Genomic DNA, 72,089 nt, shown 5'->3' with positions numbered 1-72,089 from the left:
GGAGAGGAAAGAAAGAACAATCGAAAGAAGAAAACTATGTACAAAGTAGGGAGTGATTTTTTTTACAACATATTCATTGACTTGTGAGAACAAAATCCATTCTATGAGGTGTTATGTAGTTAAGCCATTTTTCCCAGTAAGAATCAAATTGTTCCAACTTATGATTAACAGATGCTGTTATCTTCCCCATTTTGTAAATGTCCATTGTAATTTCCATCCATACATTTAAATTGGGCTCTCCTGTGATAACCATTTCCTGGTAAAAGTCTTTTTACCAACCACCAGCAGTATATTCATTAAATATTTATCTCTTTTCAACCACTCTTGAGGTATATACCCAAAATACATGGTCTTACTCTCTAAGGGTATTTCACATTTAAAGATGTCCTGTAGGGCATTATGTATCTCATTCCAATACTCTTTGATAATGGGGCATTCCCAGAAAATATGATAATGGTTTGCATTTTGATTTCCACAATTTCTCCAGCAAACAGGGAGGTTACTATCATAATGGGATTTCTGAGAGGGTGTAATAAAATACCTTATCAAGTTTTTCCACCCAAACTCCCTCCATTTCGGTGACCTGGTACACTTCCATTGATACCTCCATATTATTGTCCAGTCTTCCTCATATTATTATCCCTCCTTCCTTCTCCCATTTTGTTTTAATGTATGAAATCAAATGTGTTTTAAGATTTGACAAACCCTTATACACGCTTGAAATGATTCTACTACCGTTGTCTGAATTATATGCTTTTCTAAATAGCTCTATCAGACATGTACTTGCCTTGGTTACATTTTTAACCGTCCTATTAACAAACTGTCGCATCTGTAAATACCAGTAAAAGTCTTGTTTTTCTAATAAATGTTTCTCTTTGAGCATTTCAAAACTGGACAGTGTTCCTTCTTTCATTATATTGCAAATAGCTGTTATTCCTTTAGCTGTCCAGTCCTTAAATCTACTATCCAGTTTATTCAGCATAAAATCTGAGTCATATGCACACCATTTAAGAATTGCAATGACTCCCTGTAGTTTATATTCTTTTATAATAGTTTTCCATATTTTAAGAGTCCATTTCACCCACGGGTTATCAATAGTATTTATGTAACTTTGTAGGTTGTTATCAGCCAAAATTGCCTGTATGGGGATGGAAAGTATCCTCTCCTCAATGTCTTTCCATTGAGCATCATATGATGGGTTGCACTAGCATATCACAGCTCCCAACTGTGCTACAAAATAATAATCTCTAAGGGAAGGTAGGTCCCATCCCCCCCCCCCCACCTTTCCTTGGCTAATTGCAAAGTTTTGAGATGAACCTTGCTATATATGTAGCTTGATAGCATCTTGTTCCATTCATTGAATTGATTTTGGCCATCTGAGGCTTCTAACTGCAGCTTGGTTCGGGACAGGTTGTTTTCTGACAAAGGTGTACCTGGTAAGTGGGAGGCCTTCAAAAGTGAAACTTTGAGAGTACAAAGCTTGTATGTGCCTGTCAGAATAAGTGTAAAGATAACAGGTTTAAAGAACCTTGGTTTTCAGGAGATATTGAGGCCCTGGTTAAGATTACAAAAAAGGAGGTGCATAGCAGCTATAGGCAGGTTGGAACAAATGAGGTAGTTATGGAGTATATGAAATTCAAAAGAATACTTAAGAAAGAAATTAGCTAAATGAAGGCATGGGTCGCCCTAGCAGACAAGGTGAAGGAGAGTCCTAAGGGATTCTACAGATATGTTAAGAGCAAAAGGATTGCAAGGAGCAAAATTAATCCTCTGGAAGATCAGAATGGTAACCTATGTGTGGAGCCAAAAGAGGTGGGGGAGATCTTAAATGGATTTTTTGCATTTGTCAGGAGATGGACACAGAGTCTATAGAAATGAGGCAAAGCAGCAGTGAAGTCATGGACCGTCTACAGATTACAGAGGAGGTGTTTGCTGTCTTGAGGCAAATTAAGCTGGGTAAATCACCAGGGCCTGACAAGATGCTCCCATGGACCCTGTGAGAGGCAAGTGCAGAAATTGCAGGGGCCCTAGTAGAGATGTTTATGTTATTTAAATCATCCTTAATGACAGGTGAGGTATTGGAGGATTGGGGGGATAGCTAATGTTGTTCTGTTGTTTTGTGCATGGATAGTCTAACTAATCTTAGAGTTTTTTGAGGAAATTAACAGGAAAGTTGACAAAGGCAAAGTAGTGGATGTTTACATGGACTTTAGCAAAGCATTTGATAAGGTCCCACATGGGAGGCTGGTCAGGAAGATTCAGTTCCTTGGCATTCAAGATGAGAAAGAAAATTGGATTAGACATTGACCTTATGGGAGGAGCTAGTGACTCTCTTTGACTGGAGGTCTGTGATTAGCAGAGTGCCACAGGAATCAGTGCTGGGTCTTGTTGCTTGACATCTATATCAACAATCTGGATAATAATGTGGTAAAATGGATCTGCAAATTTGCAGATGATACCAAGATTGGGGATGTAGTGGACAGCAAGGAAGAATATTATATCTTGCAGCAGGATCTGGACCAGCTGGAAAAATGGGCTGACAAATGGCAGATGGTACTTAGTGTAGATGAGTGTGAGGTGTTGCACTTCAATAGGACCAACCGTGGTAGGTCTTAACACAGTGAACGATAGGACACTGAGGAATGCAGTAGAACAAAGTGATTTGGGAATACAGACCCATAATTCATTGAAAATTGTGGAACAGGCGGATAGGATCATAAAGAAAGCTTTTGGTACATTGGTTTTCATAAAGTACTGAGTACAGGAGTTGAGATGTTATGTTGAAGTCGTATAAGATGTTGGTGAGGCCTAATTTGGAGTATTGCGTGCAATTTTGGTCACCAGCCTACAAGGATGATGTAAATAAGGTTGAAAGAGTACAGAGAAAATTTACTAGGATGTTGCAGGGATTGGAGGACCTGAGTTACAAGGAAAGATTGAATAGGTTAGGATTTTATTCCTTGGAAGGTAGAAGATAGAGCAGAGATTCAGTAGAGGTATACAAAATTATGAAGTACAGATAAGATAAATGCAAGTAGGCTTTGTCCACTGATGTCAGGTGGGGCAACAACCAGAGATCATGGGCTAAGGGTGAAAGGTGAAACACTTAAGGGACACATGAAGGGAAACTTCTTCACTCAGAGGGTGTTGAGAGTGTGGACAGAGCTGCCAACGCAAGCTCAATTTCAACTTTTAAGAGAAAATTAGATAAGTACATGGATGGTAGGGGTATGGAGGACTGTGGTCCCAGTGCAGGTCAATAGGAGTAGGCAGTTTAAAAGGTTTGGCATGGACTAGATGGGCCAAAGGACATGTTTCCATGCTGTACTTTTTTATGACTCTATAGGATGGACATGGAGAGGATGCTTCCATGGTAGACGAGTTTAGTACAGAGATAAGGAGGAATTTCTTTAGCCAGGGGGTTGTGAATCTGTGGAATTTCTCAGCATAGAAAACTGTGGATGCCAAGTCATAGGATATATTTAAAGTGTAGGTTAATAGGTTCTTGATTGCTAAGGGAGCACATGCTATGACGAGAAGGCAGGAGAAAACGGTTGAGGGAAATTAAATCAGTCATTATCAAATGATGGAGCAGACTTGACAGGCCAAATTGTCAAGTTCTGCTGCTATGTCATCTGGCCTTATGGTTTATCCAGTCTTGTCTTATAAGCCCTGAGAACAAGGTTTGAGAAAAAAATATGGCTTATACAACAGCTTGAGTGAAATCTTCCAGATTACCCTCTGCAAGAATTGATAACCTAAATCAGTCCATCTCTTCCATGGAGAATGAAACCACTGTATTATCGGTGGTAGAAATGACAGGTATGATTTATTTGGCTGTCAAAGATACGTTTTACTATTTTATAGAATTAAGTCAAGCCTGTTTTTGATCATACATTGTGGGAAGTAGTTTCAGAGTAATCGAAGACTGTCTCATCAGATTGGGGCAAAGACAAATGATTAAACAGCAAGTCTGAGAGTTGCTTCTAAAAACCTACTGCTTTCACTCTTCTCAACCCTAAATTGTAGAAATTATTGCAGTTTGTTTTGATAGTGCTTGAAAGAGTTTTCGCATAATCAAATGTTCTCCTACCTTAGCTTTTAAAGATTAGCTTTATTATCACATGTACTTTGAAACATCTAAACATACAGTGAAATATGTCATTTTGTGTCAACAACCAACACAGTCCAAGGATGTGCTGTGGACAGTCCGCAAATGTCACGACACATCCAGTGTCAAACTAGCATGCTCACAACTCACTAAGCTTAATGTATGTCTTTGGAATGTGGGAGGAAACCCACGCAGTCACTGGAGACAACATACAAACTTTTTGTATTTGTAAGTAGGATGCCATGCACAATTCTGATTTGATGGAGACAGACGTGAGAAGCAGAGGAACATCTGGAGAAATTTCTGAAATGCCCGGTTCACTGCCACTGCTACTGTGCAATCCAGAATCTCCGGAAGGAAGGCCTCAAAATCCTTGGCTTTGCCTGCCGCTGGCAACCGAGGCTGAGGTCGAAGCGTTCGGCAGAGATGGTGCTCCGTACTTGGTGTCAGAGGGCTGATCGGAGCTCGAAGTTTTCGGACGACTCAGACTTGGACTGTGGTCGGGCATGACAGGGAGAGTTTTCTTCCTTCTCCCGTATGCGTGAGACGTGGGACTTTCGAGAGACTTTGAACTTTTTTTTACTGTGCCCATGGCCTGTTCTTCATCAAGTTATGGTATTGTTGCACTGTTGTAACTATGTGTTATAATTATGTGGCTTTTGTTAGTTTTTCAGTCTTGGTCTGTCCTGTGTTTCTGTGATATCACACCGGAGGAATATTGTATCATTTCTTAATGCATGCATTACTAAATGACAATAAACGAGGACTGTGTGTCCTCATAATCTAATCTAATCTAAACTCCTTCGAGACAGCAGTGAGAACTGAACCACAATCAGAAATTGCTGGCGCTGTGAAGTAATTGCATTGTGTCTCAGTGAGGGACATTTTAGCCTCACACTGTTAGTTCCCGAAAAAAATCCCAGTCCTCTTGTCTACGAGTGGTCTAAAACAATGGCGGGATAGAAATCTTTATTGCATTTAAAAAGCAGTTGTGTGAATACTTGATGTGTTGTAACCAGTAACAGACCAAAATCGGCAAAATGGTTTTCTGAGGATTCATCAAGCAGTGGGCTGAAAGATTTCCTGTACCAAAGATCAAAGTTCAAAGTAAATTTATTGTCAAATATGTACCTGTAAGGGGTTTCTTCTTTTCTGTTACTGCGTAGACTAATTAAAATGGCTTCTTTGTTATGTTATAATTGAAATGGATTCTTTGTTATGTTAACTGCTGAGAGAGTCCTCCCGCTAGCAGTTTGTTTGGATCATGTTACTGATAAGAGGATGAACAAACCAATTGGGATAGATGTTATTCTTTCTGTGTGTCTGTAAGTTAGGGTGATGCGTGGGATTTTGGGGAGAAGGCGGGAGAGAGAGGCAGAGGATGGACCAGGTGCTGTGAGTCCGCTAACGGGGTCGGACCCCGAGCAGGAGTCCAAGGTTCAGGGGGTTCAGCAAGGAGAGGAGACGGAGACGGACTCGTGTGGAGCGTCTGGTCGACCACCATTGTTGGTCCCAGGCGGCAGGTCGAGGTGGTCCGAGGGGATCGCAGGGTGAAGAAGGAGGGTCCTGAGCTCCAACTGTTTGTGCACGAAGAGATTGAACTTTGATAAGTGTGGCGCCTTTTATTTTCCTTTTATATTTTATTCTCTATTAATTATATAGTTCCAGTAACATCTATAAACTGTAAATCATTTAATCATATCTGGTGTATTGTCTGTTATTTGGGTGGGGTGGGGTACATCACACAGTATCCACACAAACTATTACCCAGTTTGGCGGGGCCGAGGGCTGTTTCCCTGGACGACAGCTAGCTGAGCGACCCTGAGGCTGGCCAGGGGGGCTACATACGTATATGTCACCATATATTAGCCTGAGATTCATATTTTTGAGCTGTGCCAACCATTAATCTCCCAATTTAATCCTAGTCTAATCACAGCACAATTTCACAATGACCATTAACCCACTAACCACTTGTACAAAACCGGAGCACCCAGAGGAAACTCACATGATCACAGGGAGAATATACAAATTCCTTACAGGCAGCAGCAGTAATTAAACCTGGGTCGTTGGTACTGTAGTGCTGTACTGGTTACTTGTGGGTGTTCACAGTAGAACCTTGTTTGAGCCTTTCCTCTTACTCAAACACCCTGACATGCTGGAGCTCAGATTGAGTTTTATAGAACAGTAACAAACTTATCAATCCAAAAGAAACGATGTATGTAAACACTTCCAGTTCTATTTAACTAACTTTATCAATATCTTCTAATCTTTCTCTCATGTTTCCATTGCTTTTCAGCTTCAGCTATGTCATTCAACTCTAATACTTGACATAATATGTTTGATGCTCACAAACACCATATGCTCGGTCCTTTTAGAATGGGCAGCCCACATCCTGAGAACGAACAACCATACGCTCAAGACAAGCTCTTAGTCAGCTCTGCATTAAACTAATTATTTTCTTATCCTCACTCTTTCCTCACATAACAGATCTATAAGTATTGCTGACATACCATGAGCAAAAACTGAAAATAATCTGGTGCCTACAATTGTTTTATAATCTGTTTTTTTTTTCATTATTATGGTTCTACGCATCACTGCTCCAATCTGCAACACATCTTGTCACAACATTCGGTAATTAGTTTACACATAGGGTGCCAGTGAGTCACTTACCACAACAGCACAGTAGCATCTCCCTCCAGAGGCTTGTGGCTAACTAGGGAACCGGATGATTAATAAATCACTAATAAATAATAAATGAGTAATAGATATCCACATGATTCTGATGGTCATGTCCACGCATTCTATTGTTCTTGTTGGTAAAACGTTAAGATGAAGAAGCGTTCACAAGTATTTTTTGCTCATTCTGTTCTTTCTTGGTGATTTGTTTTTGAATATCCACGAGATTAGTGTTTATGAATGAGTGAAAACTTCAGATTTCGGCATCATGAAAATTGTCATTGAAGGAAGCTCAATTCAATTCAGTACAATTGTTTACTAAGCTCGGGTATTTCAAAGATCAAAGTTCAAAGTAAATTAATTATCAAAGTATATATATGTCACCACATATTACCCTGAACCATAGAACCACAGAACCATAGAAACTACAGCACAGAAACAGGCCCTTTGGCCCTTCTTGGCTGTGCCGAACCATTTTCTGCCTAGTCCAACTGACCTGCACATGGACCATATCCCTCCATACACCTCCCATCCATGTATCTGTCCAATTTATTCTTAAATGTTAAAAAAGAACCCGCATTTACCACCTCGTCTGGCAGCTCATTCCATACTCCCACCACTCTCTGTGTGAAGAAGCCCCCCACAATGTTCCCTTTAAACTTTTCCCCCCTCACCCTTAACCCATGTCCTCTGGTTTTTTTCTCCCCTTGCCTCAGTGGAAAAAGCCTGCTTGCATTCACTCTATCTATACCCATCATAATTTTACATACCTCTATCAAATCTCCCCTCATTCTTCTACGCTCCAGGAAATAAAGTCCTAACCTATTCAACCTTTCTCTGTAACTGAGTTTCTCAAGTCCCGGCAACATCCTTGTAAACCTTCTCTGCACTCTTTCAACCTTATTTATATCCTTCCTGTAATTTGGTGACCAAAACTGAACACAATACTCCAGATTCGGCCTCACCAATGCCTTATACAACCTCATCATAACATTCCAGCTCTTATACTCAATACTTTGATTAATAAAGGCCAATGTACCAAAAGCTCTCTTTACAACCCTATCTACCTGTGACGCCACTTTTAGGGAATTTTGTATCTGTATTCCCGGATCCCTCTGTTCTACTGCGCTCCTCAGTGCCTTACCATTAACCCTGTACGTTCTACCTTGGTTTGTCCTTCCAACGTGCAATACCTCACACTTGTCAGTATTAAACTCCATCTACCATTTTTCAGCCCATTTTTCCAGCTGGTCCAAGTCCCTCTGCAGGCTCTGAAAACCTTCCTCACTGTCTACTACACCTCCAATCTTTGTATCATCAGCAAACATGCTGATCCAATTTACCACATTATCATCCAGATCATTGATATAGATGACAAATAACAATGGACCCAGCACTGATCCCTGTGGCACACCACTAGTCACAGGCCTCCACTCAGAGAAGCAATTTTCTACCACCACTCTCTGGCTTCTTCCATCGAGCCAATGTCTAATCCAATTTACCACCTCTCCATCTATACCTAGCGACTGAATTTTCCTAACTAACCTCCCATGCGAGACCTTGTCAAAGGCCTTACTGAAGTCCATGTAGACAACATCCACTGCCTTCCCTTCATCCACTTTCCTGGTAACCTCCTCGAAAAACTCCAACAGATTGGTCAAACATGACCTACCACGCACAAAGCCATGTTGACTCTCCCTAATAAGTCCCTGTCTATCCAAATGCTTGTAGATTCTGTCTCTTAGTACTCCCTCCAATAACTTACCTACTACTGACGTTAAACTCACCAGCCTATAATTTCCCGGATTACTTTTCGATCCTTTTTTAAACAACGGAACAACATGAGCCACTCTCCAATCCTCCAGCATTTCACCCGTAGACAGCGACATTTTAAGTATTTCTGCCAGGGCCCCCGCAATTTCAACACTAGTCTCCTTCAAGGTCCGAGGGAACACTCTGTCAGGTCCTGGGGATTTATCCACTTTAATTTTCCTCAAAACAGCAAGCACCTCCTCCTTTTCAATCTGTACAGTTTCCATGGTCTCACTACTTGATTCCCTCAATTCCATAGATTTCATGCCAGCTTCCTTAGTAAATACAGATGCAAAAAACCTATTTAAGATCTCCCCCATTTCTTTTGGTTCCACACAAAGCCAACCACTCTGATCTTCAAGAGGACCAATTTTATCCCATACAATCCTTTTGCTCTTAATATACTTGTAAAAGCTCTTTGGATTATCCTTCACTTTGACTGCCAAGGCAACCTCATGTCTTCTTTTAGCCCTCCTGATTTCTTTCTTAAGTATTTTCTTGCACTTCTTATACTCCTCAAGCACCTGATTTACCCCCTGTTTCCTATACATTTCATACAACTCCCTCTTCTTCTTTATCAGAGTTGCAATATCCCTTGAGAACCAAGGTTCCTTATTCCTAGTCAATTTGCCTTTAATCCTGACAGGAACATACAAACTCTGCACTCTCAAAATTTCCCCTTTGAAGGCTTCCCACCTACCAATCACATCTTTGCCAGAGAACAACCTGTCCCAATCCACGCTTTTTAGATCCTTTCTCATTTCTTCAAATTTGGCCTTCTTCCAGTTCAGAACCTCAACCCTAGGACCAGATCTATCCTTGTCCATGATCAAATTGAAACTAATGGTGTTATGATCACTGGAACCAAAGTGCTCCCCTACACAGACTTCTTGCAGCCATTCACAGTAGAACAAAGAAATAAAATAGAATAAATGAAAAACTGCAAAGACTGACAAGCAATGTGCAAAAGACAAATTTTACAATTTTTTTAAAAACTATTAACAGTAATAATAATAATAAGTAAATAAATAATACTGAGAACATGAGTTGTAGAGTCCTTGAAGGTGAGTCCATAGTTGTGGAATCAGTTCAGTGTTGAGGTGAATGAAGTTATCCACATTGGTTCAGGAACCTAATGGTTGAAGGGTAATAACTGTTCCTGGTGGTGTGGGACCCAAGGCTCCTGTACTTCCTTCCGAGTGGCAGAATCAAGTAAGGAGCATAAACTGGGTGGTGTGGTTCCTTGATGACGGATGCTGCTTTCTTGTAGCAGCATCCTTGTAGACGTGCTCAATGGTGTGGAGAGTTTTTCTTGTGATGGACTAGGCTGTATCCACCACTTTCTGTAGGTTCTTCCATTCTTGAGCACTGATGTTACCTTGCCAGGCCATGATGCAACCAGTCAGGATACTTTCCACTGAATATCTTTAGAAGTCTGTCAAAGTTTTCAACGACAAGCCAAATCTGCACAAACTTCTAAGAAAGTAGAGGTACTTCTTTAAAAAAAGTCAAGTGTATTGATTTGTATTGCACACAAGGCATCACGTTCAAGTTCAAGTTTAATTATCGATAGGAGCCATGTATCTATTTTCTATCTGTATTGTATTTTGTGTTGTACATTTATTATGTTTAATATGGGTAGTTCGTCCCATGGGTTGGGGCATGTTAGGAGCAAGGAGTTTAGTTACATATTTATGCTGTCTTTGGGACAGTCTAGTTTAGGTAGAATTAAATAGTGGGCTGGGGTTGACATCTTTTTTATTGACCACTTAAATCTGCCTAAATATGCTTAAATCGACTTAAGTATTCTTGAATGCATTTAAGAACGCTTGGCTTAAGTATGTTTAATATAATTGAGACTGTTTATTTTGTGATATCACCAGTTTTAGTTTCAGTAGTTTTTATTGTTTCAAGATAGTTTATCTTGCTTAATTAAAAACCAAACATATTCTTCAGCTTGGGAACATTGTTATTGGATGGATAGCACATCATACAATGCACAATCCCCACTCCCCATGCTTAGTCTCTTAGCAGTTATGGTTTGTCTTCAAGTAACTGCTAAATTGTCATTCAACCATACACAAATACTCATGAATGAAGTCAAACAAAACAGCATTACTCCAAGGCCAAGGTACAAAATACAGTACCAACAATCATAAACATCACAAGGCACATCTAGTACATATAGGATAGCAAGTAAACAGTCACACAAAAAAAGAAATCTATATAGCCTAAGTCCATGAGTGACATGTCCTGTAAATTGATGGTGCATGGGTATTATCGGCAACAAGCAGTTCTCAGCAGTCCACAGACACATACACACACGCACAATCTAGCTTGTCATTTCACCAATCGAACACTAGAAGGCAGCACCAATGGGAGGAGCCAGCCCTCAACCCAGCACCTCCAACGTCTCTCCTGAACTGCTGCAACAGGCAAACCCGCAGCTTGAGGCCTAGTCCTCACTACAACCTAGGCCAAGCAGCTCCCCTGCCGTCTGTCTCGCCAATAAACAAGGGAAATGAACTTGCAGCATTTTAATATCCAACAGGGTCTTGTGATTGCAAGAGAAACATCCAAGACAATCCCTCACTGTTAAACAGAACACCACCTTCGCACACTGACTTTGATGCCTTCCTATAGCAGGCAGTAACACGGTCCAGCTCCTCCACCAACGAGCAACTCGTTGATGGGATAGACCTGCAATACCTGAAGTTCTCAAGGTTCAGCATTGTTCTACAATCGTAAAAAAGATGTTTAAAAAAAGAAAAAAACCTTTGGTTGGCATGAGAGACCCCTGCATCGGAACACACCACTATTGTACTGGAAGTCTACTATCATCATCTACTAAAAGAGGATGCGAAGTTATAATAACTATAAATGCAATATCATATGTGGGGAAACAATTTTATGCTGGGCTCACAAATAAAGAATAGAGGTGGTAGATCATAAATATAAGAGATCATGCAGATGCTGGAAATCCAGAGCAACACACACAAAATTCTGGAGGAACTCAGCAAGTCAGACAGCCACCAATGTTTCAGGCCAAGACCCTTCATCAAGACTGGAAAGGAAGGGGGCAGAAGACAGAATAAGAAGATGGATTAAAATCTGACAGGTGATAAGTGAAAGCAGGTGAGCGGGGAGGTGAATGTGTTGCTCTGGGTTTCTAGCATCTGTAGAATCTGATGTAAAAGCTGGTAGGTGATAAGTGAAAGCAGGTGAAGGGGAAAGTGAGTGGGTGGGGAGGAGTAATGCTGGGAGATAATAGGTGGAAGAGGTAAAGGGCTGAGGAAGAAAGAACCTGATAGGAGAGGAGACTGGACTATTGAAGAAAGGGAAGGAGGAGGGGCACCAGAGGAAGGTGATGGGCAGGTGAAGAAAGAGAAGGGATACAGGGGGCAGCCAGAATGGAGTTCATATCTACAAGGGGAAGGCAATAACTATTGACTATAGAGTGGCACTGTCACAGTTGAATCAAAACACTAAATTCCACACACAGGTTTTAAGTTTTAATGTGCATCAGCAACAAACATGAAAAATACAATCATAAATCTATTTACAAATAAATAAATTATTTTAGATATTTCAGAACTTTAAAGTATCTAAATTACCTTGAGAAAATGATAACATTATATATATATATATTATATATAATTTTACTTTTAAATTCAGGTTATTCTTTTAGCTGAAAAGGTTTACTCAACTTTAGGGAGGTAGTCTTATTATTTTTGGTGAAAATATAAGAGTTGCAAAGAATTATTTTAACATTGTTTTATTTGTTTCTCTTTCTTTGTGGCTTAGTACTATATCAGTACGCATAACCACTGAGTTAGAATGCACGTTATTATTCATTTGATGTGCAAGGGCTAAATAAACAGCCACAACCACCATATTTTGGTGACATGTACTGTACCTTTAACTAGAATCGGCATGAACAATAAATATCTTCTCTGTATTATGTATGTACATAGATATTCTTGGCAACTTCTCAGAGAATGTTCACTGAACACTGCAATCATCACCAAATATTTGAAAGATAAACACCCTTTGGAAAATAGCCGAAATATATTTTTTAAAAAGGCAGTAAATTTCATTATAATTCTTTTCAAATCCACTTAAAGTATGTAAGGGAGAAACTCTTAGGACATCCAGCTGATATTTGAAATATCTGAAAATATTTGGAGACATGGCTAGGTATGGTGTTTCCTTAGAGACAGATGATTAGTTGCTTGTTATAATTAGGCTACACTTTAGGATGTAGCACATTTCATTAGACCAGAAATGTGGCTGAGAATGGAGGGATCTATAAGCCTGACTCTGTTTTCATAGAACTGGGCCACACCTCTTTAATGGAATAGGAGTTCCTACCTCTCCAGGGAAATGCTCTTGAATCCCAACAAATCTTTTCTGTCTCAGGTTTGCTGATACATTTGATGGGCTTCATGGCCTCCAGCATAAAATGTGGACAGAATATGTCTTCTAACACCCTTTCAGCCACTAGCAAAATAGTGACTTTCTTCTATTTATAGACAACAGATTGCACAGACATTAGTTTAAAACTTTTAAATAAAATCTTGCCAACACTATAGCAATTCAGCATGCCAGAAATGAAGTTACTTTTTTGATGATCAGTCAAAAACTTCAAAAAATATTGGTATTTCTTTAGTTTATTGCTATTTAAATATACCTACACATGGAGAGGTGTGAGGAGAATTCTCTGAAAACCCAACATAAAATGAGGAGGTGGTGGTAGATCCTTCCATTAGAATTTTTCACCATCATCTGAACTTTGTCTATTAATTGGAAATGAAGGGTAGCAGGTCTCATTCGTGTGTTTAGCTTTGTATATAAGGTGAAAGAAGCTGATTAACAAAGAAAATTAATTTCCTGTGCAAATAAATGCCAAGTGTTACGATATGGATCACTTAATTCCTCCAAAACTGACATTTATCGCCTTGCCTTTACTTATCAGCCATGAGCGGACGACAATAACTACTTCCCAACAAACCCATAAGCATCCTCAGTAAGTGACAACATTAAATTTTAAATTTAACGTAATTGTGCACGGGAGAAGAGTGATGAATTAATTACAATGACTGTGAAACAGAGTTGTGCAGTTCTAAAGGCTTTCTAACATAATCCCAGTTGACACTTGTGAGGGCAGCAGGAATAAAGGTTCCCTTCTCAGAAGTATTTGTAGGCACAAGAATTAATACCTCAAAGGGAAAGATTGAATAGGTTTGGACTTTATTCCCTAGAATATAGAAGAATGAGGGGAGATTTGATAGAGGTTTACAAAGTAATGAGGGGTATAGATAGGGTAAAAGCAAGCAGGCATTTTTCCACTGAGGTTGGGTGTGACTACAACTAGAGGTCATAGATTAAGTGTGAAAGGTGAAATGTTTAAAGGGAACATGAGGGAAAACTTCTTCACTCGGAGGGTTGTGAGAATGTGGAACAAGCTGATAGTGTGGGTTCGATTTCAACTTTTAAGAGAAATTTGTATAGGTACGTGGATGGGAGGAGTATGGAGGGCTACGGTCCAGGTGCAAGTCGATGGGACTAGGCAGTTTAATAGATCGGCATGAACTAGCTGGGTCAAAGGGCCTGTTTCTGGCTGTAATGTTCTATGATTCTATGACAAATTTTGAAAAAACATAAAATGGTAAGGGTTTATGTATAAACTCCCAGATCTTTGTTTTCTCGGTCAAATTGCTGCAATGGGCAACAATCCAGCTTCTGTTATTCTACGGACGGGCGGGGAGAAAGAGGTTCTTGCTTTACTACAAAGACTGAAAAGTCAGTATTATCCAACAACATTTAATTGCTTGGAAAATCAGAAGCAGTGTGTAGCTCTGCTCAGTTCTTGTATCTCCTGTTAATCTATCTTTCAATATCAGGATTCCTGTAATATTACCAAATCTGTGCATTAAATACAATACTATGTATTGTACAGTATTAATACAATTATGTTAAATATTGCATCAGTGTAAGACAAAGCCAACAGCAGCGGTTTCCCATGGGTATCTACCAAACAGTGTAGTTTTAACCCAGAGGTAGAAGTTGGTTTGATTGCATGCATGTGCCATAATACTTCACAGTATTTTTATTCAATCACCAAGGAAATTGGTAATAAACCCAACAAGGAATGCATAATGTGAAATATCTAATAGTTCAAATTATGCTTGGAATCTGAATCTAGCAACTAGTCCTTTCCACTCCTGAATATCTAACAGTTCCATGCCTTAAATTCCTTTTCAACCACTTTCAGCAAAGGAGTCCTGTGCCAGCTAAATCCTCTCTAATTGACAGGAAAAAGAACTGAGGATCCTGAGTCAGTGCTATTTTGTTCCCAAATGACAAGTGGCCTATAAAATGAATGACTGTGTAACGATAATGAATCCTTTGTCTTCTCATGACTAATCAGAAGCGAATCAATGTACAGATAAGGAGTTCATGGCCAGATCAGGCGGATTTATCACTTTGACTTGATCCCAGGTACCCCTGAATCAAGCTGCAGCACCAAAACATATCATTTTATCTGGAATAAGTTTACACTTAGATGCAAGTGCTCAAAACAGTGAGTCAAATAAAATTCAGGGAGATAAGAACAAAATGAGTAAGATGGATTGGTCTGACCATTGACTTCAGGTACATTGTTCACGTTAGTAAGTTGCTGAAAGCACGAAGCATGACTCCTTTATGAAATTCTGCTTGGGCATTCACCATATTGTACACATTGTATGTCACTCTTTCGTCCTCCTCAAGGCCACCTGTAAGGCAAATAGCACAGCTATTACTAGCTTCAGTCACAATACTGACATATCAGTAAGGAATAGTTCGCCACATTCAAAGAATGACTTTCCATATCAGAAATCTGTCTAAGAACAAAAATTAGTAAAAGTACGTACAAACACTGTCAAAAGGGGGGTAATTTGTATAGAGATAACATTTTACTTCTGGAAGGGTAGCAGATACCATGGTAATACAACTGTACCCTATCTGTATTGATTTCATATGACTACCTGGATTATACACCTTGCCTGTATTAATTTCAAAGGATTCAATGAAGCTGAAAGTCAGGCTGGATATACACTCAGTGGCACTTTATTAGATACAACTGTACATCAACTCGTTAATGCAAACATCTAATCCACCAATCATGTGGCAGCAACTCAATGCATAAAAGCATGCAAACATGGTCAAGAGGTTCAGTTGTTGTTCAGACCAAACATCAGAATGAGAAAGAAATGTGGTCTAAATGACTTTGACCATGGAATGATTGTTGGTGTCAGATGGTTTGGTTTGAGGATCTCAGAAACTGCTGATCTCCTGGGATTTTCACGCACAACAGTGTCTAGAGTTTACAGTGAATGGTGCAAAAAACAAAATAAATCTGGTAAGCTGCATTTCTGTGGGTGAAATTGCATATTTTCAGTGAGAGGTCAGAGGGAAAAAACCAGACTGTTTCAAGCTGATAGTAAGGCAACAGTAACTCAAATAACCATGTGTTTCGGCAGTGGTCTGCAAAAGAGCATCTCTGAATGCATCACTTTGTCAAATCTTGAAGTGTATGGGTTGTAACAGCAGAATACCACAAACATACACTCAGTGGCTACTTTATTAGGGATAGGAGCTACCTAATAAAGTGTCCACTGAGTTAATGTGTGACATGCTAAGCAAAGTCACTGCTTTGTGTTAGATCACAGTTCTGTTTCATCTATTACATTTTTCCCCAATGTTTCCCTGTTTTTCTTTTTCTGGGTAAAGTTTCACCCAAAAAGGACCCCGGCTGTAAATGTTGGCAATATGTTTGGCTGTCGTTGGCCATCAGCATAATGCTGTTCTCACTCAACATCCAAACTTCACACTTTCTAGCACATGCTATGGTCAGCAATCTGAAGTGAATAGTCTGGCCGATTTGTTTGACTTAAACAGAAGAACAGCCTGATATTTGAAGACACAGGAGATTCTGCAAATACTGGCCGAATTGAAGTTGCGGGGTCCAGGCCCCAGAGCACATCGACACAACTGAACACAATGTTTGAATGGAGATTTAGAGACCAAATCGAGGCGGAGGAGTCCCGGGTATCCAAGTGACAGAACTCATTGTTCAGACAGCAACTTACAGGCCAAGTCAAGGTGGCAAAGTCCAGCATATCCAAGCCGCAGAACCCATTGTTCAGACAGAGATTTAAGCAGCAGGCCAGAAGGAAAAGGTCAGAGGGGTGAGGAGCGAGCCAGTTCAGATCACTGCTCAAAGCAGCAAACCCTGATGTTCAGATGGAGGGTTAAGCACTGAGTCACATTGAAAAGGCCAAAGTGAGGTACGTGCCGATTAAGATCACTGCTCTCTGATGCTTACTCGGCTCTGCACTGAACTATAGGTTTTGGGCTCTCTTTGCAGATTTTAGTTCAGAAACGCTTTTCCCTGCAGATACTGCTTGCATAATTTTTTTTATGGTGGCCTGTTAGGAGATGAATCTTAACATTATATAGTATATACATACTTCGATAATAAATGTACTTTGAACTTTGAAATCTTAGGCAACCCACACTAAGGGCTGAAGGAACTCAGCAGGTCAGGCAGCATCTGCGGAGAGAAATGAACAGTCAACACTTCAGGTTGAGACCCTTCATCAGGCCTGTGAAGGAAGGGGCCAGAAGGCAGAATAAAAAAAGAGTTAGGGGCAGGAGCACAAGTTGTCAGGAAATAGATGAATTGAGAAGGTACGTGGGTGGGGAGAAGTATGAAAGGAAATGACGTGAGAAGCTAGGAGGTGATAGGTGGAAGAGGTAAAGGACTGATGAAGAAAGAATCTGACAGGAGAAGACAGTAGACAATGGAATAATGGGAAGGAGCTGGGCAACCACAGGGAGGTGATGGGCAGGGGAGGAAAAGAGAATGAGTAAGAGGGCCACAAGAATTTATTTATTTATTTATTCGGATAGAACACGGAATAGGCTCTTCGGGACACGCTGCCCAGCAATCCCCTGATTTGATCCTAGCCTAATCACAGTTCAATTTACAATACCGGTATGGCTTTAGACTCCAGGAGGAAACCCACGCCATCACGGAGAGAACGCACAGATTCCTCAAAGGCAGCTGCAGGAATTGACCCTAGGTCATCTGTACTGTAAAGAGTTGTGTTAACCACTACACCACTGAGAGGGAGGATGGAACAGCAGGAGCAATTAACAGGAGTTATAGAAATCAATGTTCATAATGTCAGTTTAGAGACTACCACATCAGAATATACTGGTGGCCACCCATTTCAATACAACTTCACTTTCCCACATCGGCATGTCTGTCGGCAGTCTCCTCTACTGAAACAATAAGGTCAGATGCAGACTGGAGGAGCAATACTCCAGCCTGACACTGTTGGCAGGAGTGACCATCATCAGGTCTTGTAGAGACAAAATACTATCATCATAGCAAAGATTCTCCACATCCTATAGCCCAGCATATGTCTCACTCTAACATTAAGATCAAGTCAAATGATGGTTCAATGTCAAGTATAGAAGGACTAACTGGAGTGGGGTAAAAAGATGTTCTTAATCTGGACACTGGGATTTCCAGCTCCTTATCTTCTTCCAGAACGCAGAAGAGAGAAAAATGGCTGGCCGAGGTATCAATTTTTAGATGATTTCACTAGCCTTCCTGAAGCCATGCACCGGGAAGATGTGACAAATCTATGATGGACTGAGCAGTATTTACCATTGTCTGCAGGTTCCATCAGTAAAGAGCAGAGCAACTGCTGTGCCAGGTTGAGATATACCAGTCTGAATACCATGGTAGCGTAGTGGTTAGCATGACGCTATTACAGCTTGGGGCGTTGGAGTTCAGAGTTCAATCCGGACACCCTCAGCCAGGAGCCTCAGTACATCCTCCCCGTGGAATGCGCAAGACTTCTCTGGGTGCTCTGGTTTCCTCCCATGGTCCAAAGATGTATCAGGTAGGTTAAATGGTCATTGTAAATTGTCCTGCGACTAGGTTAGAGTTAAATTGAGGTTGTCAGGGGTTACTAGGCAGCGTGGCTCAAAGGATTGGAAGGGCCTACTCTACGCCATATCTCTAAATAAAAATAATTAAGTACTTTCTGCACATTAAAAATATTCCTATTCCTCCTGGCCACAGTTTGGAAAATACTTCACTCACTTCATAGGATGTTCTCAGCCACGTCACAGAAATACCACTGGGGTCCCTTTAAACTTCATTGGATGCTATCAAACATATACAAATGAGACTCACACCTGAGGAAGGCAGGTACTTTTGCCAACCAAAAAGTATCCTGGACAGCTTGGGGCACAAAGTATCCTGGACAGCTTGGAACTGTAAGTCTTTTCATCACCATTTTAATTGTACGCAGCAATTTCATAGGATGTGTTGAGTAAAACTACATGAAGATCAGCAGCAGGCCACTCAGCCCTCAACATGACTCCACCATTAAATAAGATCATGGCTGATCTGATTGTAGCCTCAGTAATGAGGTGCTGATTAAAAGCAAGAAGGTAATGAAGAGATTATATATGGTAATTGGATGAAATCTCTCATAGATATATTCTACTTGAGTGAAATAATTTGAAGAAACTTAGCAATTCTCCTAACAGGCACTTTATTAAGCCGATTGTCATAATTGCTATCACAGTTTTCAGCTGTTTGTTTTAGATAGAGGAAAGCTGCGAGCCTGCATTGGAGGGAGCTGGAACTGTCAGAACACATTAATGTGATAGAGAAGACTGGCTATTTTTATTCTCCATTTGTTTGAGGGTGGTATAAGATGACATAGATTCAAGAACGGAACAACATTTCTGAAATTACCCGGGGGAGCAGAATTTCTTTCAGTGCAGGATTATTAATCAGTTTACTCATAGCTTCACTGTTTTCACAACTAATGCTCACCTTCTGGAAGAATCACAGCAATGAATATTTTTCTGGTGATGGGCTGAGAAGGAGAGGGGTTGATGCTAAAAGGGCAAATAAGTTTTTTCATTATTTCACCTCACTTTCTTCACAATTGAAGAAAATTGATCAACCTCTGTGTAAAATATGCATTATTTCTTATCGCTTATACTGTGTTATTGCCCAAGTTGCTCAGACCTAAATCTAAAAATGTAAATTACTGAGCAAAAGGGAATGAACATGCATCTATAAAATAGAAAGAAGAACCACTGTGTGCGCGATTTGTTCTTTTTTTTAATGCACATTGGGTGTTTGGCGTTTTCTTTGAATGAGTTCCATGGTGTTTCTTTGTTTTGTGGCTGTCTGTGGGAAGATGAATCTCAGGGTTGTAAACTGCATACACACTTTGAACTTTGAATAAAGTTAAGATTTACACATCTCTGTAACAAAATCACAATGCATAGGAAATACAACTGCTGCAATTTTGCACCAATTCATCAGTTTTCATCTCATTGTCATAATTTTCCAAGTAATGAATGACTCAATAAGTTTTGATTAAAATCTGTTTCAATGCTGTGCCACTAACATAATTCTTTACTCTGACCTGCCCATCTCCATTCCTTAAAAGAACATTTGATTTGATTGACATGGCATTTGTGTTTGTCAGTCTGTGTGCAAGATCAACAATCAGTGCCTGTAGCTAAGATTATGATGTCACAAGAGGCCATTCTTTGTAATCTGACTAATTATATCATTCACAAAGTTATATAGATCTTTTAAGCACAAGAATAAGCCACTCAGTCCAATTGGTTTATGTCAGAAACACAAAGGATTCAGCAGATGCTCGAAATCAGGGTAACAATCATTTTTCCAGCATTTTGGAAAGATTTACTATTCCATTTCTGCTTCATTCAATGCTGCTGATGGGTCTCGGCCTAGATGCTGCCTGACCTACTAAGTTCCTCCAGCATTTTGTGCAAACCTATGTCAGGCTTTTATGCCTTGCATGGGTTTTACCCAATCCTATTTCATTTCATGATATATTATCCCATTGCTTTCCTCCCTCAAGTACACATCCAACTTCTCCTTAAATGCTGCTATGCTGTTGCCATGTCAACTAATTCATCTGCTGGCAAGATTGACATTCCAACCACTCCTTGAGGAAGAAAGCTTCACCTATATCCCTCACAGACCTGCGTTCTTAGAAAACCGTATGTGTAATAATTTTCAATAATGCAAATCCCCATTTCCTATTGAATCCAATTTTATCAATGGAGATGCTTCCCTATCTCTCACTTTATTGGAGATAGCAAAGGTGAATCACCACTGCCAGCTCAGGCCAAAATTAAACTTGGAGGATGGATGAGACTCAAGGAAAAGAGTTAAGAAATGTTAGCAACACACACAAAACGCTGGTGGAACGCAGCAGGCCAGGCAGAATCTATAGGAAGAAGTACAGTCAATGTTTCTGGCCAAGACCCTTGGTCAGGGCCCGAAACGTCGACTGTACTTCTTCCTACAGATGCTGCCTGGCCTGCTGCGTTCCACCAGCATTTTGTGTGTGTTGCTTGAATTTCCAGCATCTGCAGATTTTCTCGTGTTTCCGTTAAGAAATGTTATCAGTTTTTATTTTTAGTCACCCAGTACTATAAGATTTCAATATGATGTCCCGAGATTGGTTTATCAGTCGCAGCAAGTCCATCCTTTGCCGCGTTATCTGAACAGATATTTCAGAGCACTGGGCCTCAATACTATGCATCTGCACTATTTTTTCCAACCAGCAAGGCTCAGAGATAAGCAATGGGTTTAGGAAAAGGGATTATCAGTGGGGATAGATTCCTGGGGGGAGGGGTGTTGTGAATGTAATGGGTTAAGAGCATGGTGACAGTGGAAGTAAGGGCTTTAAGAAGCTGGCCTTGGCCACTGTGGTTCTGCAGAATGCTGTACATCAGTGCAATTTGTCTATTGCTACATTAGATCTATGGCAGACACAATCTCAATGGCTCTTCACACAGCCGAGATCACCTGGACAATACAAACACCTATGTCAGGATGCTGTTCATTGACTATAGTTCAGAATTTAACACCATCATTCCCACAGTCCTGATTGATAAGCTACAGAACATGGGCCTCTGTACCTCCCTCTGCAACTGGATCCTCAACTTCCTAACTGGAAGACCACAATCCGTGCAGATTGGTGATAATATCTCCTCCTTGCTGATGATCAACACTGGCGCACCTCAGGGATGTGTGCTTAGCCCACTGCGCTACTCTCTGTATACCCTTGACTGTGTAGCTAGGAATAACTCAAATGCCATCCATAAATTTGCTGGTGAAACAACCATTGTTGGTAGAGTCTCAGATGGAGATGAAAGGGTGTACAGGTGCGAGATATACTGTACCAGGTAGTTGAGTGATGTCAGGGGAACAACTTTGCATTGAACATCAGTAAGACTAAAGAGCTGATTGTGGACTTCAGGAAGGGTAAGACAAGGGAACACTAACTAATCCTCAGAGAGGGATCAGATAATGGAGAGAGTGAACAATTTCAAGTTCCTGGGTGTCAAGATCTCTGAGGATCTAACCTGGTCCCAACATATTGATGCAGCTAAAAAGAAGGCAAGACAATGGCTATACTTCATTAGGAGTTTGAAGAGATCTGGTCTGTCACCTAAAACATTCTAAAACTTCTACAATGTACCCTGGAGAGCATTCTGACAGGCTGCATCACTGTCTGGTATGGGGAAGCCATTGCATGGTATCAAAAGAAGCTACAGAAAACTGTTGTATTAGTCAGATTCTTCTTGGGTACTAGCCACCATAGTATCCAAGACATCTTCAAGGAGTAGTGTCTCAGAAAAGTGGCGTCCATTATTAAGAATCCCCATGACCCAGGACATGCCCTCTTCTTATTGTTACCATCAGGAAGGAGGTACAGAAGCCTGAAGGCACAGACACAGTGAATCAGGAACAGCTTCTTCCCCTCCGCCATTTGCTTCCAAAATGGACATTGAAGCCATAAACCCTACCCCATTTTTTTTAATATTATTTCTGTTTTTGAACTATTTTTAATATAACTATTTTATATTTATATAATATTTATTATTTATGCCGGTGGTATTAAACCTGATTCTGATCAGAGTAAATGCCTTGCAGGTGAACTGCATGGCAGCTTTGCATTCAGACAACGTACCCTCAGATTGGGGAGGGCTTGACCAAAGAGAGACATATCTGTGATCACCAAACTGTTCCAAGTGCAGATGTTACCCAAATCCAAATGCCACATAGCACTGAGTAACTAAAAATATAACTTGACAAAATTTGTTTTTTCTTTCACATTTTGTGTTTACTTACTTCGTACTACCCTTAAATTCTGTGTGAATTTTATTTGATAACTCAAAAGTTTTGGATAGTGATTTGTAAAGACAAATTTCAATTACCCAATTGGCCATAATGATGCAAGGTTCGTGTGTACAGTGCTTCCAATATATAAGTTTACAATTTTTTTCTATTTTCTAGCATAGATAAACATTGTCACATCTCATTCTTAGCACTTCTATTTGCCCTTGTAATCACATAATCATATGTGTACCTCTCCTAACATTTTCTTTTGCCTTAAACACAAGTGAAAATCAAAATTCCACAGATGCTGGAAGTCTGAAATTAAAACAGAAAATGCTGAAATAATTCAGCAGGTCAGGCAGCATCTGGGAACAGAAAAAGAGTTAATGATTCAGATTGAAGACCCATTGGCATTTGTATCACTAACCCAATTTGCTGAACTCTTGCTTACTTATCCACAGAACTTAAATAGCTCTAAACTCTATACTGAGGTTCTGAAAAATTAAATCTGATTTTTTTTACTCCTTTCGAGAAAGAATATCAACACAATAGTAATTGGTAATAATGTATCAGAAAAGAACCTTAATTCTGTGGTGAGACCAATGGAACTAAAATTACTCTTAAAATATACACTCAGCAGCCATTTTATTAGGTACATCTGTACACCTGCTCATTAATGCAAATATCTAATCAGCCAATCGTGTGGCACCGACTCAATGCATAAAAGCATGCAGACATGATCAAGAGGTTCAGTTGTTATTCAGACCAAACATCAGAATGGGGAGGAAATGTGACAAGGGAATGATGGTTGGTGTCAGACAGGTTGGTTTGAGGATCTCAGAAACTGCTGATCTCCTGGGATTTTCATGCACAAGTTTCTAGAGTTTACAAAGATGCAAAAAGCAAAAGAAAAATCAGTGAGCAGCATTTCTGTGGGCAACAATGTGGCCACTGAATATAGATGATTAAAGAAAGACTTAACCAAGATGTTCTGAAAGGGATATTGACACCCTAGCAGAATTACTGATCAAAGAAACTGGAGGAGATAAGAAGAGACAATCTTATACTGAAATATTTGATATGGCTAAAAGATACTAGAAGCTGATTCAACGGTAACTTTCTAAACAGTATTAGATAAATAGTTGAAGAGTTACAATGAAATCCTAGTAACTGGAGAACAGCAAGATATGGCAACTCAAGGGAAAATTCACTCATGCTTTCAAAAAGCCAACATAAATCTGCTTTTCTGATGTGTGATTATAAAATGGTTCAACAATATCTGACAGATCTCCAGGATCAATCAATTGGAGCTAAGGAGGGCCACAAGAAATACAGAAAATTCAACAGATTCATAAGCTTTACTGTCCAGATAGTTTGCTCTTTCTCATAGCCAGATCTAACCTCAGTAATTTCAAAAAATTACAAGTGAGAGAATTTTCCTTTGTTTTGTATTTAAGTTCCGAAAGCCAAGTATTGGGTGGCAGGGTAGACATACAACTCTACCAAAGGAGGTGTAAGGTTCTCCTTCCCTCCACTAGCCTGCAGGTCACCCCTGGGCAAGGTGGGGGATGGTTGTATGAGCAGCTGGTGCATATCACAAATCCTGGTTATGCAACCACTGATGCCAGGCAGACAAACTCTGAAGAGTTTTAATTATGGCTGGGGTTACCCGTCTTGCAAAGACACTGTCTAGAAGAAGACAATGGCAAACCAGTTCTTTAGAAAAATTTACCAAGAACAATAATGGTCATGGAAACACATAATAATGATGATGACGATCAAAAAATAATCACTTCTTGAGCAAAACAAATGGCTGAGTAATAAGTTCTGAGAAATGTATAATTAGATTGACATATAACAAGTTGTGTCTTAGAATTAAATGCTGAAAATTAATTATTTTGCTTCATTATAAAGGTGCTACATAAATGCAAGCAATTATAATTTTAGTCCAGAACAATGTTGATGAAGCATTTTCTTTGTAAAACAAAATTAGTGAACTTCAGTACAGAAAATACAATCCTTCCCTTCCCCCCCATCAATATTTAACATTTTCAATCACACACGATTGAAAAAAAATCCAAGCCAATTAAATGCATAAGTTAAATGTACTCACTAAACATTAATGATTCAATCATGTCCATGGTAACTCGAGCAAAAGCCTTCTCAATGGTCAGTAGAAAATTCCACCTGGTTTCACTGCTGGCTATCATCTTGCAGATTCTGTGCACCATTTTCACAGTCCAGTCCATGCAGTACCCATCCTTTTCACATACCTGTATCCAAAATTAAAGGAATTGTTGGAATCAGAATCAAATTTATTATCGCTAACCTATGGTATAAAATTTGTTATTTTGTGGCAGCAGTACAGCGCAATACATTCATAATAAGAAATATATTTTAAAGATTAAATTAGTGCAAAAACAGAGCAACAAATAGTAAGGTAGTGTTCATGGGTCCTTGTCCATTCACAAATCTGATGGTGGAGAGGAAGAAACCGTTCCTAAAATATCAAGTGTGTAAAATGTTGAGTGGAGTTGATATCTTCTCAAAAGACAAACAGCAAAAATGCAGATTACTCTGATGTTCTGCTAGAAAGTCATTGAACCAAATTGCTAATTCTGCTTTTCTTTTTATAAATGCTGGTATTTCCTTGATATTTCTATCAATTTCTGGTTCTATTTGTGTTATTGTCTCTCCAAGCAATTTAATATCAATTGTATTGATTTTGAAGCATACCATATTGTGTCCTTATTAGAAGCAATGCAGTAATAAACTGGAGCCTCACAATCAACAATAAAAGCATATTTTCATCCTGTTCATTTAGGTCATATTCAAATTTAAGGTTTGGTTGTGGAAGACTGAACAATTTATCATTTTTTAAGTGCTGGTGGACATCAATGCCAAAATTTGTAATGTCCCTTGTGACTTAATTTTTATAATCTCCCCTTTTAGTAGCTAAATCCATCTTCCAGATTATCTCAACTAACAAGGCAACTAAAAATGGGGTGGCCATGGTAGCATAGTGCCAAGCATAACACTTTACAGCGCCAGCAATCACCAACCAGGGTTCAATTCCCACTGCAATCTGTAAGGAGTTTGTACATTCTCCCTGTGACTGTGTGGGTTTTCCTCCAGGTGTTCTGGTTTCCTTCCACATTCCAAAGACATGGGGTTAGGAATAGTAAATTGAGGGCATGCTATGTTGGCACTAGAAGCATGGTGACTCTTGCAGGTTTTCCCCAGCACATCCTTGGACTGTGTTAGTCATTGACCTGGTGCAGTTCACAATTCGTTTTGATGTACATGTGACAAATAAAGCTAATCTCTATCCTTATGAAGATTCAAATATTTTAAAATATCAGGATATCTGAATACAAGAAGTACTTTCTTCCAGGATGAATGACCTGATTCATTCCTTTCCTTTCCACTCACCAAAGACAGGAACACAATAAGTGTGGCAAGTTCATTTAGCCTCCCATTTACAGCTTTATTGGCCAGGAATGTAAAGCTCATGTTATTCCCACAACAGATCAGAAGACGAGCGCTGTTCTCTAAGAGCCATTCTTGGGGAAAACCTGGTTTTAAAAAAAAAGATGACAATGCATCATTACTCCATAAATTACGATAAATTCCTCTTCTTTTCTGCTTTCTGTTTCAGGGCATAAACTCTTATGGGGTACATATCTATGGACATCAGCATTACCTAGAACTTTACACGTGGTCATGCAAGAGCTTAGATGGGATACGTTGGCAGGTCATTAGCTCTTGGGATATCACGGCCAAGCCCCGTCCTTTCTTCATCTGATATGCATGCCTACACTGTTTAGCAAGAATTGTTAATTATTATTTAGGGGACAATACCATGAGTGAGTGAGTTTTTGATCCCTTCTTAATTCTGGCTTGCTGTGGTCAGCTCTAATAATGCTAACTGTGCTGAAAATTAGGTCAACTAATTTAGAATGTAAAATTAATCAAACACACGACCCACTCAGCCACATGCTGAAGTACTATTTTATTTAGTGTTTTAATACAGGTAATTCAGAACCTCAAACTCTATCCCTTTAATTGTCAGAGGAACATCCTGTGGATACCTGACAAGTAAGAGATTACAGTGAATAGTATGTATGTTTCCAAAAAACAACTTACACTCAGTGGCCACTTTATCAGGTGCACATGTGCACCTGCTCATTAATGTAAATATCTAATCAGCCAATCATGTGGCAGCAACTCAATGCGTAAAAGCATGCAGACATGGTCAAGAGGTTCAGACCAAACATCAGAAAGGATAAAGAATGTGATCTAAGTGACTTTGACTGTGGAATAATTGTTGGTGCCAGACAAGGTGGTTTGAGTATCTCAGAGACTGCTGACCTCCTGGGATTTTCACACACAATAGTCTCTAGGGTTTACAGAGAATGGAGTGAAAAACATCAGTGAGCGGCAGTTATATGAGTGAAAACACCTTGTTAATGAGAGAGGTCAGAGGAGAATGGCCAGACTAGTTCAAACTGACAGGAAGGCGACAGTAACTGAAATAACCACACATTACAACAGTTATGTGCAGAAGAGCATCTCTAAATGCACAATATGGCGAACCTTAAAGTGAATGGGTTTATAGTAGCAAAAGACCACGAACACACATCTAGTGGCCACTTTATTAGGTACAGGAAGTATATAATAAAGTAGCCAATTTAAATGCATTGTGTAACATAACAAATGCCTAATGTTATGTTACACAATGCATTTAAAACAAATCATCGCATGAATATCTGATTAAGGAAAAGGTCTAATGATTAGAAAGATATTACAGACAAAGGTACTCCATGGAACATTATAGTTCCGGTCCTGGTGGGATTACAGAAATGTCAACCATGAACTTAATCAAAAAGTTGTCCTCAAGCCTGATTTGTCACGCCATTCATTTTAGCAGCCTTCAATAATTCCTAATTTTCCAGTATTCCTTACCTCCTTGCAGTGCTCTTCTGAATTTATTTTCCTTCTCTGGAATCATCTATTTTTTGTTCTATGACAGCATTTCACATTTTTTATTAAGGTACTGTGGCATTAATCTTTTCTCAGGCCTTAAAATGGTGATGTTGCATACTCTACTTATTTACAATCTTTTCCCATTTTTGAAAGTTTTAAAGCAGATATTACCTGATAATTCTTCTAACAAGGTAAAAATGTCATCGGCTGTCCATTCCTTAGCATTTTCATGCAGCAATCTAACTGCTGCAGCAAGACCCTTCATATTCTCCTCGCCTGCAGGTATCTGGGTCATATGATGCCAATGGATTTGACCTGAATGGTAAAGTAAGCAAACAAATTGTATTTATAGAGCATTTTAAAAGCAATGTGTACCATTAACTCTTGGAAAAGGAAAAATACAAGAAATAGAAACAGGAGTGACCATTTGACCCTTCACGTGGGTTCTACCATTCACTAGGAGCTTAGTTGATCTTTCACCTCAAAATCGGTTTCACTAATTTGTTAAGATTTTCTTTGAGGCTGTAACTAGCAGAATAGCCCAGGGTGAACCAGTTAACATGATGTATAGGTTTCCAGAAGGCTTTCAAGAAGGAACCACACAAGATATTATAACTGAAAATGGCACAGTGAATTGAGGTAATACAAAGGTGTGGTTTAAAGATTGGCTTAAGGACAGAAAACACTGAAACAAACTGATCACTAGTTACCTTGTAACCCTGTAACTGCAATGATTAGTGCAGAGGCCCCTGGTGGAATAGGGTATCAAGTGTGACATATAGTATATAGAAGTTTGTGAATGATACTATGCTAGGAACTGTGAGAAGGGTGGAGAGAGGCTTCATGGAGATACAGACCAATTAAGTGAATAGGGAATGGAAGCAAATGGAATATAATGTGGAAAAAATATAAATTCATCTACTGTAGTAGAAAAGTAAAAAAGGCAGAGTGATTTTACATGGCAAGAGATTGACGACATTAGTGATCGAAGGGAACTGAATATCCTTATGCACTTATTTAAAATTAACATGGAGGTTCTAGAAGAAATTAGAAAGACAAAGGATAGATTTTAAATGGTGAGAAATTTAAAGGTGTTCTTGTAGATGAATTACTGAAAATTAAAGTGCAGGTACAGCAAGCAATTAGGAAGGCAAATGCTGGCTTTTACTGCAAGACCATTTGAGTACATCAGTAGGGGTGCTTTGCCCAGCACACAGGTGCAATCATAAGGAAAGCACACCAGTGTCTTTACTTTCTTTGGAGGTCAGGGAAGTACAGCTTATCATCAAACAATGGGGAAGTCAGAGGTAAGATCTTCACACAGAGAGTGGTGGGTGTGTGGAATGCACTGCCAGTGAAGGTGGTAGAGGCAGATACAATAGGGTCTTTTAAGAGACTCCTAGATAGGTACATGGAGCTTAAAAAAATAGAGGGCTATGTGGTAGGGAAATTCTAGGCAGTTTCTAGAGTAGGTTACATGATCAGCACAACATTGTGGGCCAAAAGGCCTGTAATATCGTGTAGATTTCTATGTTTCTATGTTCCTAAACACTCCAACCCAACTTCCACAGATGTACTGTTGGAAGTATCCTGACTGGTTGCATCACGGTGTGGTATATCAATTTAAATCCACAGAAACATAAGTGCAGATAGTAGTAGGTTCTGCCCAATACATCACAGGCATTTCTTTCACCACCATTAGCATTATCTACAGGAGGCACTACCTCAAGAAGGCAACAGCCATCATCAGCACTACCTCAAGTAGGCAACAGCCATCTTCAAAACCCCTACGATCTGGACCCATCAAAACCCCTACCATCTGGACCCATCAAAACTCCTACCATCTGGACTGAACCTTCCAATTGCCGCTACCATCAGGATCAAAAATCCCCCCACCCAGACCAAATATTCCCATAATCCATATCAAAGATCCCCAACATCCTGACCATGCCTTCTAATCACAGCTACATCTGCATCACTACAGTTTAGCAACACTATGACCACTTGGCTCTAAAATGGACTTTGTTTTTTGTTCTAACTGTATTTTCTTGTAACAATTGTGTATAATTTATGTTATCTTGTAAATGCTGCCTATATGATGCCTGTGATGCTGCTGCAATTAAAATTTTCATCACACCAATGTTTACATATGACAATAAACAAACTATTGACTTCCTTGTCTTTGGTCCAATCACATAGGCCCTGCATGAAGCTACATTTGGAATAGAGTATATAATTCTAGTCTCTAGTCTCTAAGACAATAATAAACTATGATCTTATTAAATGACAGAGCAGGCACGAAGGAGCTTACACTGCTTCTATTTCTTATGTTCTTAACACTTGTTCTTCTACTGTATTCCTTGATTTTGTTTATAACTGAAAATCTATGGAGATACTCAGGGTGGAGCCTTAATAACCCTCTTAGGTAAAGAAACTTCTTCTCATATCAATAGCTAACCACCTTATTTTGAGATTGTGACTCCTAGCTTTAGTCACTTCAAGCTAGGCAAACATCAATTCCATATCAACCATTCCTCAATAATTTTTTTTTATCATCGCTTTTCTTCAAAACTTTAGACAGTATAATGTGGTAGATTCCTGATTAATGTCTCTGCATAGGACAGTCCTTCCATCCAAGGATTCAATTGGGTGAAACTTTGTTAAAACTGTGTCCGACACCATCATTAACCTCACCAACTCTGGAGAACTCCCATCCACTGTCACTAAGCTCATTGTTCCCTTACCCCACACTGCTCGCTTCTACCTCCTACCCAAGATCCACAAACCTGACTGTCTGGGTAGGCCTAATGTCTCTGCCTGCTCCTGCACCACTGAACTCATGTCCTCATACCTCAACTCCATCCTATCCCCTTGGTTTAGTCCCTTCCCACCTACATCCACGACACTACTAATGGTCTCAATCTCCTTAGAAACTTTCAGTTCCCTGGCTCTGACCACCTCAGTTTCACCAAGGATGTTCAGTCCCTTCCACACTTCTATCCCCCATCAAGAAGGCTTCAAAGTTCTTCACTTTTTTCTCAATGAAAGAACCAACCACTCGCCTCCACCACTACCCTCCTCCTTTTGGTCCTTTTGGGTGAACTGGTCCTCACCCTCAACAATTTTTCCTTCAGCTCCTCCCACTTTCTCCAGAAATAAGGTGTAGCCACAGGCACCCCCATGATCCCCAGCTATGCCTGCCTCTTCATTAGCTACGTAGAACAGTCCAAGCTCCAAGCCTTCCCTGATAATGCTCTTCCTCTGCTACACTGACGTCTGCATTGGTGATGCTTCATGCACCCATGCTGAGCTCACCAATTTCATCAACTTTGCCTCGAACTTCCATCCTACGCTTCAATTCACTTGGTCCATTTCTGACAACTCCCTCCCCTTTACTGAGCTCTCTGTCTCCATCTCTGGAGACAAACAGTCAACCAACATCTTTTAGAAACCTACCGATTACCTCAGTTATGTCGATTATACTTCATCTCGTTCTATCTCCTGTAAAAATGCTATTCCCTTTTCTCAGTTCCTCCACCTCCATTGCATCTATACCCTGGATGCAGCTTTCCTTTCTAGGACATCAAGTTCCTCCTTCTTCAAAAACCGGGTTTTCCTTCCTCCACTATTGATGCTGCCCTCACCAGCATCCTCTATTTCCATATATCTGCACTCACCCCATCTTCTCAGCACCTTAACAGGGATAGAGTTCCCCTTGCCCTTACCTACCACCCCATCAGCCGCCGCATCCAACATACCATACACATCCAAGTTACCTCAGTAACTTCCATCATCTCCAAAGGGATCCTGCCACTAAACACATCTTTACCTCCCCTCCTCCACTCCACTTTCTGCGAGGATCATTCCCTCCGTGATTCCCTTGTCCATCTGTCTCTCCCAGCACTCCCTGCAAGCAGCCAAAGTGCTGCACCTGCCCATTCACCTCCTCCCTCACCTCCACTGAGGGCCCCGAACAGTCCTTCCAAATGAGGCAACATTTCATCTGTGAATCTGCTGGGGATGTCTATTGTGTCCTGTGCTCCCGATGCAGCCTCCTCTACGTTGGTGAGACCTGTTGTAAACTGGGACCACTTCGTCAAGACCTCCGCTCCATCTGCCGAAAACAGACCTTCCCGGTGGCCAAACATTTTAATTCCCATTCCTGTTCTGACATGTCGATCCATGGCCTCCTCTTGTGCCACGATGAGGCCACCCTCAAGGTGGAAGAGCAACACCTTATATTCTATCTGGTTAGCTTCCAACATGGCCTTTGACAAGGTCCCGCATGGGAGGTTAGCAGTAAGGCCTTTGACAAGGTCTCGCATGGGAGGTTAGTTAGGAAAATTCAGTTGCTAGGTATACATGGAGAGGTGGTAAATTGGATTAGACATTGGCTCAATGGAAGAAGCCAAAGAGTGGTGGTAGAGAATTGCTTCTCAGAGTGGAGGCCTGTGACTAGCGGTGTGCCACAGGGATCAGTGCTGGGTCCATTGTTATTTGTCATCTATATCAGTGATCTGGATGATAATGTGGTAAATTGGATCAGCAAATTTGCTGATGATACAAAGATTGAAGGTGTAGTGGACAGTGAGGAAGGTTTTCAAAGCTTGCAGAGGGACTTGGACCAGCTGGAAAAATGGGCTGAAAAATGGCAGATGGAGTTTAATGCAGACAAGTGTGAGGTATTGCACTTTGGAAGGACAAACCAAGGTAGAACATACAGGGTAAATGGTAAGGCACTGAGGAGTGCAGTAGAACAGAGGGATCTGGGAATACAGATACAAAATTCCCTAAAAGTGGCGTCACAGGTAGATAGGGTCGTAAAGAGAGCTTTTGGTACATTGGCCTTTATTAATCAAAGTATTGAGTATGAGAGCTGGCATGTTATGATGAGGTTGTATAAGGCACTGGTGAGGCCGAATCTCGAGTACTGTGTTCAGTTTTGGTCACCAAATTACGGGAAGGATATTAATAAGGTTGAAAGAGTGCAGAGAGGGTTTACAAGGATGTTGCCGGAACTTGAGAAATTCAGTTTCAGAGAAAGGTTGAATAGGTTAGGACTTTATTCCCTGGAGCGTAGAAGAATGAGGGGAGATTTGATAGAGGCATATAAAATTATGATGGGTATAGATAGAGTGAATGCAAGCAGGCTTTTTCCACTGAGGCAAGGGGAGAAAAAAAAACAGAGGACATGGGTTAAGGGTGGGGGGGAAAGTTTAAAGGGAACATTAGGGGGGGCTTCTTCACACAGAGAGTGGTGGGAGTATGGAATGAGCTGCCAGACGAGGTGGTAAATGTGGGTTCATTTTTAACATTTAAGAATAAATTGGACAGATACATGGATGGGAGGTGTATGGAGGGATATGGTCCGTGTGCAGGTCAGTGGGACTAGGCAGAAAATGGTTCGGCACAGCCAAGAAGGGCCAAAAGGCCTGTTCTGTGCTGTAGTTTTTCTATGGTTTCTATGATGGCATGAATATCGATTTCTCCTTCAGGCACAAATTGTTTTCTCTCCATCGTGCATGTGCCGGTCGTGCATGCAGCCTGTTACAGCCGTTCCGACTAGTATTCTTACTTTTTAACTTACATTATTTGTTGTATTATTTTTTTCCACGGTAACACGTTGAAGCTGCACCCTCTCTAACATGCTGGTAGAGAGAGTTTTATTTGGGTTTTTAGCGCTGGGAATAGTTACATTCCGACACGTCTCATTAGCAGGGCAGCAGGATGGCCGCATTGTTTATTCCAGGGACCAGCTGATTGCGCTTATGCCGGCCGGTTTAGCGAGCAGAGCAGCGGACACCCCTGCTGAAATCTGGAGGAAAACACACAGAGAATGCAGAGGGGGATCACAAAGGCGAGGAAAGAGGACCAGGTCGAGACAACAGAGACTTAGGGAGAAGAGGAGGTCGGTGGGTAATAAAATGGACGAGTTGAGGGCGCTAGCCAAGCATCAGAGAACATTTCGGGAGCGCAACGTTATGTGTTTTACTGGGGCTGCATGAGGGCATACCCGATCAAAACTTTTCCATGGATGGCTTCCAGACTGTTCGGGCTGACCGGAAGTGCACTGAGAGGGGTAAGCGTAAAGGAGTTGGGGGCTTACTGTTCTGGTTGACAATGGATGGTGCAATCCTGGTCATATTACGATCGAGGAACGTGTTTGTAGACCGGATATTGAACTTTTTGCTGTTGGACTCCGGCCATATTCCACCGAGATACAACACTGGGCGTCACTGGAGGTTGTTCCTGCCTGTGGCCATCGAACTTTGCAGCTCCTCCCATGGAGGGTCAGACACCCTGAGCCAATAGGCTGGTCCTGGACTTATTTCCATCTGGCATAGTTTGTATATTGTTGTTTGATTGTTTGTGGTTTTTGTATTGCTATATTTATGCTCTATTCTTGGTTGGTACGGCTGTAACGAAACCCAATTTCCCTCGGGATCAATAAAGTATATCTATCTGCTTCTATTCCCCACTCTGGCCTCCTACCTCTTCTCACCTACCCATCACCTCCCCCTGGGTCCCCTCCTCCTTCCCTTTCACCTCTGGTCCACTCTCCTCTCCTATCAGATTTCTTCTTCTTCATCTCCCATCTTTTTTTTCTGATGTCCTCCCCTTTCCTTTTCAGTCCTGAAAAAGGGTCTCAGCCTGAAATATCGACTGTTCATTCATTTCCATAGATGCTGCCTGACTTGTTTGAGTTCCTCCAGCATTTTGTGTGTTGCTTTGTTTTTTTATTTATTTATTTATAGAGCTACAGTGTGGACTAGGCCTTTACAGCCCTTCAAGCTGTACCAGCCAGCAACACCCGCTACCTAATCACAGGACAGTTTACAATGACCAATTAACCTACTAATCAATACGCCTTTAGAATGTGGGAGGAAACCCATGGAGTCACGGGGAGAACGTACAAACTCCTTACAGACAGAAACAAGAATTGAGCGCAGGTCGCTGGTACTGTAAAACGCTGTCCCACCCTTGTTGAACCCTTTCTCCTAAGTATATCCTTCTTTAAACAGTGAGACCAACCCTGTAAACAATATTCCAGATGCAGTCTCACCAGGGCCCTATACTGTATACATGCAAAAAGACATTTGTACTCTTGTACTCAAATCTCCTGTATTATCAAGAAAGGTGCGGAAAATTGAGAAAGGATGCTAACTAAAAAGGTATGAGCTACAGTGGGTGCTAACTAGTTTAGAAGGTATGAGCTACAGTGGGTGCTAACTAGTTTAGAAGGTATGAGCTACAGTATATAGAGTAGTTGGACAAACTTGGATTGTTTTCTCTGCAGTGTCAGAGGGTGAGGGGAGACCTGATAAAAGTTAATAAGATTATGAGAATCTTCTTCCTAGGATAGATAATGTTAAGTATTAGAGGACATCCATTTAAGGCAAGAGGACAAACATTTAAAGGAGATGTGCGAGATGTTTTTTTAAACACACATATATATAGCTTGGATTCCTATGACTTTTGCACACTGCTGTATTTGTCAATGTGGAGTGGGGAGCCAGTGCATAAATCTGGCAGGAGCAAAGGATGTTGGGAATGGTAAGAGTGGAATGCTGCAAGATGGTTGTGGGAGAGGTGGCAAGATCATTTGATTCCATGTAATTGGCTTATTGATCATTACAGAATGTCTTTCTGGTGCTTCCCGTTCCCTCCCTTCTTCCTTCCCCTTTTCCCAACCATGATTACCCTCACCATGCCCTCTTCCCACCCTCAGTCCACAATAGAGACCCATATAGAATCAGGTTTACCATCACTCACATACATCATGAAATTAGTTTATTTGTGGCAGTAGTACAGTGCAATACATAAAATTACTACAGTACTGTGCGAAAGTCTTAGGCACCCTAGATATATATACGAACTGTCTGGATTCCCATGAGTCACATAGTGAAAGGTTGTTCCAGAATCAAGTAAGTCAAAAAATAGGACAGAACTTGAATTTTAAAAAATTGGAGCCTGCTCTTACCATCATTGATGGACATGGGCCCATACAGCAAGTACAGCAATCTAGCTTGATTTACCATCGGCCAAGGCTTTAGTATGCGAGTCAGCCAGAAAGCTACATCACATTGATGCTCCCAGTGATCTAATAGAACCCGTCGGTAAAACAGGCGAATTTGTAATTCCAGCTTTCTGGTCATACCTAATTTGAGAGTAATAGAAAAGATATCTTTGAATTTGCATCAAACCTAAAACCAAGATGTGAGTATATTCTATAGGATTCAAATAATCAGAATAGGTATTTACTTCATATGATAGTACCACATGAATTTTGTGTTGTTGAACAAAGCAAAGATTTGGGAATGAGAGCTAAAGAAACAAAATATGTGAGATAGGAAGTTCATACAAGGTATTAACATTTATTCTAAAAGGTAAAATTCCAGAATAAATTTATTCTATATAATATAATATATAATATTTATTCTAGAAGTCCCCCCCCTCTGCCGACAATGCAGTTTGTCACTGGCACCCCGGATATCATTCTGAGGAGCAAGTCAGAGCATCTGCATGAACTGTTGTGTTTTATTGGATTATTTACTATATAATATTTAAATTTTAAAAGCATATAGATTGCAGGAGATAGGAGGAGGAAAAGGCTAGATATAAATTCCATAATTTTTAGATCCTAAGTAATGCAGAATTATGTGAAACACTGAGCATACAGAAGCATCTTTCTAAAATGTCATACAAGAGCTGGGGTCCCTTGTGATGAAAATCACCAAATGTTTCTTTCATAAACTGAAAAGGGCAAGCAAAAGAATAGAGCCAACTCATCCAAATGCATATGAAATAATTCTATAAAACACAGGTATAGATTCTTGAATCTGAGCTTAATATTGCATTCCTACACACAATGTGCTGAACAAATTCACACCCACTGCAACTGGTTTCCATAAAGTCTCATCAACAAAAGCACTGTGCCACTGTGTAAAAAAGTGTTCGAATGTACAGTACTTTGAAATATTGTGGTAGGCTTAGAGCAGGCATTTACATTTCTTCCACTGTAGTTTGATAAGTAGTCATGCACCAGTGACAAACGTGCAGGGCAATAAAAGGCATTTTCCCAGATCCATAACATAAATGGGGTTGCTTTGCCTCCAGTCAACCAGGCCAAAAACATCAATTATAAACGCTAGAGACCTTTTGCCATTTAAATGTCAAGTAAGGAATAGGAATATCAAATAATAGGAAGACTGTTTCTTAAAACATATTTAAAGTGATATTTTGTGCATAGGGAAATCTCCAAAATGACTCCTGTGCTGATATAGAGCTTGTATCCCCTGACTAAATGGCAGACTTCCTCTTCCCCAGGCCACAGTCCTTTTCTGCCATAGCCAATAGATTCAAATCAGAGTCAATGAAGTGTGCATTGTCCCAAAGACTGCCAAAATGGTAAAAGACTTGCATTCAATTAATTCCTTTCACAACCTCAAATGTCCTAAATTACCACCTGTACTGCAGCAAGTAGCTATTTCACCTAAATCAGAGCAACACACATAAAATACTGGAGGAGTTCAGCAGGTTGGGCAGCATCTATGGAAATGAATAAACAGTCAATGTTTCAGGCCAAGAACCTTCATCATGACTGAAAAGGGGGAAGGCGCCAGAATAAAAAGGTGGGGGAAGGAGAAGGAGGACAAGCTATTAGGTGATAAGTGAAGCCAGGTGGGTGGGAAAGGTAAAGGGCTGGAGAAGAAGGAATCTGATAGGAGAGGGGAGTAGACCATAGGAGAAAGGGAAGAAGGAGGGCCACCAAGGAGAGGTGATAGGCAGGTGAGGAGAAGAGGTAAGAGGCCAGACTGGGGAATAGAAGAACAGCAGAGGGGAAAAGGAAAAAAATTACCGGAAGGCAAAATCAATGTTCAAGCCATCAAATTAGAGGCTACCTAGACGGAATATGAGGTGTTGCTCCTGGGCCCTGGAAGTGGCCTCATCGTGGCAGAAGAGGCAGCCATAGACTGACATGTCGGAAAAGGAATAGGGATAGGAATTAGATTGGTTGGCCACTGTGGAAATTCCGCTTTTGCCAGATGAAGCGAAAGCGCTCGACAAAGTAGCCCCCAACATATGTCAAGTCCCACCAATGTAGAGGTGGTGCATCAGGAGCACCAGATACAATTGACAGCCCCAGCAGGTTCGCAGGTGAAATGTCACCTCACCTGGAAGAACAATTTGGGCCCTGAATGGAGGAGAGGGAGGAGATTAATGGGCTGCTGTAGAATTTCTGTCGCTTGCAGGGATACGTGCCAGGAGGGAGATCAGTAAGAATGGACAAATGGACAAAGAAATCACGGAAGGAATGACCTCAGTAAAGATGTGTTTGGTGATAGGAATCCTTTGAAAGTGGCAACAGTTGCAGAGAATGATGTATTGGATGCAGAGGCTCATAGGGTTGTAGGTGAGGACGAGAGGAAGTCTAACACTGTTAAGGTGGTAGGAAGATGTGGTGAGCACAGATGCCCAGGAAATGGAGGAGACGCGCTTGAGGGTAGTGTCAATGATGAAGCACAGGAAGCCTCGTCCTGGCAGTAGAGGTGAAGGAACTGAGAAAAGGGAATAGCATTTCTACGGGAGATAGGGTGGGAGAGGAATAGTCAGGATAGGTGTGGGAATTGACAGGTTTATAAAAGATGTCAATACACAATTTGTCTCCAGAGACAGTCATCTTGAGTAGTAGGTGGAAACGAACAGTGCTGAGTAAAGGAACGATGAGTTTGGCAGCAGTGGATGGGAGGTCTCTAGATTTGATGAGATCAGTGATGGTCCGGAGGAGGTCCTTTTCAAAGGGTGTATGAGGCATCTGAAAGTTGCCACCAGGCCTTAGCAAGGTAGAGGTCAGTCCCCCACACTACTACAGCATCTCCTTTGTCTGCAAGTTTGATGGTAGAGTTGGGATTGGTGCAGAGAAAGTGGAGGGCAGTGCATTCAGAGGGGGTAAGGTTCAAGGAGGAGAGAGGAGTGCTGAAGTTGAACCGGTTGATGTCTCATCAGCAATTCGAGATGAAAAGGTCCAGGGTAGGCAGAGAACCAGAGTGGAGTGACCAAGAAGATGAGGAGCGATGGAGATGGGAGAAGGGGCCATCAATGCAGGGTAGAGAAAACCCAAAAAAAGTGGGTTTGGAAATGGAGGTGATAGAAGAAGAGCTTGGCGTCATAGCAGACACAGAACTCACTGAGGTTCAGGCAAAGGAGGACAAAGGTAAGACCTTTGCTGAGGACAGAACATTCCACCTCAGAGAGGGAACTGTCAGAGGGAATGGTGAAGACATGGTAGGGATTAGAACTGGGATAGAGGGGGGATGAGAATTGATGGCATCAGAAGAGGGGGAGAGTTGAGGTGTTCAGGGAAGGTAGGGGGAGGAAGATAGAGGCTCTGAGGACCCAAGAGGTGACTGGGAGCCTGAAAGACCCAGAGTTGCAAAGTGGTGGTGGGGAAGGGGAGCACAGCGGCAGCGAGAAAGGTCTCAGTCTGGAGGTGGTGGTGGTCAAGGTCGGGGCTGGAGCCAAAGCTAGATGCTGTGTAATTTGTGGTCTGAAGGTGTCCAGGGACTTTGGAACTGGAGTTGGCAATGATGGGATCCACAGTTTGAAGGCATCTGATCGAATCAAGGTCCAAGCGGAAGGCAGAGTTGGGTCTACTGAATATGGCTGAAAAGGACTGATGAAGGGAAGTAAGCGATTTATTTGAAGGTTACAACAAACTCTCTATCAGCACAGGAGTTATTTTGATGTTGGAGATCTCCCCATGCACAAAACATTACTTAAAGTAAGTTTTAAGAAACACTCTTCCTATTGTTTGATATTCCTACTTGTTACTTGAAGGTTGAGTGTTCAAATCCCCCATCGAAGATCTAAGCACAAAATTCTGGGCTGACACATCTGGACTGTTCTAAGGCAGTACTAGATTTTTGCATGTGTATTAATTTGATGAGGCATTAATCAGAATCAGAATCAGGCTTATCATCACTGACTTGTATGACATGAAACGAGTTGATTCTCAGTAGCAGTACAGTGCAAGGCATAAAAATGACTATGTTACAAAAATAAGAAGTGTAAAAGTGCAGTAACAAGGTACTGTGCTCATTGGTTCACAGACCGTTCAGAAATCTGACAGTGAGTGTGGATCTTCAGGCTCCTGTACCTCCTCCCCAATGGCAGTAATGCAAAGAGAGCATGTCTCAGATGGTGAGGGCCTTTAACGATTGATACTATCTTCTTCAGGCATCACCTCTCAAAGATGTCCTCGATAGTGGGGAGCCTTGTGCCCATGATGGAACTAGCTAGATCTACAGCGCCCTGATCATGTGCACCAGAGGCTGCACACTAGGTGGTGATGAAACCAGTCAGAATGCTCTCCACCCTACGTTGTAGAAACTTGCAAGTCTTTGGTGATGTACCAAATCTCCCCAAACTCCTAATCAAGTAGAAGTGCTGACATGCCTCTTCATGATTGCATCAATGTGTTGATCCTGAGATGTTGATGCAGAGGAACTTGAAGCTGCTCACCATTTCCAATAATAACTGGATTAGTGAGGCATCGTTGAAATACTTAGAGTATTGTGAGTCCCCTATCTATGTAAAGTTTTGGGCCCCTTATCCAAGTGAAGATGTGTTGATGTTGAAGAGGGTTCAAATGTGGTTTATGAAAATGATTCTGGGATTGAAAGGCTTATCATATGATGAGCATTTGATGGCTCTGGGCCTGTAGTCACTGGAATTCAGAAGAATGATGGGGGATCTCACTGAAAGGCCTTGATAGAGTAGATGTGGAGAGGATGTTTCCTATGGTGGGGGAGTCTAAAACCAGAAGACACAGCTTCAGAATAGAGGGATGTCCATTTAGAATGGAGATGAGAAGGAATTTCTTTAGCCAAAGAGTAGTGAATCTGTAGAATTTGTTGCCATGGGTGCCTGTGGTGTCATTAGGTATATTTAAGGCAGACTTTGATAGGTTCTTGATTAGGTAGAGCATGAAGGGTTACAGGGAGAAGACAGGAGATTGGGGCTGAGAGGAAAATGGATCAGCCATGATGAAATGGCAGAGCAGACTCAATGGGCCAAATAGCCTAATTCTGCTCCTATATCTTATGGTCTTACAGTCAGTGAGGACTGGTTTGTGTACACAGTCAACTTCCCCTTCCCGGTCCACAATCAGTTCCCTGGTCTTGCCAACAATTAAGGCAAGGTTGCAGTTGTGACACTGGTCAACAAACCAACCTACCTCATTTCTGTATGCCTCCTCATTGCCATCTGAGATTCTGCCAACAACAGTAGTGTCATCAACTGTGGTACACACAGTCATGAGTATAGAAAGTAGAGCAGTGGGCCAAGCACACATCCTTGAGATGCACGTGTTGACAGTCAGCTGAGAGAAGATATTAGCTGAAACCCTTTTCTTTCTTTGGTGGACAGAATTAAATATCCCATAGCTTGCACTGTTTAGAGCACCTTGCAATATTCTAAATCTGAAGGTGTTAAATTTTTTTTTCAAAGTTGATTACAGCCAAAGGAATACTCCTGAAGTGTAGTTACTCTTATAATATAACAGAAGTGTCAGTATATTGGTTACCAGCATGCACCCACCAGCAGCAATGCAGTAATAACCACAAATGCACATTGATTATTGGGTTTTTGCTTTTGGAATCTAGTATTTGTTGCCTATTAGTACTTACCCTTGAAAAGCCAAACACTGAGCCAGTTACCTGAACTTATGCAGTCCTTCAGATGGAGGTATTCCCACATCACTACTGGGAAGGGATCTTCAGGATTCTGGTGTATGATTTAAGATCTAAGAACTATAGAGTACAGTACAGGTCCTGTGGCCCATGATGTTATGCTGATCTTTCTGCCTACTCCAAGATCAACCTAACCCTTCCCTCCTACATAGCCCTCCATTTTTCTTTCATCCATGTGTCTTCTTAAATGTTCTTAACAAATCTGCCTCTGCCACTCCTGACAGTGTAGCCACCACTCTGCATGAAAAACTACATCTGGCAGTTTTCTCTGCGCCCCGCCCCGCACCCCCCCCCCATTCTTCTCTCCAATCACTTTAAAATTATGCCCTCTTGTATTAGCCATTTCCACTCTGGGAAAAAGTCTTTATCTGCCTATCTGTGCCTCTTGTTATCTTAGACCCCTCTATTATGTCACCTCACACAAAGTTATGACCTAGAGGAAACCTCCAGATAGTGGAATCTGTTGCTTTTATTCTCCTTGGTGGTAGAAATCATTGATTTGGTGTTGGCTGAAGGATAAATGTAGATCAAACACAAGGAAGAATTTCCCTGAACTTCCTCAATATGGTGCCATGGATTCTTAATGTCTGTATGTTTTATCCATACAGAACTCTCTAATCTCCACTCAGTAGCATCCCATGAGCTCGCCAAAAGCAATGTGATGGAGAACAGAACACACTATATGAGGAATTGCAGAAATGCAACAACGAGTCTCGCAAGAACCGTGCACCTCTGTTCTAAACTTGGCTTCTTTTGAGCAATATTATGATCAGGCTGATAAAGTTTATACTGTCAAAGGAGATTCTAAAGACCTTAAAACTTCAAGCTACTTGGCAAATTAAATACGTTCTATTATACCTTAGCAGCCTCTGGTGGCAAGATAAAGCACTGCAGGTGAAGAAGTGGCCAAACCTCATGTACTGATACTTGTGATAACCTATTTATTTTCAGATGTTTTAGGACCTAATTTCCAAATAGGGATTCACAATTAAATAATTAATTTTAAATCAGAACCCTTGCAATGAATCCCAGTAAATTATAAACACCTCTGTAAATAGGAGGCTCACACTGAATTGCTTTGAGATAAACAGTTATAACAGTATGGAATTCAAAATCCCTCTTTTCTTAAAGTTGTCACCCCCTGTTGGTGCCAGCCACACTATGGAACTTTTCCCCAACAGCAACTTTTCATGCATGAACGTTGCATGTAAGTTTGTCAAATTATTCCAGCATATCGGGAAGCTTGTGTCACCTGAAAATAACAATAAGCAAGAACAACTGAAGATCTTTCTCCCTCTGAAATCCAGTACTAATGAAGTCAATGGCAGGATCAGCAGGGGATCAATTTTTGCAGTATACTGGAACAATCAATCTGGGACTTCCTGGTTGGTGAGGCTTACTATCATACCAGGATTTCACCTATCCATGTCTGTACATAAAGTACGGCGCAAAAGCCTCAGGCACATAGATATAGCTACGGTGCCTAAGACTTTTGTATTTGTCAACGCAGAACAGACAGCCAATTTGTAAATCTGTGGCGAGCAAAGGATGTTGGGAATGGCAAGGGTGGAGTGCCGCAGGAAAGATGTGGGACAGGTGGAAGAGAAGGAGTGCCAGGCGAGGGGGGCGGTAGCGTGGGTGAAGACACACCCAGCCCTGAAACACCAAGCAAGGTCGTTAGATTCCAAATAATTGGTTTATTAGTCATTACAGAATGCCTGTCTGGTGCTTCATGCTCCTTCCCCTCTCCCTTCCCCTTTTCCCAACCACGATTCCCCTTTCCCTGCCTCATTCCCACTCTCAGTCCACAAAGGAGACCCATATCCCACATCAGAATCGGGTTTATCATCATTCACATTGTGAAATTTGTTTTTTTTGCATAAAATGACTACAGTACTGTGCAAAAGTCATAGGCATTCTAGCTATATATACAGTATGTGCCTAAGAGTTTTGTACTGTATTAATTTTTATTTAAACAATGATTGTTAATGATAACTTCACTGGGGCTAGATACTACAAAGAGTTGCTGAGTCTAGCATCACATCTGTGAATTAACAGATAGAGTTGGAGTGACATGCTCACTGAAGCGGCTTACTGTTAATGGCCACATCTTCAAGTATTTCATCTCATTGCTCTAACAATGTAAACTTTAGTCCGTTTTCCCTCAAACCATCCACTGACCTAGCAAAAGTTAAATTGTTCTTATCAATCGGCATGTGTGCCACATTTTCATATCACAGTTTCACGGCTAGATCCTGTCTGCTTCATTCTGATGCTTGTTACCTGGTCTACTGGACATCACACTTTGCATTTTTCGAGGCAGATTTGCACTTTCATTCAAAAAGTTGAACACACGATGACATTCTAGCTCATCCCAGCCCGCTATAAGAGTCTGCAAGAAAATATATATTGTAAGGTAAAAGCGAAATGTGAACTTTCTTTATTTTATAGACAATCATAGCACAATTGAAAACATTCAGCCCATCGTGTCCATTCCAGGCAAATATGAGCTGCTAGAAACATTCCAAGTTCCCCTCTCCTATGGGCAGAAGATACAAAAGCCTGAAAGCACGTACCACCAAGCTCAAGGACAGGTCCTACTGCACTGTTACAAGACTACAGAATGGTTCTCTAGACTGATAAGAAGCACACTTGATGTCACCTCATTATGATCTTGCACGTTTTTGTCTATCTGCAGTACACTTTCTCCATTACTCTTGTACTTTATTCTGCACTGTTCTTGTTTTACCTTGTTCTAATTCCATACACTGCGTAATGAATTGATCTGCATGAACAGTATGCAAGATAAAGTTTTCACTGCACCTGTGACAATAATAAACAAATTCCAATTTCCAACCTTTGGTTGACATCTTTGTAAGCTACATACAACAAGTACTCTACCCATTACTTTTCAAATGTGGTGAGGGTTTTCATCTCAACCACCCTTTCAGGTGAGTGAAATCTAGACTACTGAAAATTTCCAAATATTCCCCACTATAAATATCAGGAGAATAAACAAAAGTGGGCAAGATGATTCTCCAATTTTTACTTCTACTCAAACTAAGCCCTCACATACTATGTTAGGAGTTAAGAGGTCACTGACAAGAACTGTCCTAATTCAACACTGGAGTGATATAATATGACTAGTTTGAGAAATTCACTATGGTTGCTTGTGCCAACCATGTACAAAGTGTATTGTAATCCAATGTCCTCATCTCTGCACATTCCAAAACCGCAAAGGCTCATTAAAAATTAATTAAACTGTTTAGAGTTAGTTAAACTGTTAATTAAACCTAGTGTTCAGCACTAACAAGAAGAAATTTCTCAGCTATAGAGTGATAATGGAAAAAAGCTTGAGATGCATAGTCACAAACTGAGTTAATATGGTCCTTTCACCACATACCGACAGATGCAAAACCAAGCAAAATTGAAATCATGAAGTAATTATACATTTTGTAAATTCTGGAGAACAACTCTGGGCTGTTTCATTATGCAGAAACCAGGACTTCATTTTGATATTGTCCTTCCTAGAAATTAACTATGCTAGCAGAACAGCATGACTGCCAAATCATGTTTCACTGAGAAATTTCATGCTCTCTGCCTACCCCACATATCGAACGTCTTTTGCTATCGCCACAATATTCTATACCCCAATAAAAAGAAAATACTGTAACATTACCACATAAAATGATTTTTGAGCCTTACCTGTAATAACATCCCAAAACAAGCAAGTCCTAAGCACTGCAAAAGCATTGCACATCCACCCATCCTAAAGCACGGGTTCTAATGAGAGAGAAGATTTAGAAAAAACACTTACAAGAACAGCTTTAACACAGAGACCAAAATACTGGAAAGAAAAAGGCAGAATTATCTTTTCAGAGGCCTCCTTTAGGTCTGTCTTTTTCTAATAAAGGTTAAGATCAAAAACATCAACTCATCTTTTCTCTTTCAGATGCTGATTGACTTGGGAAAATATATCCACAATGTTAATTTTTTTCAAGATATGTAGTTTTTTCTCTTTACTTCTCTAATATTAATAAAAATTTTGGATAAGAACATAGAACATAAAATATTCCAGTACAGTGCCGACCTTTCAACCTTCTCTAAGGTCAACCTAATGCTTCCCTCCTAAATAGCCCTCCATTTTTCTATCATCCATGTGCCTAACTAAGAAATGGCACTGGCGACCTGCGGCAATGTTTTGCGGGCAGCTCACAAAACTGCTAGATACTAAATATACTTCTGGACTGTGATCGCTACAATCCGTAACCTGTAACTTCCCTTTAAGGGATATACTTGTGAACCATTTGAACGAATTGCCATTTTTTCAATCTCCTGGGGGATTCGGCAAACTAGGCTCTCATAAATGCAAGTACGGCTGGGGTCAGACACTATGTTGAAGCCTGACAACGGAAGATAAACTGTGCTCAGCTCCATTACTCTGCGCCAATTAAAGCACCAAGCAACATTAAAATCATTGAGGCTGAGAGCGGTAAACAAACAGATATTCAGTGCTGTCTGCCTGCGTTTGACCAGTCTTCCTCTCTCCTCAATACTACCATCAGGTGGGAGATGCAGGAGTCTTAGGTCCCACACTGCCAGGTTCAGAAGCAGTTGTTGCCCTGCAGCCATCTGGTTCCTGGAACAGTCTTACTCGCCTGAGCGCTGAACTAGCTCCACAGCTGTGGGTTCGCTTTCAGGATCTCTGCAGTTCATGTTCTATGTGTTATGTGTTTAATTAATTTTACTACTTGCACGACTTGTCCTCTTTTGCACATTGATCTGCAAATTTGCTGATGATACAACCATTGTAGGTAGAATCTCAGGAGGTGACGAGAGGGCGTACAGGAGTGAGATATGCCAACTAGTGGAGTGGTGCCGCAGCAACAACCTGGTACTCAACATCAGTAAGACAAAAGAGCTGATTGTGGACTTCAGGAAGGGTAAGACGAAGGAACACATACCAATCCACATAGAGGGATTAGAAGTGGACAGAGTGAGCAGCTTCAAGTTCCTGGGTGTCAAGATCTCTGAGGATCTAACCTGGTCCCAACATATTGATGTAGTTATAAAGAAGGCAAACAGTGGCTATACATTATTAGGAGTTTGAAGAGATTTGGCATGTCAACAAACACACTCAAAAACTTCTATAGTTGTACCGTGGAGAGCATTCTGACAGGCTGCATCACTGTCTGGTATGGAGGGGCTACTGTACAGGACCGAAAGAAGCTGCAGAAGGTTGTAAATCTAGTCAGCTCCATCTGGGCACTAGCCTACAAAGTACCCAGGACATCTTTAGGGATCGATGTCTCAGAAAGGCAGAGCCCATTATTAAAGACCTCCAGCACCCAGGGCATGCCCTTTTCTCACTGTTACCATCAGGTAGGAGATACAGAAGCCTGAAGGCACATAATCAGCGATTCAGGAACAGCTTCTTCCCCTCTGCCATCAGTGGACATTGAAGCTTTGAATGCTACCTCACTTTTTTTAATATGTAGTATTTCTGTTTTTGCACATTTTTTAATAATCTATTCAATAAACATAATTGATTTACTTGTTTATTCATTATTCTGTTTTATTTTTTTTCTCTCTCTGTATTATGTATTGCATTGAACTGCTGCTGCTGAGTTCACAAATTTCACATCACATGTTGGTGATAATAAACCTGATTCTGATTCTGAATGTGTAGCAGACTTCATTGTGTATGGTTTTTCATGGTTTCCATTGTATTTCTTTGTTTTGTGAGTACCTGCAAGAAGAAGAATCACAAGGTTGTATATGGTATAGATACTTCAATATTAAATGAAATTTGAACTTTGAACTTTAAATATCCCAAATGTATCTGTCTCTAGCACTATTCTGGCAGTTCCATGCACCCACCTCTGACATCTCCCTTTCCTCCAATCAGCTTAAAATTATGTCCTCTGGAATTAGCTATTCACACCCTGGGATAAAGTCTGTGGCTGTCCACTCTTTCTATGCTTCTTACCATCTTATACACCTCTACCAAGTATGCCCTCATCCTCCTTCATTCCAAAGAGAAAAGCCCTAGCTTGTTCAACCCAATCTTCACAAGACATGCCCTCTAGTTCAGGTAGCATCCTGGTAAATCACAACCTGGTAATAACTCGCCAGAAGAATGTAATCCAGAGGAATTAAAGATCAGTTTGTTGTTGTTCATCCTTCGTAGTCGAAGATGACCATGGCTTCAAAGTCAAATGGGAGATTGGTGGCTGTGGGTCCGGAGGTGACTGATGAGGCCAATCCGAGCCCTGAAGGCTCGCCCACATGTGGGACACAAGTGGGTGGGTGCTGTCATGGCAGTGGATGCTGCTCGGGCCTTGCGCACAGCACACTTTCGTTGCGCCTCGATGATGCGCCTGACTTCAGCTGCACGGGCTCCTGTGGTGATCTTGCTGCGCCAAGCTGGATGGTTGAGGGCAAGCGTCTCCCACGTGTTGATGTCGACACCCAGGCCTTTGAGGGACGCTTTGAGGCAGTCTTTGTAACGTTTCTTCTGCCCCCCGACTGAGCACTTGACCTGACACAGTTCTCCGTACAGCAGCTGCTTAGGCAATCGGCTGTCTGGCATTCTGACCGCATGTCCAGCCCACCTGGCTTGGGCTTTCAGCAGGAGGGTGTAGACGCTGCACAGCCCAGCTCGTTCCAGGATTTCCGTGTCGGGGCTTTGTCCTGCCACCTGATGTGGAGGAGTCTGCGGAGACAGCTCAGGTGAAAGTGGTTGAGCTGTTTGGCGAGTCTGCTATAGATAGTCCAGGTCTCACTGGCGTAAAGGAGGGTGGTAAGGACCACTGCACAGTAGACCTTCAGCTTGGTGGTAAGGCTGAGTCCTCTCTGCTCCCAGACGTTCTCACGAAGTCTCCCAAAGGCGGCGCTGGCTTTGGCAATCCTGTTGTTGACCTCAGCGTCTATATTCACTGCGCGAGAGAGTATGCTGCCCAGGTAGGTGAAGTTGGCGACTGCCTGGAGGTTCTGGTCCTTCACCGTGATGCACGGCTCCTGGTATGGCTTTCCTGGGGCAGGCTGGTACATAACTTCGGTCTTTTTGGTGCTGATAGTGAGTCCGAAGTTGTTGCAGGCTTGTGAGAAGCAGTCCATTTCACACTGCATCTCCTGCTCTGTGCTGGCATTGAGTGTGCAGTCATCAGCAAACAAGAAGTCTCTGATGACAGTCTCTTGCACCTTTGTAACTGCCTGCAGGCGCCTAAGGTTGAACAACCTGACGTCAGTCCTGTACCTGACGTGGATTCCTTCTTCGTAGTTACGGAAGGCATCTGTCAGCATGGCAGAGAATACCATACTGAACAGAGTCGGGGCAAGAACGCAGCCTTGTTTGACGCCATTTGTCACTGGGAAGGCCTCCGACTCGTCGCCATCATCCAGAACTTTCACCATCATACCATCATGGAACTGCCGGACGATTGTGATGAATTTGCTGGGGCAGCCAAACTCCTCCGTGATCTTCCACAAGCCTTCTCTGCTGACTGTATCGAAAGCCTTGGTTAGATCGACAAAGGTCACGAAGAGGTCGCTGTGTTGCTCCTGGCATTTTTCCTGGAGTTGGCGCGCAGCAAAAATCATGTCCGCGGTCCCACGTTCAGCACGGAAGCCACACTGGCTTTCTGGGAGCAGACCTTGCTCAAGATGTTGGAGAAGGCGGTTGAGCAGGACGCGAGCCAGAATCTTCCCTGCAATGGACAAGAGGGAGATGCCTCAGTGGTTGTCACAAGACTGGCGGTTGCCTTTCCTCTTGTAGATGTGGACTATGCTGGCATCTTTCAGCTGTTGCAGGACCTATCCCTTTTTCCACATGGACTGGAAGAGAACAGTCAGCTTTTGCATCATGACAGGGCCTCCTGCTTTGTATACCTCAGCAGGGATTGCATCGGGTCCTGGCGCTTTGCCACAGGAGAGTTGCTTCACTGCCTTCCTGACTTCATCTACTGTGGGGAGGGTGTCGAGGTTCTTGTTGATCTCTACCTGGGGTAGGCAGGCAATGGCCTCGTCGTTGATGTCGGCAGGGCGGTTAAGGACGTTGTTAAAGTGCTCAGCCCACCGATCCAGAATCTGCTTCTTCTCTGTCAGCAGCTGCGTCTCATCTGCGTTGAGGAGAGGTGAGGAGCCGGAGGACTGGGGTCCGTATACAGCCTTAAGCGCATCATAGAAGCGCTTTATGTCATGGCTGTCTGCATAGCCCTGGATTTCATCGGCCTTCTTGCTGAACCAGCTGTCCTGCATCTCGCAAAGTTCTTTCTGCACCTTTCTTCTTGCGTTGGTAAAGGCATCTTTCTTGGCTAGCGACGTGGGGTCGTTCTGATGCGCTCTGTAATGTTGATGTTTCTCCATTAGTAGTGTCTGTATTTCTTCTTCATTCTCATTGAACCAGTCTTGGTTTCTTCGGGTTGCTGGTCCGAGATGTTCGAGGGCGGTAGTGTAGACAGCGTCTCTGAAGGCCGTCCACTGTTCCTCAACGCTGGTCCCGTCTTCCTGTGGTGTGTCTGGCAGTCTACTTTCAAGGTCATCGACAAGTTCTTCTGCAACCCTGCTGCTTTTCAGCTTGGAGACATTCAGCCTTTTTGCAGTCTTCTGCCCTTGGGGTCTTCTCATGGGCAGAATGCGAAGCCTGAACTTGGACAAAATGAGGCGGTGGTCAGTCCAGCAGTCGGCACCACACATGGCTCTCGTCACTCTGACATCCATCCTGTCCCTCTTCCTGGTGATGATGTAGTCAATCAGATGCCAGTGCTTCGAGCGTGGGTGCATCCATGACGTCTTCTTATGGGTGGTAGGCGGAACAGGGTGTTGGTGATGACAAGGTCGTGTGTGGCACATGTCTTGAGGAGCAGAAGGCCGTTGTTGTTACACTTGCCAGTGCCGTGTCTTCCAATGATCCCTTCCCAGGTTTGGTAGTCTGTCCCTACTCTGGCATTGAAGTCCCCGAGAACGATGAGCTTCTCTGACTGTGGGATTGCTGAGATGAGGGCGTCGAGTTCTTCATAGAACTTGTCTTTAATGTCATCTGGGTTGGTCATGGTGGGAGCGTAGGCACTAATCAGCGTAGCACGCTTCTTGTTTGCAAGTGGGAGCTGAAGTGTCATCAGGCAGTCGTTGATGCTCTCTGGGTGAGTTTACGGGCGAGGTTAGAATTGATGGCAAATCCCACGCCTGCTTCTCGTCGTTCAGCGCTGCTGCGACCGCTCCAGAAGAACGTGTATCCACCACTACGTTCTGTCAGCTGGCCCTTGTCTGCTAGGCGCGTTTCGCTGAGAGCTGCTGTGTCCACGTTGTAGCAAGCTAGCTCTTTTGCAACCAGTGCAGTTCTTCTCTCTGGTCTGTCTGCCTTGATGTTATCTCACAGAGTTCTCACGTTCCATGTGCCAAGGTTGAGAACCATCACTTTCTTCTTCACTGTTGTAGGTCAACCGCTATGAGGGATCCCCACCAGCCGCAGTAAGCTGGCCAGGGTGAAGTGAAGCAGACTATGTTTGAGGCACCTTTTCCAGCCCCTTCCTCCATGGAGGTGAGCAGAGTGATCCTAAAGAGGGCTGCTCAGACACCCAGGGGGCTGCCGAACTCAACTGCTGCTTCAGTCCAGTAGAGAGCGACCCTATGCCCTGGGCCGCCTGTGTGCAGGTTTGCGACTACAGCTTCCAGTGTATCCGTACCTGCTGCTTCGCCACTCCCCCATCACCACAGGACTTTAGGTTGCGCGTTGGGTTTGAAGTCATGACTTGCGCTTGACTTGGATTAAAGTGAGGGAGAGTTGCGCAGGTCGTCAGCCTCACTCTCTCGTCCCGGCCTATCTGGACCCAGTGGCAAGACATAGTCGAGACAGCTGGAGATAGGTCAGGATGCAGTGGATGGCCAGCAGTGTTCTGTGTGTCTCACTGTGCCCTCTTAGCGCTCCACGACGCATTGCTGAGAATCGCCTTTCTGCCCGTTGAACCAGTGATGGTTTCTTCCGCGCAGTCCGCCAAATCCAGGCTTCACACACTAGGTAGACAAGCCCTGAGTGTTGTGGGTCTACGGCAGTTCTTGCAGCGTGCTCGCAAGCCTCCCTACCCATTGTTGGGCATCCTCATCCGCCTTTGCAGCCGTTGGGAGATGTCTCCTCTTCCGCCTGCTCCACTGTTGGGATGATCAACTTGGTTACTGGCCTATGGAAGTGGGCTCGCAGCTCGCCAAGTTGGAACTGCTGGAGCCGCTGGGCGAGCGCAGCCCGATCCTCGGCTTCCTCCACAAGAACCCTGGCGGCGGCATCCACCACATTTGACTGGAGGTGAACCACATGGCCGCCGTCCTTCAGCAGCTGCGTACCCTGATGCCGCCTCTTGGTGAGGCTGAGGCTGGGGCCCGGCCCCGGGCCGCCCACCGCCACCGCACCATCGGCGGCCTGCAGCCAGTGCGAGGCGGTGGCGGGCGGAGGGGGCAAGGCCCAAGGCCTGGAGTAAAGATCAGTTTACTGTATAATGCTCTGGGCAAATGCATCTTGAGATCTGCATTTGGTTCAGGATCATAAACAGTCAAGTAGTAGAGGTGGCACTGAGAAGCTCCACTGGGCAGATTCCTTAAATCAATGGTCCGAGATAGAAGTGTAGAAATTTGGGCTCTTCAGCAGTCCTGGCTCAATCACAACTCCTATTGCTGTCTGCAATGCATTTTAACATTCTCCTTGTGACTACATTGGTTTCCTCCCACATCTCAAAGAAATGCAGGTTACTCAGTTAATTAATCTCTAAAATTGCCTTTAACGTGCAGATGAGTGGATAGGGCAATGAATGCTAACACTGCATTTGCCTTCCTCGCCACTGATTCAAGGTAACCACATCTGTGTTGTAAATTCAGTAATCAGTTGCTTCCTCGTCTGATAGATGGAGACATTTCTCTTAAGACAGGAAGGCTTAAAGAGAACATGAAGTTGCTCTGGCAGACCGTAAGACGTACAGTAGGAACAGAATTAGGCCATTCGACAATCAATTCTGCTCCACCATTCAAACATGGCTAACTTATTATCCCTCTCAACCTGTTCACCTGTCTTCTTCCCATAACTTTTGATGCCCTTACTAATCGAGAACCTATCAACCTCCAGATTAAATATACCCAATGACTTGGCCTGCACAGCCGCCTGAGGCAATGAATTCCACAGATTCAACACCTTCTGGCTAAAGAAATTCCACCTCATCACCTAAAGCTTTTCAAAAAGAAGCAAAGCACCACCCTCAAATTCTTAAGCAAGCTGAAAGAAAAATTAATTGGACAGGTTTTCATAAAGCAATAATGACTTTGAAGTAGTCCATTCCACCTCCCTCCTCCACCCTTAGTGAATTATCACATTTTCTCCCTTAATTCCCTATGCCATTCTACCTTTCCAGTCTATGCCAGCTCTCAAAACAGTCCTATGAATCCCATTTCTCCACTTACTTTTCTGCAAATTATTCTTTCTCACATGTACCCAGTTAGCAACTTAGTCTCTACTAAGGAAGTGTAAGTTGCTCCTTCTCTCTGCTAGCCTGCAAGTCACCCTTGGGCAAGGTGTAGCATCTGCTTAGCCCCCCGATCAGGGTCACTTGAAGCCATGGGAGCAGGTGATGGATGGTCATATGAGCAGGTGGCGCATATCACAAGTCCTGGTAATGCAACCACTGACTCTAGGCAGACAATCTCTAAAGAGTATTGATAATGGCTGGAGTCACCCATCCTGTAAAGACACTGCCCAGAAGAAGGCAATGGCAAACCACTTCCAAAAAAAAATTTGTCAAGGACAACCATGATCACCAATGTCATACAACACAATACATAACAAATGAAGAATTAGCAACAACTGGAATGTCTTTAGGATGTGGGAGTAAACCACAGTACTCAGGCAAACCCACAAGAAGGACATGAAAACTCCACAGCTCTGAGATCAGCAGCAACACCGATCCACTGGCTTAGTCAGCAACAGCACAATTTCTGTATCACTGTGCTGCCTTATTAAACTTCTGTCTACAAATCAACAGTCCCGAACTCCCTCTGCTTGTTCAATAACCTAACCAATATGCTGCCATACCCAATACAAGGTCTGATTTTAAACTCAAAGCCTGTCAAGAATAAATAAAGCCAATTACACTGAACAAAAAAGATTTTGCTTCCTGTAAACACGAGGAATTCTGCAGATGCTGGAAATTCAAGCAACACACATCAAAGTTACTGGTGAACGCGGCAGGCCAGGCAGCATCTATAAGAAGAGGTACAGTCGACGTTTCAGGCCGAGTACTTTTTGGTGTCTCTTATAGGTTTTGGGCTGCTGATCATGAAAATTGCCATGAAATTTCCCTATCATACTCCATTTTTTTGTAATTACCTATATTTGTTATTTCAATTCATAATTCAAGTCAATTAAAATGTTGCCCACAATGTAAGCTGAAAAGTCCCCTGTCTTGTCCAGGCACATCTGGGCATGCCTAGCCAGGGCGGATGCTGCACGGCAGGACACTTTTTAGAAAGGTTATCAAAGCATCACGCACACACCGTTCTATGCATTGTGTTTACATGTGTATCCGTTTTGTGATCACGTTGATGTGCATACTCTACGTGCATAGCATATTGTGCAAACTCATTATAATAAACTAATTGCATTTTCAGGAGTATTTGTGATAGCAACGTATCTCGCCAATGTTGGAACAGCCACAATACTTTGTTATATTTGTGGCAAGTATATGCTTAAATCTCAAAGTCAGAGCATGACTCCTCTTATTAAGAAAGTTAATGAGCTCTCCCTTGAGTGTAAAATGAACAACAAAGACAAAGCCTGGGCTGCTCATGCTTTTTGGATTCCCATTTAGACCTCTTCCCTGCAAAACCTGATGCTGTCAGTGACAAGCATAGTGAAAGGTTTCAGCAGAACATTGCAGTCATGGGAAAACGGTATCAGAGCAACTGAAATCCATCAATGCTGGCTGATCATCATTGGATACTTAAGCGAGATGTCTCAGACACTGAGAACAAATGAAAATCATCAACAAAACATTTTTAACTTAGTTGAACTATTGCAAAGTGTCAGCACCGTTATGTAATTAAATGCATTATATTCAATAGAAGTTAATTTCTTGATTCTATAAATTCCAACATGATACAAGTAGTCTGAAATTATATTTGTGTTCAGCAACAAGCTGTTTATCATAACGCAAAAAAAAACTACGAGGAAGCAACACATTTGAAAAAAAATTGTTGTCTGGTATTATAAGCACAAAAGATTCTGCAAATGCTAGAAATCCAGAGCAACAAACACAAAATGCTAGAGTCAGGTAAAGGGCTGATGAAGGAGGAATCTGATAGGAAAGAAGAGCAGACCATAGATGAAACAGATGAAAGAGGAGCATCAAAGGGAGATGATGGGCAGATGAGGAGAAGGGAAGGTTTAAATGGGGAGCCAGAAAGGCAAATAGGGAAGAGAGAATGGAGAGGAGGGAGAAATTACCAGAATTTAGAGGCTGAATATGGTATGATATGAGGTGTTGTTCTTCCAATCTGAGAGTGGCTGTAGAGGATGTCAGAATGGGAATGTAAAGTAGTATTAAAATAGGTGGTCTCTGGGAAATCTTGCCTTTAGTGGAGGCCAGAGCAAAGGTGCTCAACCTTCTGTAGTTTATCTCAGTTTATCCATTATTACTTTACTCTTCTTATAGCTTGACCAATCTTCCACTAAAATGTATGTCACTTTAACTACTCCAATGTTCTTCTGGAGAATGCTTCACCCGCCAATACATCCAGTACTCTAATGCAAACCCAATGTACTGTAAAAGCTAAGATAGAAAGGGAAATTCAGCACGTTCACCAGAGAAGAAAAACAACTGGAACGTCTAGTCAGTGAACAGGTCATTTCAAGATCTAATGTTGGCCAGATTTACTTAAAAGGTTATAAATCTCGTCAAAAAGCTGATCAGTGCAGTTTTTATTTTATATCTCTTTAACTTCTATTTATGATTCAAGTTTTACAGAACAACCCAGGCTGCAACATTGGGCAACCAGTAAAAATTATACTGTAACAGCTTAAATGCTGGCTTCTCAAATAAACTGATGCTATCATTTACTGTATATACACGGCATTCGGTGGAAATTTTTTTTCAACCAACTGCAATACCTTACCTTCAATAACTGTTTCTGCACAAACTTTAGTCTTTCCTTTGTGGGAAGCAGAAGGGTACATCTTTTAAATAGCAATCCTGAGTGAAAAAAAAACAAAAGTTAGTATTCTGGCTACATGGTGCTGCATAAACAAGGTTGTGATGACAAAATTAATACTGCTATATCCAATCAACTTTCAGTCCTGAGTGAGATCTCAGCTGAAAAATGTATTGGGTTCTGAAGAATGTCTACCACTCTTTGATGCAGTTTCTACTAAATAGGGAAGAATCTAATGAAAGGGGATCAGAATGGCTGGCAGTAAATAGTGAAAAGCAACAGTTATTTACAGTATCTATGTATCTGGTGACACCATGCAGAACAGGCCCTCCTGGCTCAACCAGCCACACCGCCCAACAATCCACCCTAGCCTAATCACAAGACAACTTGCAACGACCAACTAACCCACGAACCAGGACGTTTTTGGATTGTGAGAAGAAATCAGAGCACCGGGATGAAACCCATGCAGTCATAATGAGAACATACAAACTCCTTACAGAGAGTGCCAGAACTGAACTCTGAACTCCAACGCCCTGAGCTGGAATAGCACTATACTAACCGCTACACCCCCATGGCAGTTAGAGGAACCAAGAACAAGCACAGTCCAAAGAAGAATTAGTGAAGGATGTCAGAAACTAGGAGAAATGAAAAGTGAAGGAGGAGATGAGGTAATTGTAAGAGGATCCAGTTTAGAAATTATGCTGGTAAACATAGACAAGGTGTTTTCAAATGTAAGAATCTGAAACTAGGGACCATATACAAGGCAATTACTAATAATTTCAGTGAATTCATGCATAATGGTCATAGTTATACAGTACTGTGCAAAACTCTTATATATACACCTAAGTGTTTTGCACAGTACTGTAGTATTTTTTTGTATGCACTGTACTGCTGCCGCAAAAATAAACTAATTTCATGACATGCAGTATGTAAATGACGATAAACCTGATTCTGATATGGGGCTCTATTGTGGACTGACAGTGGGAAGGGGGCAGGGAGAGGGAAATCATGGTTGGGAAAAGGGGAAGGAAGAGGGGAGGGAATGGGAAGCACCAGAGAAACATCCTGTAATAATCGATAACCAATTGTTCGGAATCAAATGACCTTGCGTCATGTCTCAGGTCTGTCTGTGTGTCTGCACCCATGCCAGCCCCCCACCACCACCTCTGGTACTCCTTCTCTGCCACCTGTCCTGCAACCCTCCCATGGTATTCCACCCTCGCCGTTCCAACAACCTTTGCTCCTGCAAGACTTACAATCTCACTCTCCACTCCACGCTGACAAATACAGTGCTGTACAAAAGTCTTAGGCACCCTAGCTATATATATATGTGCTAAGACTTTTGCACAGTACTGTAGATTTATACAGTATGGAAACAGGCCAATTGACCTGCAACACCCATGCCACCCAATGAGTACCCATTCATAATAATACAATCTTCAGCACATGGCCCATATCCACAATATCGAGGCAGTTCAAGTAATTGTCTGGATACTTTTGAGATGCAATCATTTGTGATTTTCTCAGGCCCTGCATTACAGGTGCCTATATTTTTTCAGGGTGAAAAAGATCCCTTTAAATCTCATCTAAATCTCTTAACCCTTACACTAAACCTATATCCTTTAGTTGGTCATCTCTGATCAGGGGAAAACTTTCCTGCATTTTATCCCCTCTATACACTTCATACTTTTATATACCTCTATCATAGGATCAAAAGATGCAGAATCCTTGTGAGTGGAGTTAATAAACTGCAAGGTAAAACTAATAAAGTAGCCTCCAACCTGATGGCATGAACATCCATTTCTTGAACTTCTGGTAATGCCCCACCCCTTCACCATTCTCCATCCCCATTTCCCTCTCTCACCTTATCTCCTTGCCTACCCATCTCTGGTGCTCTTCCCCCCCCCCTTTCTTTCTTTCATGGCCTTCTATCTTCTCTTATTAGATTTCCCCCTTCTCCAGCCCTGTATCTCTTTCACCAAACAACTTCCCACCTCTTTACTTCATCCCTCCCCCTCCCGGTTTCACCTGTCACCTTGTCTCTCTCTCTCTCCCGCTACCCCACCCCACCTTTTAGCTCTAGTCCTCATATTTTTTTCTCCAGTCCTGATGAAGGGTCTTGACCTGAAACATCGACTACACTCTTTTCCATATATGCTGCCCGTCCTGCCGAGTTCCTGCAGCATTTTGTGTGTGTTGCTTAAAGAGGGTGATGTTATGATGCTTATGGGGGATATCAATATACAGGTGGATTGGAAAAGAAAGGTTTGTGCTGGATCCTGTAGAAGACAGCATTATTGTTATTTTCCTTGTAGTTTCACTTTTTCATGTGGTTATCATATTACTTGAATTAATTGATTTAAGCAACAGAATTTGAATGGAATTTATTACTGCTAACAAAATTCAAAGTAAATTTATTACCAAAGTACATATATGTCATCATATCTAACCCTGGGATACATTTTTTTGTCACAGTAAATACAAAGAAACACAATAGACCAACAAGACCAATGTGAAAAAGACAGCAAACTGTGCAAATACAAAAAGAGAAAATTATAATAACAATAATAATAAACAATAACTATCAATAACATGAGATGAAGAGTCCTTGAAAGTGAATCCATAGACTGTGGGAACATTTCAGTGATGGGGGCAAGTGAAGTTGAACGAAGTTATCACCTCTCGTTCAAAAGCCTGATAGTTGCGGAGTAATAACTGTTCCTAAACCTGGTGGTATGGGTCTTAAGGCTCCTGTAACTTCTTTGTGATGGCAGCACCAAGAAGAGAGTACGGCCTGGATTGTGGAGGTCCCTGATGATGGATGCTGCTTTCCTGCCACAACTCTTTGTGTAGATGTGCTCAATGGTAGGGAGAGCTTTACCCCTGATGGACTGGCTGTATCTACATTTTGTAAGTTTTTCATTCAAGGGCATTGGTGTTTCCATACCAGGTCGTGATGCAACCACTCAATATACCCTCGACCACACATCTATAGAAATTTGTCAAAGTTTTAGATGACATGCCAAATCTTGGCAAACTCCTAAGAAAGTAGAGATGCCGCCGTGCTTTCTTTGTAATGGCACTTATGTGCTGGACCCAGGGCAGATCCTCTTAAATCAATAACACCAAGAAATTTAAAGTTTCTGACCCTCTTCACCTCCGATTCCACCAATAAGGACTGCCTCATGGACTTCCACTTGCCCCCACCTAGTAGTCAATAATCAGCTCCTTGGTTTTGCTGACACTGGGACATTGAGTGAGAGGTTGTTGTTGTGGCGCCATTCAGCCAGATTTTCAATCACCCTCCTATATGCTGATTCATCACCACCTTTTATCCGGCCAACACCAGCATCTATGGAAAAGAATACGGAGTACATAGGAACAACACCTTATGTTCCATCTGGGTAGCCTCCAACCTGATGGCATGAACGTCGATTTCTCGAATTTCCAGTAATGGCCCTCACCCCATGGTGATTATGGACATGTTGTTGCTAATTTGAAGTAACTTGGGTCTGCAAGTGAGGAAGTCGAGGATCTAGTTGCACAAGGAGGTCTTGAAGCTTATTGATTAGTTTTGAGAGAATAATAGCCTTGAATGTTGAGCTGTAGTCAATGATGTATGCACCTTCACTGTCCAAATGTTCCAAGGATAAGTGAAGAGCCAATGGAATGGCATCTGCAGTTCACATTTGTACTGGTAGGCAAACTGGAGCGGACCCAAGTCATATCTTAGGCAGGAACTGAGATGTTTCATCACCAACTTCTCAAAGTACTTCATCACAGTGGACGTTAGTGCTACTGGATGATAGTGATTAAGACAGGTTACCACGTTCTTCTTAGGCACTGGTCTAATTGAAGCAGGGGAGTACCTCAGACTGCCAAAGTGAAAGCTTAAAGAATTCAGTGAACACTCCAGCCAGTTGATTAGCACAGGTCTTTAGTACTTAGCCAGGTACCCCCTCTGGGCCAGATGCTTTCCATGAGTTCATCCTCCTGAAGGATAGTCTCACTTTGGCCTCAGAGACTGAAATCACAGGGTCATCGGGGCTGTTGGAGGTTGTGAAGGTGCCTCCATGTTTTGATGGTCAAAATGAGCATAACAGGCATTGAGCTCATTTGGGTATGAAACCTTGTTGTCACCTATATGTATAAATTGGTATAAGGCTAGACAGCATTGCAACAGTCTCTTTTTGCCTTCTTGCTGCTAGGCTCTCCTTTTACTATTCCCTTTTCATAACACCTTTGTTGTTTTAGAGCTTAATAAGCAATCATAAGCAATAAGTTTTATGCCTCATTCTTGACTTCTGAGGAACCTCGGTTCAAAAACATCAGTATCCGACAATCCCAAGAGAAGGAATTTGTAGAATACCTACCTTAGAATAACTTAGAGCAGCTTATGGTCAAGCCCACAGAGAAAAGACAATTCTGGATTGGTTCTTGTGTAATGAACCAAATTTGATTAGGGAACTTAAGATAAAAGAACCCTTAGGAGGCAATGATCATAATATGATAGGAATCACCCTGCAGTTTGAGAGGGAGAAGCTAAAATCGGATGCATCAGTAAAGATTTCTACAGAGGCATGGGAGAGGAGCTGGTCAAATTTGATTGGAAGGAAATGCTAGCAGGGATGATGGTAGAGTAGGTAATAGCTGGAGTTTCTGGAAGTAATTTGGAAGATGCAGGATCAGTTCATCCCAAAGAAGAAGAAGCATTCTAAGAGGGAGGATGAGGTAACTGTGGCTGACAAGGTAAGTCAAAGACAGCATAAAAGTAAGAGGGAGGATATACAACAAAAAATAGTGGGAAGTTAGAGGATTAGGAAGTTTTTAAAACTTAACAGAAGGCAACTAAAATTGCAATAAGGAGAAAAGATGAAAAATGAACACGAACTAGCCAATAATACAAAAGAGGGTACCAAAAGCTTTTTCAGGTATATAAATAGTAAAAGAAAGGCAACAGCGGACATCAGACTACTGGAAAATGATGCTGGAGAGGTAGTATGAGGTATACGGAAAAGGCAAATGAACTGAATAAATATTTAGCATCACTCTTCACTGTGGAAGACACCTCAAGAATGCCAATCACAAACAAGAGAAAGTATGCAGGTGCTGGAAATTCAAGCAACAGAAAAGAGTACAGTTGATGTTTCGGGCCGAGACCTTTCAGCAGGACATTGGGTCTCGGCACAAAACGTCAACTGTACTCTTCCATAAATACTGCCTGGCCTGCTGAGTTCTTCCAGCATTTTGTGTATGTTAACAGATTGCCAGCAATTCAAGGGTATCAGGGGCAGAAGTGAATGCAGTTGCTATTACTAAGGAGAAGGTGCTTGTGAAGTTGAAAGGTCTAAAGGTAGATAAGTCACCTGTACCAGATGTACTACACCCCAGGGTCTTGAAAGAAGTAGTTGAAGACATTGTGGAGGCATTAGTTGTGATACTTCAAGAATTACTAAATTCTGGAATGGTCCCAGAAACCAGAAAATTGTAAATGTCACTCCACTCTTTAAGAAGGGAGGAAGGAAAAATACATGAAATTATAAGCAAGTTAGCCTGTCTTCAGTGGTTGGCAAAATGTTAGATACCATTACGAATAATGAGTTTTTGCATACTTAAGAGGCACATGACAAAATTATCCAGTCACCGTGGTTTCCCTAAGAGCAAATTATGCCTGACAAATCTGGTGGAACTCTTTGCGGAAGTAGCAGGCAAGATAGACAAAGGATAGTGAGTGGATATTGTTTACTTAGACTTTCAGAAGGCTTTGACAAGATGCCACACGAGGCTGCTAAACAGGATAAAAGCCCATGGCAATACAGGAAAGATACCAACATGGATAGAAGATTGGCTGCCTGGCAAAAGGCAAAGAGTGGGAATAAAGGGAATCTACTCTGGCTGGTTGCCGATGACTAATGGTGTTCCACAGGGGTCCATTCCTTTTCACATTTTATGTTAATGATATGGATGATGGAACTGATAGGCTTTTGGCCAAATTTGCAGATGATACAAAGATAAGTGAAGGGGCAGGTAGTGTTGAGCAAGCAGGGAGTCTGCAGAAGGACTTGGACACATTATGACAAAGGGCAAGGAAATGGCAGATGGAATACAGATTAGGAAAGTGTATATATATATCCATCACATTACCTAGCTAGAAAGTTTTTATTGTGCTATAAATTCTGCTCATTTTTATGACACTCTTTAGCATGAGTTCTACTTTGAAATTACATTCAATGGCCATGCTGCGTTTTCTAGATGTGGTATTCTTCCTCTATGACCAACATTTAAAACCCAGGAAGTGGGGGAAGCATCTCAGAATTCTGCTTAATAAGTTTAGTGTGACTCTCATTAATTGTGTATATATGTATATGTTGAGAGAGAAGTTAACTATGCACTAAAGTCTGTCTACTCCAACCCACTCCCCCAGTCATCAGTCACCCTGCCCATTCAGCCACATACACAGGTCATAAATCACAAACATTTCAGCACTGGAGGAAACCACTTCTGCCTGCTGTGTCTATGCCATAGTAAATTCCAGTGGTATATGTAGTCCCATTCTGCTACTTTTATCCCATTAGTTTTACATTATTCTGTCATGTTCCCCGATGTTATAACTGAAATCTGCTTCAATAAACATCTGCGCAAAAAATAACCTTTTTTATATACTCTATTAGAAAATACATTCTGCTTCATATGAACTACACCAATGGACTAGAAGCCCAGTGCATAGCTATTACCTTTGGATTAATACCATGGCAAATTGATTTGAAGGTATAGTGAAATTAAAATCTGCATAAATATCAATTTGAAAACTTTACAACATGCCCTTAAGCTCCACTTAGTATGTCTTAGTCTGTTCTAGAAAGTTACCTAAGGATTTGTAGTGTTCCAGTGCAACTGATCTCTTGGAAACATCAGTAGAGTGGAAACCCTCCAATAAAAGCCGTCTGATTCCTGATGAAGTGGCAATGTAACCCACAACCTGAGTGCCAACCATTTTTGATGCCATACTGAGAATACTGATGTCTGTTACTGAGAAGAAAGGAAGACAAAATAAGGTATCATATCTGATCATTACCATAACACTTGACTTAAGGACATGGTAGCATTTGTTACCTTACTGGTAATCCAGAGGCCAAAACTTAAAATCTATCAAATGCCACAAAGATAACTGCCAGGATTTACATGATTTTTTTAAAATGATGAATAAAAAGCTGGAATTGCATTAGTAATGGTGAGTTCATAACATTGCTAGACTGCCAAAAAATCTGGTTTATTAATTCTCTGAGAAGGAAATATGCCTGTGTTTTGATCTGATCTATGTAGGACTGGAAGTCCATGGAGTCAAAGAGCACAGAAACAGGCCCTTTGGCACATCTAGTCCATGCCAAACTGATATTCTGTCTAGTCCCATCGACCATAGCCCTCTATACCCTTCTCTTCCATGTACTTATCCTAACTTCTCTAAAATGTTGCAACCGAATCTGCATTCACCAATTCTGCTGGTAGCTCATTCCACACTCACACCACCCTAAGTGAAGAAGTTACCCTTAAATATTTCATTTTTCACCCTTAACCTATGGCCTTTAGTTCTAGTCTCATCCAACCTCAGTGAAAAAAGCATGCTTGCATTTACCGCACATAATTTTGTATACCTCTATCAAATCTCCCGATTCTCCTACATCATCATCATCAGGTACCGTGCCCAGTTTGAGCTTTGACTGCCATGGGCCACACACTCCTGTTTCGGGTCAAGTGGATCAATTCATTGGTATTCATTTCCAGTTCTCTGGCTGCTGTCTCCATCATCATTTGTCTTTGTCTTCCTCTTGCTTTCTTCCCTTCAATCTTTCCCATAATTACCGTGCATTCTAACTCCTCTTTCCTAATCACATGTCCAATGAAGTCACGTTGCCTTTTCATGATCTTATACATTATTTCTCTTTTTGTGTTTGCTCTGTTCATGACATCCTCGTGAGATATTCGTTTCGTCCGTAATATTCTTTGCATCCTCCTCAAAAACCATATCTCTGCTCCTTCAATTTGTTTCCTCATGTTACTAGATATTGTCCAACATTTTGAGCCATATAACATAACTGGCACTAGGGGAATAGTCCAGTGACAGCGTGGAGAGACAACAGACAGCCAGGAAAGACTGGCACTGGGGGTGTCAGGATTGGCAGTCCGGGCACCAGCTCAGAAGAGCACCCACCTCTTGAAGCTTCTAGTTTACACGGAAAAACATACCCTTGGGGTCCTTCGAGAGGGAGGGAGAATGATGGACCCAATCAGACGGATACAGTTAATTACAGGGAACGACTACAACCAAGAGCTAGGATAAGGGGCTCTGAGTGTCCAGTGTCTTGGTGTGGGAGAGCGTTTTCCAGTATTAAAGGTTTTCGAGTCCACCAAGCAAAATTGAGGTGCTATTCCATCCCAGTGGATGAAGATGAGATTACTTCCCCAAGCATAGATGATGTGGTCTTTTCAACCACTGATTCACAAGCCACAGCGATTCGCTCTGGAGAGAGTCATCATACTCCAGGTCAGACGAGAGATAACCCAGGTCAGGTTTCAGGCCACAGTACCCAGGTAGATCCTTTGCATGATGGCGGTGGTGAGGAGGTAGAGAAGAAGAGGAAGGTCAAGTGGCCAGCAATGGCAGATGAGAAGGCTTGGCGTGTATTTGATGGGGATATCAGTATGATGTTGGAGAATACTCTCAGGGGAACATCAAAGAGAAAGTTGGAAGTGATGGGCGATATGATTTACGATGTTGGAAAGTACAAGTTTGGTTTGGTTGAGTTGAAGAAAGCAAAGCCTACACAGCAACCAAGCAGGCGCCAGAAGATTAGTAGGTGGAGGAGAGAGCTTAGATCGTAGAGACAGAGGTGGAAGGTAGCAAGTGAGGGTGACAAGCCAGGGCTTTTCTGAGAGCATTTTCGAATAAAGTTAGCATCACTCTGTCATGCAGAGTCACAACGTAAAAAGAGAAGGAAGAGAGAGAAGGCAAAAAAGTCGTTCTTTGAGAACCTTCACGAGTTCACAAAGAAACTGTTTGAACAACGTAAGAGCGGGCAGCTTAACATCTCTCAACAAGAACTTGAGGATCACCTGGCAAGCACGTACTCTAATGAACAGCGGGACATTTGCTTGACATTCAGGGCTTATGAAGCCTACCAAGCCAGGAGTGAAGTTCGATCTGTCATAACCCAAACTGGCAGAAGTCGAACGGTTCATCAGAAAGGCAAGGCCAGGCTCAGTGTCAGGACCTAATGGAGTGCCGTATAAGGTGTTGAAGAAGTGTGAAGAGCAGAGGAAATACTTGTGGAGATTGTTAAAGGTGGTGTGGAGACAAAGTGTTGTTCCTTTGTCATGGAGTGAGGCTGAAGGCATATACATCCCAAAGCAGGGAATTCTTCTACATTGAATCAGTTCCTACCAATTTCACTCCTGAATGTAGAGGGGAAGATTATGTTTGGCATTCTGGCAGAAAGAATATCTTCATTTGTAATTGAGAATAGATTGGTAAATACATCTGTGCAGAAGGCAGGAATACCAGGCTTCCCAGGATGCCTTGAACATTCTAGTATGATATGGCATACCGTCCAGGAGTCAAAAAGGTTGAGAAGAAATCTGGCTGTAGTTTGGCTTGACCTGGCAAATGCATATGGTTCTGTTCCCCATGTCCTGATTGAGTTTGCGATGGAATTCCTATGGATTCCTGCTAAGGTGAAGAACTTTGTTATGCAGTACTACAACGATTTCCAGATGAGGTTTTCCACTCAGCAGTTTACAACTAGGTGGCAGAGCTCGGATGTTGGAATTCCAATGGGATGTGCGATTTCACCAATCCTTTTTGTGTTAGCCGTAGAGGTCATTGTGAGGGCTGCAGAATCAGTGGGACCAGGTATCGCACTTGATGGTGGGGGGGAGTTACCACCAATACAAGCGTTCATGGACAATCTCACCCTTTTGGCTCCCAGCACAGAGGCAGTGGAAAATGTATTATCTAGACTCGAGGAGCTAATGGATTGGGGAAGAATGAAGTTCAAGACCAAGAAGTCAAGGAGCCTTGTTCTTAGGAGAGGAAAGCTGGTTGACTTTCATTTCACCCTTTGTGGAGAGGAGATTCCATCCATTCGGGACCAACCAGTTAAGAGCCTCGGGCAACGGTACACAGAGGAGCTGAGAGACACCAAGCGAGTTCAAAAGACAGGAGAACAGATCAGCAGAGGTCTAATGTCTGTTGACAAGCGTGGCTTGCCTGGCAAGTTGATGTTGTGGTGCTTGCAGTACGGACTGATGCCATGGATAATGTGGCCACTAACTGTCTATGAAATGACAATGTCCCACGTTGAGGTAATGGAATGGAAGATCAACAAGTATGTGAAGAAGTGGCTTGGAGTACCGAGCAGCCTCACCAATGTTGCAATTCACAGTGGCCAGACAAAGCTTACCATCCCGGTGCAATCCCTTGAGGAAGGGGTCAAGGTAGCTAAGGTAAGATCATTCTTGATGCTTCGAGACTCAAAAGACCCTGTCATCAAGAACACTCGACCGGATGTGAGATCAGGCGGGAAGTGGTCAGCCTGTGTAGCAGTTGATGAGGCAGAGTCTAGATTGAAACACAAGGAGACGGTTGGGGCTATCCAGCTAGGCCGCCAGGGACTTGGATGGACAACTCACAAGTGGTGGTCATCTTCTACAGGTAAGGAGCGCCGTGAGCTTGTAACACAAGAAATACGAGAGGTAGAGGAGAAGAAGAGGTTAGCTAAAACAGCTGGCCTGGCCAAACAAGGGGCTTGGACCTGGTGGGAAAGTGTGAACAACGACATCTATCTTGGAATGTTCTGTGGCAGATGGAACCACTCCGCATCTCTTTTCTACGCAGAGCAGCGTACGATCTGCTCCCAACACCTGCCAACCTCAGCACCTCGTATGAAGATAAGACAGACAGGCGTGCTGCTTGTGGCAAGAAGGGAACACTTCAACATATTTTGAGCACATGCAGAGTCAACCTCTCCAGCGGCATGTACACTTGGAGACATAACAACGTTCTCAAAGTTGTAACAGAAGCGGTTGAGCAGAGAGTACTGCAGCACAACTTATCTCATGCCCCATGCTGCACAGACATCACGTATCATTTGTGAAAGAAGGCCCCAAGTCAAGGGTGTACAGCGCAGGCTCATGATCAAGCATACTTTCTTCAACCAATGATTGGTGTGTCAAGGCCGACCTGGACAGGAAAAGCAGTTTTCTGGAGCAAATAGCTTTCACCACATTGTGTCCAGATATAATCGTATGGTCTGACACCAGTAGAGAAGTAGTTATTGGTGAACTCACAGTCCCCTGGGAAGACAACATCGATGAAGCCCATGAGCGCAAATTAACCAAGTATGCAGAATTAAGATCAGAGTGCAGAGACAGAGGGTGGAAGGTCTCATGCTATCCATTCGAAGTAGGCTGCCGTGGGTTTATTGCGTTCACTTTCCAGAAGTGGCTGCGTGACCTTGCCTTCACTAGAAGAGAGATCAAGTTAACCAGCAGGGCTGTAGCTGAGGCAGCAGAGAAAAGATCAGCACGGGTGTGGACCAAGTATGTCCAGAAGGGCAGATAGTCAGACAGTGTAAACATATCTTGCAAATCCTTCAGTAGTTGCATAGACACCTGAAGAGCAGACTATCTGTTGGATGGAAGTGACCAACAATTCTGATAGAGGCAGATGCCAAGTTTTTAAGCTCACCAGTGGGAGGTGGTGCTTTAGCACTGCTAGCCCACCACCTCGAGGGAGTCTCGATCATAAGCAGGCCGAAACTCCTGAAGACAGGTGACAGATCAACTGATGATCCCACTGGTGATAGCATAGGACAGTTAACATCTTAGTCCACGTGTATTTTTAACTCTAACTGGATAAACGTAACATTTCAGTACTCTGAGGCAGGTTGTCATGCCTAGTTTAGTATTGGTCAGTATACTCTTCATTCTCATAAAGGTGTCTTTTGCCATCCCTATTCTTCTTTTGATGTCTATGTTGCACCTGTCGATTCTCCTACACTCCAAGGAATAAAGTCCTAACCTATTCAAACTTACCCTATAACTCAGGTCCTCCCAAGTCCTGGCAAAACATCTTTGTAAATTTTCTCTGTGCTCTTTCAATCTTATTGATACATTTCCTGTCAGTATATGACAGAATTGCACAGAGTACTCCAAACATGGTCTCACCAACTTCAACCCAACATCCCAATTCCTGTACCCAATGCACTATTTATGAAGACCAATGTGCCAAAAGCTCTTTTTATGACCCTATCGACCTGTGACACTACTTTCAAGGAATTATGGATCCGTATTCCCCGATCCCTTTCTACTGTACTCTTCAGTAACCTACTGCACCCATGTGGACATATGACAGTTCCATGGCAGAATACCATCACCTAAATTTTTTATATATTATCTTACATCTGTATCTCTTCTGTGCATTCTTTTAAAAAGCCTGGATATAATCAGTCTATAATCAGTATTTTCCCTAACTCCCTATACTCATTGCGTGCACCTCTTCCCCCTTTGCTACCTATGTCACTGTGGCAATATGCCCCACGACCTCGGGCTGCCCACCCTCTCTCGAGAATTTTGTGCAGTCGCTCTGAGACATCCTGGACCCTGGCACCTAGGAGGCAACACACTACCCTGGCTTCTCTTTTGCAGCAATAGAATCTCCTGCCCATTCCCCTAACTACTGAGTCTCCTATCAGTACCCAACTACCTGACTTTACCCTTCCCTGCTGAACCTCAGAGTTGGCCACAGTGCCACTGGTCTGGCTGCTGCTCCTGTGTCCTGATAGGTCATCCCCCCAGCAGTATCTGAAGGGGTATACTTGTTGCTGAAGAGAATGGCCACAGGGAACCCTGCACTGACTGCTTCCTTCCCTTACTTCTCCTGGTGGTCACCCATCTACTATCTAAAGCCTACACTCTGGGTGCAGTAAAAGACTCAACAATGAAGTTTTCAGTCCTCTGGATGGTCCTGAGTACATCCAGCTCCAGCTTCAGTTCCAGTTCCTTGACCTCGTCAGTCAGGAGCTGAAGTTGGGTGCACTTCTTGCAGATGTAGTCATCAGGGAGACTTTTAGGTACCCTGAGATCCTGTGTCACAAGAAGAACATTCCACCGCCTGAACTACCATCCTGGCTACACTTGTTATGCCTCTAACTTCTCAAACTTAAGTTCTAGCCTGTGCCTGTTCTCACTGAAGCCAGTTGAGCCAAAGCCTGACCACTCTAATGTTGTCCACTCATTCAACAGCCACTTCAACTATGGCTGTCACTCAAACTCTATTTCTTTTTATTGGCCCTTGCTATTTAACCATAGTTAATATTAACCAAATCAATCACCTGCTCCACAGAAAGTCCCAACAGGCCCCACTTTCATTTGTTAAAACTGGCACATAAAGTCCACAAGGAACTGTCTCCAACTCACTTTGAGATCTCCCACGATCTCGGTAGTTTAATGATTACCATTTACAATAAAATGGCCATCAACTGTATTCATTCAGTTAATAAATTGAATTTAAATTCTCCAGGTGTTGTTAAATCTGAACTCATATCTCTGACACAAACACATATACACTCTCTCTCTGTCTCTCTCACACACACAGAGCCCAATCCATCACAGGAAAAGCCCTCCCCAATATTGAGCATATTTATATGGAGCATTGACCCAAAAAAAGCAATATCCATCATCAAAAGCCTCCACCATTCAGGCCATGCTCTCATCTTGCTACTACCATCAAGTAGGTGATACAGGAGCCTTCGGCCTCACACCACCAGTTTCAGAAATAGTTATTACCCTTCAACCATCACGCTCCTGAAATAGCGTAGATAACTTCACCCACCACAACTCCAAACTGATTCCACAATCTACAGACTCACTTTCAAGGATTCTACAATTCATGTTCTCAGTCTTATTTATTTTTCTATGGGCACAGTTTGTCTTCTTTTGCACGTCGGTTGTTTGTCAGTCTTCGCGTATGTATAGTTTCTTTTACAAATTCTGTTGTATTTCTTTATTTTCATGTAAATGCCTGCAAGACAATCTCAAGGGAAATGCACTTTGATAATAAATTTTACTTTGCCTTTGATTTTGAAGTTCTGGATTGCTAATCCAATAATTTAAACAGAATGCTTCTATAGCCTATGGCCCCAACATGAATTTTGTGACAAGGAGTGAAAATAACTAAGGTCAAGCAATCAAATACAGAGAGAAATAAATGGATTTGCATAAAAAATACATATTGTCATAATAGTACCTGAAAGATAACACAACACTTTGTGAAAGACTTCAACTGGAATAATCTGGAAATAGCCGCAGTTATTCTGTATATGAATATTTTCCAGTGTGTTGCCACCTTTCTTGGATTGTAGAAGTCTGCAACTTCTTCTGTATTTTTGGTTTGGAAAGAGGGTGAAACTATTTATTTTCAGTGGTACCTCACCTTCTTCCACAGGTTTCATCTGTCATTTGCAAAAGAAACAAAGAACTATATTCAGACCACTTCCTTTTCCTCCTCCCTCCTAGTATGGCCCAAAATGTCAAAAGCATTGGGCTATGACAAGAAACAAGGTGCTTTATTCATCTTTATTTCCCTCCATAGATGTTGCCTGACTTGGTGAGTTCCTCCAGCATTTTGTGTGTGTTACTTTAGTTGATCAGAAAATTGGTCTAACACTTATCTTTCATCCATGCAGTCAATCTTCAGAAAGCCATTTGAAAGACAATTCAGAATCTGATTAACATGACAGTTTTAATCTGTTTGCAAAATTTCTAAAATGTTGAAATGACTTGAATGTTTGCATCAGATTCTGCCAATGGAAGTTTTCCACAGTTCTGATATGAAGTACAAAATACTGAAATAGAAGAGCCGTGGTAAAAAATTAACAACTAATACTTCTGCACATGTACATTATCCACTCATAATAAAGCATCCTGCTTCTTGACACAACCCGATACTTTGCACAAGCTAAGAATTATCTCCATGACACGTGTTCTTTGGATGTTTACTTCAGATAGTTTCTTTGTTCTCTGTGACAGTAGTTACTCCACTACACAAGCTTTCAGTCTTTATGAACTGGGGCCCATCTTTACATTTTCCTTAAGCAGATCATTGTGCCTAGGAATCAAATTCATCATAACCAAATATCACAAATGTAGTTCACTCCAGAAAACTGTTGAATGAACATTATAGCCTCAGCATTATGTGCCGTGTCATAAGATGTGGGCATCATGGTCCTTGACCTTGATTGTTCTTGGTAAGTTTTTCTATAGAAGTGGTTTGCCATTGCCTTCTTCTGTACATTGTCTTTATAGAAGATGGGTAATCCCAGCCATTATCAATACTCTTCAGAGATTGTCTGCCTGGTGCCAGTGGTCACATAAACAGGACTTGTGATATGCACCAGCTGTTCCCATAGCTTCACATGACCCTGATCAATAGGGTGGGGAAGGGGTGCAAAGTAGGTGCTATACCTTGGCCAACAATGACTTGCAGGCTTGCAGAGACACCTTAAACTCCTTTGGTGGAGATTTATCTCCACCCCGCCACCCATTATAGGCTAATGGGTTTAATTATTTAAAAAGCAATTAAATTTAATAATTAGATGACCTAAATCTAAACAGAAGATTTCTATTAAAATACAGAACTTAACTATATATGCACAATGAAACACTTTCCCTTCATCAGCACTGATGAAGGGTCTTGGCTCAAAACATCAACTGTTTATTCCTCTCTGCAGATGCTGCCTGACCAGCTGAGGTCCTCCAGCATTTTGTATGTATTGCTCTGGATTTCCAGCATCTCCAGAGTCTCTTGTACTTATCAAACATATTCCTTGAACTGTAATTTAGTTTCTAGAAGTGGATTGAAAGTAGGGTCCATGGCCATAAACTTACTTGAGTTCATGGCATCATTTTGCTTCTATATTTCTGACAATTTTAAGAATACTGAACAATTGGCCTTGTACTCCCCAATGTGTCTTGGGGAAGCAAATCTCTTGATCTCAAGTATTTTCTTGTCAAAAATATAAGGAAAGATATTCGTATAGATTGAAACTCTCTAGCCCAACATTCTGCAGTCTGGCATCCTCTAAACCTGTACTTCAGATCTAAATTAATTGACCATGCTGACTACAATCAAATGCTCACTAAGATCTATACTAACTGGTAGCTAATTCACCCAACTTTTGCAATCTCAGCCAATAGCTTTTCTGACTTCAAGAAACTTTGGTTTCAGACAGCTCTTGGAACCTTAAGTGACCAAGAAAGTTTATAC

The 72,089-nt window shown here is 42.0% G+C and overlaps 1 protein-coding gene across 1 annotated transcript; it reads right to left on the bottom strand.

Moving 5' to 3' along the window:
* Window positions 1–15,262: 15,262 nt before the first annotated feature.
* LOC140205470 (F-box only protein 47-like) lies at window positions 15,263–70,275 on the bottom strand. Its single transcript, XM_072273078.1, has 12 exons — window positions 70,071–70,275; window positions 62,636–62,797; window positions 55,733–55,809; window positions 45,290–45,367; window positions 43,868–43,976; window positions 35,815–35,991; window positions 31,777–31,779; window positions 28,005–28,148; window positions 26,280–26,422; window positions 24,961–25,120; window positions 17,221–17,247; window positions 15,263–15,375 (listed from the first exon to the last, which is right to left on the bottom strand). The coding sequence occupies exons 1-12, from the start codon at window positions 70,273–70,275 to the stop codon at window positions 15,263–15,265; spliced, it is 1,398 nt and encodes a 465-aa protein (XP_072129179.1).
* Window positions 70,276–72,089: the final 1,814 nt, after the last annotated feature.

Source organism: Mobula birostris, chromosome 11 (assembly GCF_030028105.1).
Source record: "Mobula birostris isolate sMobBir1 chromosome 11, sMobBir1.hap1, whole genome shotgun sequence".
NCBI lineage: Eukaryota > Metazoa > Chordata > Chondrichthyes > Myliobatiformes > Myliobatidae > Mobula > Mobula birostris.
The sequence above is the reverse complement of the archived record's forward strand: the minus strand, read 5'-3'. Positions and strand labels throughout refer to the sequence as shown.

Bases quoted from the DNA above. Each gene is read 5' to 3' on its own strand.
- LOC140205470 (XM_072273078.1), bottom strand. From the start codon at position 70,275: ATGAAACCTGTGGAAGAAGGTGAGGTACCACTGAAAATAAATAGTTTC. The intron at 62,798-70,070 runs GTACTATTATGA...CTTTCTTCTCAG, and splicing joins AGTGTTGTGTTATCTTTCAG to TAACAGACATCAGTATTCTC. The intron at 17,248-24,960 runs GTGAGTACATTT...CTTCCTTCACAG, and splicing joins GATTGAATCATTAATGTTTA to GCCTGATGAAGGGTCTCAAC.